The sequence below is a fragment of the Chanodichthys erythropterus genome, chromosome 23 (genome assembly GCF_024489055.1).
Source record: "Chanodichthys erythropterus isolate Z2021 chromosome 23, ASM2448905v1, whole genome shotgun sequence".
NCBI lineage: Eukaryota > Metazoa > Chordata > Actinopteri > Cypriniformes > Xenocyprididae > Chanodichthys > Chanodichthys erythropterus.
Window position 1 is genome coordinate 26,501,358 of NC_090243.1, and position 72,089 is coordinate 26,573,446.

Sequence of the window (72,089 nt, forward strand, 5' to 3'; positions counted from 1 at the left end):
GAAAAGACCACAGGTGAGAACCTTTTTTTTTACAACAACAATGGAAGACATTGCAGAGAGAGGAAGAGGAAGAGGAAGAGGAAGAGGGAGGTTGAGAATAAGAGGGGGAGGAAGAGTGAGAGGTAGGGGTAGAGCAGGTAGAGGAGTTCATGGCCAAAGAAGACAAACACTTTCAAATGAAATCAGAGCAACCTTAGTAGATCATGTCATCAACCATGGGTTGACAATGCGTGAGGCTGGACAGAGAGTGCAGCCAAACTTGAGCCGTTTTACTGTCGCCTCTGTCATCCGGACCTTTAGACTGGAGAACAGGTATGTAACCAAAATTTCATGTAGTACACATGTAGTATACCCCATGTCATAGTGTATCAGTTGGGTGACACCTGTTTACTTAGTGTATGACATCAGCCATTCATGAACTGTACAAGTTTCCTGTACAATGTACTCTACTGTGGGGGAAAATATTTAGGCTGCATTGTCCAAGCCCTATATATATTTTTATTTTATTTTTTCTAAAGGACTGAGAGACGACACCATGGTGGAGGAAGGGGCCAAATGTTCACCGGGGTACAGGAAGCTGCCATTGTAAACTTGGTTTTGGAAAATAATGAAATCAGATTACGAGAAATTCAAAGCCACATCATCCAAGACAACACCTTATTCAACAACATTCAACGAGTTAGTCTGTCCACATTGGCTCGCATTCTCAAGCGAAACCAAATCAGAATGAAACAACTTTATAAGGTGCCGTTTGAGAGAAACTCTCAAAGAAACAAAGAGTTCAGACGAGCATATGTGGATGTAAGTACTATATTGACTGCAGTACACTACACACAACATTGTTTCCCAGTGTACTGGATAACACCATATTGAGTGATTTTTGTTCTTTGTTTTCAGGGAGTACTGGAAATGGATGCTCATGCAATCCCACATGAGTTCATCTTTATAGATGAGGCTGGGTTCAACCTAGCAAAGACCAGAAGAAGAGGGAGAAACCTCATTGGCCACAGAGCCATTATAGATGTTCCTGGCCAACGTGGTGGGAACATCACAATGTGCGCTGCCATCTCCAGTATGCATGGTGTCCTCCACCGTCATGCCAAACTTGGACCATACAACACAGCCCATATTCTCACATTTCTGGACAGACTTCACAACATTCTCATACCACCAGAGCGTATGAATGATGCAGACCATCAAAGAAACCGGTACGTTGTAGTATGGGACAACGTGAGCTTTCATCGTGCAGCCCCAGTCCAAAACTGGTTTGCTGACCACCCAACATTTCTCGTGCAATACCTCCCACCATACTCACCATTTCTGAACCCCATAGAAGAATTCTTTTCGGCATGGCGGTGGAAGGTATACGACCGGCAGCCCTTTGTGCGCATGCCTCTTGTGCAGGCCATGGAAGAGGCATGTGATGAGATTGATGTGGGTGCAATTCAGGGATGGATAAGGCACTCAAGGCGCTTCTTCCCTCGATGTCTGGCAAGGGAAGATATTGCCTGTGATGTTGACGAGGCGTTGTGGCCAGACCCGGCTGTGCGGCAAGATGCTGCCTAATTATTTTTCTTGCCTTTTTTTTTGTTTTTGTTTTTTTACTGTAGTATATTTTTTTTCAGAAATTTTCTTTTTCAGTTTACTTTTTTTGTAAGAATATTTTTGTTCAGTCCCATGTAAATATATCTGCTGTGCTTATGTTGTACTGACTTGTTTACTGTAGTGAAGGAAAAAAAATAAAAATGTTGCAACAGCATGTGTGTGTATCTGCAAATATTTCTGTGCATGTGAACAATCTGATACATATTTTAGTATTGTGGCAAAGCATACTAAAGATGGGGGTGCTTTTCATTATGCCCAACAGTGTGTAGGTGGTTAGGCAAAAATCTGGTAATATGAATGAAGTGTGTGCCATTTCATGCAAAAGTTTGATTTTGATAATGCTCTGTGTAGTTTCGGTTGCAGTGCTTCATTTTGCAGGATATATGAGGTATTTTGCAGTTTGGGTGTGTGGTTTTGTGAATTGTGTTAAGTGTTTTGATAAAACCAGACTAGTTTGAAAAATTGTGTGTTAGCAATTGGAAAAAACTGTAAGAAATAAAATCTTCACTGCAAAGAGTTGTAGAAGTCAAACTTTAACCAGATGTGTTTGAACTTTTCCGTTGGATTGACTCTTGTTAAGATGTGTTTTGTTTTCTTGGGTTTAACTTTTTTAAAATATTGTTTCCCAGTGTTCTTCTGGAAACAGTATGCAAATAATATTGGCAAATATAAGCTGTAAACTAATGGTTGGTTACCCTCTAATAAAGACAATTTTACTTTCAGGGAAGCAAATCAAATTGCATTTGACATAGGCTTTAGACAAAGCTTGCTCAATAAATTCCTGCGAGAAAAACCTCGTCAACGTTTCCCGGCGATTGTCACGGAAGGACAGAGAGGTGAAAGACTTTCAACATGAATGACGCTTCCACTCCGTCCAAACCGACCCAGTCATGAACCTCTCCCTATCTCAGCCCTGCAGACATCCCTTAAAATAGCCAACGTTTGAAATCCCTCTGCAAGATTTCCTCTGTAATGTGAGAAAAGCTGACTTTTCCTCAGCACTGCTAATAAACTCACCAAACCTCTGCCTTTCATCCTGCAATTTAGAATGCAGGAAGTGTTACGCACTGATTACTTTTAAACATATTGCCTTTGACCTTCTGTCAACTAATTACCATAATACCCATCATGCCATGCTGAGGAGAATGAGCGTCCGTCTCTTCTTTTGTATAATAGTAATTGCATTCTTAATTTTAGAGGTTAAGCATACTAATGGCACGCAATGATTCGCTTTCTGGGAGGTTGGTGTGGAGCAACCTGCAGAAATGACTTCCACTTACTCAAAAACACCTCAGTAGAGTAGTTAACAGTTCAAAGATTGGCTCAGTTCAGTGACAGTTTCAGTGATCTTGTAGATTGATTCATCTTAAGTTCATTGGTGCAGATAGTCATTTTAAATTGCTGGTAATTTTAAAAGTCTGATCCACAGTTTCCAAATCCATGACATGAATATGAAGACAATACCAGACGGAGGCGGGTGAAGTGCTGCTTGTCCCCTGTTCCTTTTTACTTTCTAAAATAATTGTTTGACAAAATATTAAGAGACAGCTTTTCATATATTACTAGCACAAAACTGTAGTGTTTTACATCTACTGTTCATAAGTTTGGGGTTGGTAAGATTTTTTTAAAGGGGTCCTTGATTTTGATTTCCCTTTTTTAACTTTAGTTAGTGTGTAATGTTGCTGTTTGAGCATAAACAACATCTGCAAAGTTACGATGCTCAAAGATCAATGCAAAGAAAGACATTTTCTTTTACAGAAATCACTTTTTAAGGACAACTAATAGCTGGTATCACAAACCCCAAAATTTAGATAAACCCTGCCCCAAGAACACAGAAAAAGGGGGTGAGGCCATGTTGGGTTGCTTTAGAGAAGAGGAAGAGTTGTTGTAGTAGAGTGTTGTTGTCATGCCGGGGGGTTGAGTTAGTTATTAATGTGTTGAAAGGCACGGTCATGGTGACATTTCCCAAACACGCTTGAAGAGCTTGACCAATCACAACACACTGGTCTAGCCAACCAATCAGAGCATATTGCGCTTTTCGTAAAGAAGGGCTTCAACGAAACAGGAACTAAACATGAGTGCATTTCCCAAGAGCATCATTAGCCAAATGTGGTCATAAGTTCCATTGAATTGTATTAGTATCGTCAGAACTTGTGACCACAGTTGACTTCGGGAAACGCACCCTGGAGCGTTACTGACAGACTGGGAAGGCTAAATCGTGTGCATGATTTACTAATTCGTTCCCAAGATTTATAAATTATGAACACGATTTACCAAATTGTGGGAACGAAATAGTAAATTGTGTGCATGGTTTAGCAAATCGAGGGAACAAATGACTAAATCAAGAGAAAATTAGTAAATCATGCGAAATAGTAAATTGTGCGCGCGATTTAGCAAATCGAGGGAACGAAATAATAAATTGTGCATGCGATTTAGCAAATTGAGGGATCGAAATAGTAAATCATGTGCACGATTTAGCAAATCGAGGGAACAAAATAATAAATTGTGCATGCGATTTAGCAAATCGAGGGAATGAAATAGTAAATCGTGCGTGTGATTTAGCAAATCCAGGGAACGAAATAGTAAATCGTGCACACAAAATAGTAAATCGAGGGAACTAAATAGTAAATCGTGCACGCGATTTAGCAAATCGGGGAATGAAATAGTAAATCGTGCGCACGATTTAGCAAATCGGGGAATGAAATAGTAAATCGTGCGCACGATTTAGCAAATCGAGGGAACAAAATAATAAATTGTTCATGCGATTTAGCAAATCGAGGGAACGAAATAGTAAATCGTGTGCACGATTTAGCAAATCGAGGGAACAAAATGATAAATTGTTCATGCGATTTAGCAAATCGGGGAATTAAATAGTAAATTGTGCGCACGATTTAGCAAATCGGGGAATGAAATAGTAAATCGTGCGCACGATTTAGCAAATCGAGGGAACAAAATAATAAATTGTTCATGCGATTTAGCAAATCGAGGAATGAAATAGTAAATCGTGCGCACGATTTATCAAATCGAGGGAACAAAATAATAAATTGTTCATGCGATTTAGCAAATCGAGGGAACGAAATAATAAATTGTGCATGCGATTTAGCAAATTGAGGGAATGAAATAGTAAATTGTTCATGCGATTTAGCAAATCGGGGAATGAAATAGTAAATCGTGCGCACGATTTATCAAATCGAGGGAACAAAATAATAAATTGTTCATGCGATTTAGCAAATCGAGGGAACGAAATAATAAATTGTGCATTCGATTTAGCAAATCCAGGGAACGAAATAGTAAATCGTGCACGCGATTTAGCAAATTGGGGAATGAAATAGTAAATCGTGCACACGATTTAGCAAATCGGGGAATGAAATAGTAAATCGTGCGCACGATTTAGCAAATCGGGGAATGAAATAGTAAATCGTGCGCACGATTTAGCAAATCGAGGGAACAAAATAATAAATTGTTCATGCGATTTAGCAAATCGGGGAATGAAATAGTAAATCGTGTGCACGATTTAGCAAATCGAGGGAACAAAATAATAAATTGTTCATGCGATTTAGCAAATCGGGGAATGAAATAGTAAATCGTGCGCACGATTTAGCAAATCGAGGGAACAAAATAATAAATTGTTCATGCGATTTAGCAAATCGAGGGAACGAAATAATAAATTGTGCATGCGATTTAGCAAATCCAGGGAACGAAATAGTAAATCGTGCACGCGATTTAGCAAATTGGGGAATGAAATAGTAAATCGTGCGCACGATTTAGCAAATCGGGGAATGAAATAGTAAATCGTGCGCACGATTTAGCAAATCGAGGGAACAAAATAATAAATTGTTCATGCGATTTAGCAAATCGAGGGAACGAAATAATAAATTGTTCATGCGATTTAGCAAATCGGGGAATGAAATAGTAAATCGTGTGCACGATTTAGCAAATCGAGGGAACAAAATAATAAATTGTTCATGCGATTTAGCAAATCGGGGAATGAAATAGTAAATCGTGCGCACGATTTAGCAAATCGAGGGAACAAAATAATAAATTGTTCATGCGATTTAGCAAATCGGGGAATGAAATAGTAAATCGTGCGCACGATTTAGCAAATCGAGGGAACAAAATAATAAATTGTTCATGCGATTTAGCAAATCGAGGGAACGTAATAATAAATTGTGCATGCGATTTAGCAAATCGAGGGAATGAAATAGTAAATCGTGCGTATGATTTAGTAAATCCAGGGAACGAAATAGTAAATTGTGCACGCGATTTAGCAAATTGGGGAATGAAATAGTAAATCGTGCGCACGATTTAGCAAATTGGGGAATGAAATAGTAAATTGTGTGCGCGAATTAGCAAATCGAGGGAATGAAATAGTAAATAGTGAGTATGATTTAGCAAATCCAGGGAACGAAATAGTAAATCATGCACAAAATTTAGCAAATCAAGCGAGCGAAATAGTAAATCGTGCGCGCGATTTAGCAAATCGAGGGAACAAAATAATAAATTGTGCATGCGATTTAGCAAATTAAGGGAATGAAATATTAAATCGTGCGCACGATTTAGCAAATTGGGGAATGAAATAGTAAATCGTGTGCTCGATTTAGCAAATCAGGGAATGAAATATTAAATCATGCACACGAATTAGCAAATCGAGGGAACGAAATAGTAAATCGTGCACACAATTTAGTAAATCGAGGGAACTAAATAGTAAATCGTGCATGCGATTTAGCAAATCGGGGAATGAAATAGTAAATCGTGTGCGCGAATTATCAAATCAAGGGAATGAAATAGTAAATTGTGCACGCGATTTAGCAAACTGGGGAAAGAAATAGTAAATCGTGCACGCGATTTAGCAAATCGAGGGAACGAAATAGTAAATCGTGCGTGCGATTTAGATGCGTGATTTAGCAAATCGAGGGAACAAAATAGTAAATTGTGCAAACAATTGTGCGGGGTTCCGTAGGGAAGAGAGGAGCTATAACAATGTCAAATATGAGTTAGTTATTAGTGTGTTGAAAGTCACGGTTATGGTAAGGGGCGTGACATTTCCCAAACATGCTGGAAGAGCTTGACCAATCACAACACACTGGTCTAACCGACCAATCAGAGGATATTGCGCTTTTCGGAAGGAGGGGCTTCATAGAAACAGGAAGCCAAATGTGCTCACAAGTTCCATTGAATTGTGTTCAAACACACTCTGGAGCGTTACTGACAGACTGGGAAGGCTAAATCATGTGCATGATTTACTAATTCGTTCCCTAGATTTATAAATTATGCACACGATTCACCAAATTGCGGGAACGTAATAGTAAATTGTGCGCATGGTTTAGCAAATCGAGGGAACAAATGACTAAATCAAGAGAGCAAAATAGTAAATCATGAGCACAATTTAGTAAATCGAGAGAACAAATTAGTAAATCGAGGGAATGAAATAGTAAATCGTGCGCATGATTTAGCAAATCGAGGGAACGAAAGAGTAATTTTTGTTTTTAAAAAACATTTTTTTTTTTTCTCCATGTCATGTGTGAGACTCCATAGGGAAGAGAGGAGCTGAAAAATAATGTTTTTTTTTTTTTTTTTTTAACTATTCTTTATGAACTAATCTATTTTAGTAGACTACAAAAAAAATCTAGATTTTGTAAAAGGGCATAATAGGTCCTGTAATTTATTCATATGATGGCAAAGCTGAATTTTCAGCATTAACATGATCTTTCCGATATCATTCTGATATGCTGATTTGATGCTCGAAGAAACAGTATTATTATCATCAGACTCAGAGACAGGAAAAGTTCATGAACCAGTTGTAAATTATGTCAAACACGTAAGTAATGCAGTTATTGAATGGTATGAGGATGATGGCAGATGAGTAACAATGTCTTTCTCTTTTACCAGGGCAAATAGCCTGAAGAACTGGAGAATGGCGGATGATCAGAAGAGCACACGTGACGCTTGATGGAGAACACAAGGAGACACAGGAGACGATAGAGAGCAACAGGAGAATTTAAATTTGCTGAATCGCAGGTAAGGAGTTCAAGTATAGTCCTTGTCCACATTGGAGACCAGACTTTTGATAAATTTAATGCACTCTTTTTAAATAGAAATATTATTGTCTTTGATGAAACATTAGTGACCTTAAACTTTTGAAAGGTAGTTTATATGGGTATGTCCTGAAGTATGCTATACTTGACCTAGAACTATTTCAATAAACTTCTTTTGTAATTATTATATACTTTATTATTATACAGTTTTATGGCTGATGTAAAAGGGTTAATTGACCGGCTACATGGATTATTTGTACTTTTAAAGTATAATTTGTCACATACTATTTAAATAAACAGCAAAAAGGCTGTTTAAAAGTCACCCAAAAACTTTATCTTGTATAAACCAAACTCTTTTGATTTTGAAAAATTAGTTAATGTAATTTCAGCTACTCATATGTTACGTCTAAATGAATCATATAAAACATAATGGTGCTCCTGACCAGCCACTAATCTTCTATAACCTTGTGAAGGTTAGACATTTTCAGATAACACGATTTTTTTTTTTTTTTTTTTTTTTTTTTTGGTGGGGGTGGGGGGATAACAAGACAAGAGATAAGAAATATACATTTTATAATCAAATATTGATTTTTTTTTTTTTCATCCCCTATTTAGGTGGCATGCCATCAGAGTGACATTGAAAACTGCTGGGAGCTCACATTTCTCCGCAAGAGGTCACTGGGATAATTCTCCATCCTCTTGAGGTTGGCTTTTGTCATGTTTTATCAGTGCTGACTGTGTTCGATTCAAATTAAAGGTTAAATAACAATGATCATAGTTCACTGAGAGCAAAGCGTGATTGTAGGATATCAATTAATGCTTTGCTAGTTTACAACCGTTCCCAAAACAAACAAACAAACAAACAGAAAATGTTTAAATGGTCACACAGGCAAATTGAGGACACTGATAAACTCTCTTAGCTGGTTATTTTGTTCCCTTTTCCGTCATTTATTTTTATAATGTACGCCTGTGTGCACATGTTCCGCTCTGAAGACAGTAATCTAAGTTCTTGGTAAACTCCTACACTGTCATTATGAAGTAAAGCACTGTAATCAACCACTAAGACAGCCTTTAATTACCCATCTACCCCTATTTTACATGCTGTACCTCATTCCTGATGTACACGAGCTTTTCTGAGTCCATACTGGACATATAAAAACTAAAACTCTTCTTCGTTACATATACAGACTGGAATACTACAATTCTGTCTTATCTTTAGGAATGGATTGTCAGAATCGAAAAAGGAAATGATCCAAACTCTTTTCGCTCATTAGACCCCACCATGCAGCCTTTGTTTGCAAGCGTGACTCATTGGAAAAACGGGCCTGTGGCAACATTCCGCGACACTTTTACAGCGAAATGTCCAGTGAGTGACACTGAAAGCGGTTTCAGTTTTATTTGAAAGCATGGAAGCTTAATTCCCCATGGAGTAAAAAGATAAAAAGAGTAACTGCAAGTTTATTTTTTACATTTTTGAGAAATAAAGTCAGAATTTTGAGATTTATAGACTCTTTTTCTTGCAATTGTGAGTTTATATCTCACAATTCTGACCCTTTTTTTTAGGTCTGAGTTTATATCAATTGTAAGTTTATATCTGACTTTTTTTCTCAGAATTATGAGATAGAAACTTGCAATTGTGAGTTATAAAATCAGATTTGTGAGAATGACCTTTTATTCTGTGAGGGGAAACAAGCTTCCATACCAAAGAGATGAATGTGAATGTGGCGATGTTTTATTGTGTTGGATGTTGTACACATCACAGGAGTGACACTAAAAGGTTAATCACGTTAATGAACCACCTACACAATGTTAACAAAGGCAAATGTGAGATAAAAACACATTTGCCATGTCATTTTAGCTTGCTTTGCAAAGTCTTGAGCTCTTTTATCGTAACTTTTGTCTCACGGGACCTTCCAAATTACAAATCCAATGCTGTACCAGGGGAGCTACCAAGTGTACCAAGAGGTGGTTATGTGATGCAAATGTCAAAATATATTAGTCCACAAATCACGTACTATGGTAAAAGTGTTTTAAGGTCATAACACAGTATTGTGCAAGGAACCTCATAAAAAATAAGTATTTATTAATCGATAATCTGCCCCTTTAATCATAATTTGTGTGAAAAGGAATACGTTGTTGGTGTTTTACTGCCACTAGTGTTCATATCAGCTGGAAACTGCAGTGAGTTGTGTGTATTGGTATGTTTTTTTGAAAAAATGTAGGTAGAGGCTATATTTGTTGTCTTTTGTTAGTAATACATTTAGATTTAGATTTTTTTAAAGTCAACATGAAGCAAATTTGAACCAATTGCTTTGTTAATCATGAATTGAGAAATCAAATTTTCCTTGATTGATTGAAGCCACACATACTGGTTGGTTGGTTGGTTGGTTGGTTGGTTGGTTGGTTGGTTGGTTGGTTGGTTGGTTGGTTGGTTGGTGGGTGGGTTGGTGGGTTGGTGGGTTGGTGGGTGGTTGGTGGGTTGGTTGGTGGGTTGGTGGGTTGGTTGGTTGGTTGGTTGGTTGGTTGGTTGGGTTCACGTATCATAGCAGCAAAATATACTTTAAGTAAGATATACACGGAAAATACACTGAATGAAAATTACACCAAATACACCCACCAAACACAACATCTCAGACACAAGGTACACAAATCCTGATCACATTTGATTAAACAGTCTCACGGCAGATGGAAGAAAAGACCTTCTTTATCTTTCTTTTGAACAACGTGGGTAAATAAGTCTCTTGCTAAATGAGCTACACATAGCCTGCACTGTATCATGGAGGGGGTGAGATTTATACTTTATAATAGAAGACAGCTTCCTTACTACCCTTTCTTGCCCAGTTTCATCAACAGAGGGCAGAGAGCACCCCATAACTGAGCTGGCCAGTTTGTTAAGTCTGTTTGTGTCCCTTTCAGAAATCCCCCCACCCCACATATCACAGCATAGAAAATTACAGAATGTAAACTAACAATACCCGGCACACCCCCAAAAGATATCAATCGTCTGAATGACTCTGAACATTTTTATATAAGAGGTCATTGTACTATAAAAATACTATAAAAAATTCTGACCTCAAAGCTTCCTCCTTAGTCCAAAAAACAGCTTTTTAACAGCTTCCAAAATGACTTGTTGCAGATTTTGTCTCAGTATGGCATCATAGTGTGATGAAAGATCGCCTCTGGAGAAGATCAATGCCTACTTCTACATCATTGCCCTACATTTTGCAGTGCCAAGTTGTGGAAAAACGCAGTCTTTGCATTGCCTTTCTTATGATTCTAACATTAAGAAAGTGCGGATTAACTTTATTTTTAACAAATTCACATCAGTTAGACACGGCCCGTGTTCATTTCATTATACTGCCAATTCGTTTTTAAACAAGACACTATTTGACGCAGACTTTTCAGAGGGACTTAAAATTATAGATGATGCAGCGGCGACTATATTGGATCCGACAATAATGTCGCAACACACAAGTGTGAGTAACAGTGTTATTACCATGTGTCATTATTGCTTTGTCCGTTACATATTTGATATATACTCAATTTATTTTCATGGTACTGAAAAAGTTGAATAATGAATAGTTAATGAAATAATGAAACGTTATCCTGTCTGCAATAACTGTGGTAACTCCAAGTATCTGAACATGATGTCTAGGACCTCCAGCAACAAAATAGGCCCACAACATTAAAGATCCAGCAGTATATTTAACCGGGGACATGGGATATTTTTTAACCCTGTGTGCACCAAACCCATCTGGTGGGTTTGCTGCCAAAAAGCTCTTGTTTTAGTTTCATCTGACCATAGAAGCCAGTCCCGTTTGAAGTTCCAGTCGTGTCTGACAACTGAATATGCTTGAGTTTGTTTTTTGATGAGCGAGGAGGATTTTTCTTGAAACCCTCCCGAACAACTTTTGGGGATGTAGGTGCTGCTTGCTAATTTCTTTTAGGCTTTCTGACCCAGAGACTCAACTAATCTCTGCAATTCTCCAGCTGTGATCCTTGGAGAGTCTTTGGCCACTCAAACTCTCTTCCTCGCGATACGATAGGACGATTTAGACACACGTCCTCTTCCAGGCAGATTTGTAACATCTTTAGTTGATTGGAACTTCTTGATTATTGCCCTAATGGAGGAAATGGGAATTTCAATGCATTAGCTTTTTTCTTATAGCCATTTTCTATTTTGTGAAGCTCAACAATCTTTTGCTGCACATCAGAATTATATTTGTTTTTTCTCATTGTGATGACTGATTATGGGAATTTGGGCTTTGTGTTTACAAATATTTGTACTCCTGTGGAACAAGAAGTCATGGCTGGACAGTTTCATGCTCCTAGTCACCCTGGTGTGCTAAAAAAAAAAATGTAAATATGAATGGGAATATACTTCAGAGATATTTTACTCATAGAAATTCTAGGGGTGCCAATAATTGTGGCCAACATGTATTGGAGAAAAACATTAATTTCATAAACCCCCCATACTTCGATGAAAGGTTAGAATTTTGTGAAATTTTTGAATGAAAGATCAAAAGGATTAACAATGCAGATTTATTTTCACAGCTGCCTTTGCTCATAATTACTAAGGGTGCCAATAATTGTGGAATACATAATTTGAATACTTGCATTACAATACTTAATGCATTTAAATATTCAAAAATTTGAATACTTAAATGCTTTTTAAATGTTCTTTTTGGTTGTGGGACAGCAGTTTGCACCGATTCTGTAGAATGGCCCATATAAACACACATAAATGACCAATTATTTCAGGAGCAATGTGTTTACTTCTGAATCTTGAATCAAAACGGTGTGTTTTTTTTTCATGAGAGGGTCAAAAACAGGATAAAAATAGCCTATTGCTTCTATTTTTTATCCTGTTTATTGTAAAAACATTAAAAAAAGAACATTATAAAAATAAAAAATAAAAGCAGTTCATGATCCCCTTAAAACACAATTGCAGGTGATGTTTCATGTTGACTTTACCGGTGTATAAATACTGCAAAGAATTTTCAGGTCAACTATATTTGTAACCTGTAATTGTAGCATATAATGGAACTTCTACATAGTTTCGTACCTGTGAAATGTCATGTCTCTCTAGATTCACGTGGCTTTGCTGCTGGTGTAACATTAAACGGTTCTATTTTTGGTGTCTTATGAAATAAGATTTAAATATAAAAGTGTTGATCAACCTATCTCGAGGTGGAATCTAGTTTGAACTGTTAATGTCCTTTTCAGGATGTAAAATCTGATGGAAGATGAAGGCGGGAGATTGTAAAAAGGTTGATATGGTTTTAGGGATGGCGGGGAGTCGTCCGGAAATAGCTGAAGGCTGGAAGCCTGTGTTGATACATTATCTGATAAAGAGCAAAGATGCCGTCTGTTCTAGAGGTGCCATTATCTACAAAGAAGAAAAGAGGAGAGGGAGAGAGAGAGAGATGACAGCATGATTGTATCACCACATTGGTCTACTGATGGACAGTCTCTCCTCTGCCTCTCCATGACGACATTCAACGTTTACCACAACTAACATCGCAAATCCCATCTCTGCCAGTCTGCTGAAGAAAATCTGAACTACATTTCTCAAGTTTACTTTCCAATTATATAATTTTTTTATTTTATTTTATTATTTTATTTTATTTTTTTAAACAGAAGCCTAACAACTGACTGAATTCAAAGACATCCCGGAAATCAAAGTGAAAAAATAATGCAGCAGGCTAGTCCATTTTGCTGAAATTTCATTGAAGCAACTCAAAATGGTACTCAGTAGTGTGTATGGCCCCCATGTGCTTGTATGCATGCCTGACAACATCCCGGATCTGGAATGTCCTGGAGATGGTCTATTGGATTTAGGTCAGGCGAGTGTGGGGGCCATTCAATGGTATCAATTCCTTCATCCTCCAGGAACTGCCTGCATACCACATGAGGTCGGGCATTGTCATGCACCAGGAGGATCCCAGGACCCATTGCACCAGCGTAGGGTCTGACAATGGGTCCAAGGATTTCATCCCGATACCTGGGGGTCAGGGTGCCATTGTCTAGCCTGTAGAGGTCTGTGCGTCCCTCCATGGATATGCCTCCCCAGACCATCACTGACCCACCACCAAACTGGTCATGCTGAACAACGTTACAGGCAGCATAATGTTCTCCATGGCTTCCCCAGACCCTTTCACATCTGTCACGTGCTTAGGATTAACCTGCTCTCATCTGTGAAAAGCACAGGGCGCCAGTGGCGGACCTGTCCATTCTGGTGTTTAATGGCAAATGCCATTCAAGCTCCACAGTGTCAGGCAGTGAGCACAGGGCTCACTTGAGGATGTCAGGCCCTCAGGCCACCCTCATGAAGTCTGTTTCTAATTGTTTGGTCAGAGACATTCACTCCAGTGGCCTGCTGGAGGTCATTTTATAGGGCTCTGGCAGTGCACAACCTGTTCCTCCTTGCACAACGGAGCAGATACCGGTCCTGCTGATGGGTTAAGGACCTTCTATGGCCCTGTCCAGCTCTCCTAGAGTAATTGCCTGTCTCTTGGAATCTCCTCCATGCTCTTGAGACTGTTCTGGAAGACACAGCAAACCTTCTGGCAATGGCACGTATTGATGTGCCATCCTGGAGGACTTCGACTGCCTGTGCAACCTCTGTAGGGTCCAGGTTTTGTCTCACGCTACCAGTAGTGACACTGACCCTAGCCAAGAAAAAATGTCAGTGGCCTCCACCTGTAAAACCATTCCAGTTTGGGGGGCCGTCTTATTGTTGCCCATCTAGTGCGACTGTTATTAATTTCATTAACACCAAAGCAGCTGAAACGGATTAACAACCCCCTCTGCTGATGAACTGACCAGATCAATATCCCAGGAGTTTAACTGACTTGATGCTATTCTCTGAATAAAAAGTGTTCCTTTGCTTTGTTTTTGTTTTGTTTTTTTGTTTTTTGAGCAGTGTATATTCATATCTTATGCCCTGATATTTTTACACGAAAGTCAGAAAAATACTTAAGAAAATGTCTTCAGTCTTGTAGCCTAATTTCAGAGCATGCTTTTAAAACTGGAGCTGCTGAAAGAAACTTTGCAACATTTCTCCCCCTCACCTCCACCTGTTCTCGCCTGAAATAAAATAAAATAAAATAAGTAAAAAATAAATAAAATAATAATCTCCACAGCCGCAGCAGGAGGTGGAGATTGATTTACCTGAGTGTGGCAGGTCTTTGGTTATCTGTACCCTGTTCAACCAGGCCTGCGACGTTCCCAGCGTCAGGATGGGAAAAGTGGGGCAGTGAAGGTTCAGTAATGGAACAGGAAGTCTTATCTTCCCCAGCGAGCTCCATCACGCTCCACCTGCCAGGGATTAGATACCACACCTCTCTGGGTACAAGAAATTATGCATGCGACAGAATGCTGAACTGGTTTTGCACCTTCATTGTTTCTAGGTACATAAACCAATGGCTGACCTACAAACAGATTATAGTGATTTTTTTGTTTTCTAATTGACCATTACATGGCATGTGTTTTTCAGTGATATATAAACATCTTTTAAACAAGAACATCTTTAAAACTGTAGTTTTAAGGAGAAAATACTCAGCAATAGTGTGGAGTGATGAATTTGCACATGGTTTGTCTTGAACAACATGCAACATTAAAAACTTGTTATCAGAAAGAGACCTTAAGACTTCTGACTAAAAAATACTAAAAAAAAATACCAACTTAAAGAAATATTATCTTATTTCATTTGTTTCATTTTAGTGATCAACTAATTTCAGTTTTTAAATATATTAAATTGGTTGTATTTTAGCTATTTTATATTTTTTTATATGTCTGAAAATATGTTTTTAATATACACATCAAAATCCCCAGAGTTAAATCAACTCTGCTCAGATTACATATAATGTTAAAGTAACACTGAAGCAGAGTTAAAGTTAATTGGATAATTAAGTGATTAAGTTATGATTAAGCATTAGTGATGAACACCTGCTGTTAACAAGCAGAATCACTGAAGAGAAACACAAGAACTACAAAGGACTTCCAGCCACAGCCTTAGATGAAATCAACTGAAGATAAAAGACATTAAATCTCTCCAGACATTAAAACATTAAATCTCTCAAGATCTGATTAAACAACTCCACAAACAGCATATCATCTCATTGACTTTAACTCTGCTTCAGTGTTATTTTAACTCTATGTAGAGAGGGACCATATGCTCTCTGAGCAGAGTTGATTTTAACTCTGGGGATTTTGCTGTGTATAAATATTATATTGATATACACATGTTATATTAAACCATAGTGTATATAAACCAAGTGGCAACCTTCCTGTCTCTCTTGAATCCAACACGGAAGTGACTTAAACTGCCGCTAGAGACAGGCTCCAAAAGGAAGTTAATCCCTTAGACTCCCCATGTTAAAATGCCCAACTTTACAGCAGAAAAAAAAAATGTTTACAGCCTGGTACAAAAAGTGGTTTTGGTTTATAAAGCTATTTTTGCCCCTCATGACAACTGAGGGAGGTGAATTTTATATAGCTTATCTGTTTAAGTTATATTAAGCCTTAAAGTTCTGCATAATTAAGGGCATGGCCAATTAATTGAGTAACAGGTGGATTACTGCTGCTGTCACTACTAGCCGTTTTTTTTTTTTTTTTGCTGTCTGTTAGCTACATCCATGTCCCGCCTCTTTGCCCATTTTGGGTTATCAGGGAGTGACATGCGGTGACACACTGCCAAGATGGCAACGACTGGCTCCGCCCACTTTGGGCTTCAAATACAGTCTACTTTTATACTATCTATCTATCTATCTATCTATCTATCTATCTATCTATCTATCTATCTATCTATCTATCTATCTATCTATCTATCTATCTATCTATCTATCTATCTATCTATCTATCATTACATAATCATTGTATTAGCTAAATGTGTATGTGTAATGTGTAAATATGCCTGTTCAAAAAATATCAAGTGCATTATTCCTTTGTCAGTTTTTTTAAAGTATAAATCTCTTCTAATTTTCATTCACATCCCCCACCTCTCCACATCCACCCATTAGAATATTGGCTTGAATGGCTTCCGACTTCTCTCCAGGCATCACAGACCCACAAATGTCCCTGCAGGTAAAGCATGACTCTGTGTACATGCAGGTCTTCCTCTGGAGAGCATTAGCTCCTCAGATCACTGACTCCCACTTGACCTGGATAGAGCTGCCCTACTTTAAATGAGCTCCGAGCCTGTCGGGCCCAGAGCAATGAAGATTTAAAATTCGCATTTATTTACCTCTTTGAATACTGTTGCTCTATCAAAAGACTTTGTTTTACTCAATGATTATATCGTTGATGCTTTTACTATGGAAATGTCAAATGTTATTTGTATACTCGAGATTATTATGATATTTTAACACCAGGATCTCAGTTGCAGTCACAATTTAAAATTAGCCTGAATCTTATTTAATTTGACAGTTGTGTGCTCAGCGTTTATATGTCATCTTGCCGATGGGATAATGCTAATCTAGCCACATATAAAAAATAGTGTGTGCTCCCCTGTGAATACATTGTGCCCAGTGTTGGACAGTAAAATATGGCTGTGCTAATAACATTTAAGTGTCTGGCTACCAGTCCCTCTCTTATAATAACTATTATCAGAGCTAAAGCCAGCAATCGGAGATGATCATATTCTCTTTAGGAAAAATAGCCACATCTATGTAATAGTGCATGGATGAAGCAATTGTCCAGTGCCAATCTGAGAATACAATAGAGCGCTGCTAAAATGATACGATGGACTCTCTATTATAAAAAATAACTATTGATTTTGCAACACCAATAACTTTCGATTTTTTCCCCTGCATGCTTCCTTCTTTCAGCACATTAAACATGGATTGATGTCCTTCAACTTTTTACAGACTTTGGCTTTCATATTTACTTAGATGTAGGATTAATAAATGTAATTACAATGGAGATGGATGAATGCGATCACCTCTTGACAATTGAATTATAGTCAGTCCAACTGCCTGCTAATATTATGGCTGTCAGTTATCCCTGTGTCCACTGATTTAAGACTGATCTCAGATAGAAGGATAAGCCTTGTGATTGTTTACATTTATGCATTTGGTAGATATTTTATGCAAAGCCACTTCTAGACATTCTACTAACTATAAGTATATTTGCAACTACATAGCAGCTAACTATCACTAGAATATTATTAGACTGCTTAATATCTGTGAACACTTTATTTTGATGATCCCCAACAGACATTCTACTGACTATACAGTAAGTAACTTTGCAACTACATGTCAATAATGTATAAAGTAGACCATTAAAATTGTCAGATCCGCATCATGTTCGGTAGCGGTAGCTATTAAAGTCACAGCAGCTTAATAAACCAGTTGCTGTGATGTCTGTCATTGATGTTAATCAAAGAACAAAGATAACAGAGTGTATGTTATCAAGTTCACATAAGGTACAATATGTAAGAATTTTGCAGTAAAATATCTAAAAACCACTATGCCAGTGTTATATATTTTGTTCACTTGAGTACTTACAATATCCCAAATGTTTGCAACTATTTGTAAATCGTGAGAAAATTGCAATTTTAACTAAGGCTCTGGGACGTGTGAGGAGTCGCCTGAATTTTTGCGAGTCTCATGCTTTACCATGCCTCAGAGAAAAACACTATTTTGTGAAGTAGCTAACATAGCATAATCAGATGCAGCTTTATTTTTAGTAACAGTAATACAGCATTTTCTCCATCATACAATATGTTTTAAAATGAATTGCATGCCATTTATCAACACAAGCCATCCAGCATTTAATCTGATATTGTAAAATCTATCAATCTTACTGCAGTGTGTAACAGTGTCTCACAGCAGCCGCCGAGCGAACGCACAGAGTAACGTTATAACATCATTTTCAACACTCTCAAATGTATCTAATATGATAAACAGAGCTCATACTCATGACCGGAAAAGCGGAAGCAGCGCCGGCGACTGTGACATAATAAAAGTCCCGCTGCTCGTGAGGCGTGTGTTGATCAATCACTCCAGCTCCTCGTTCAGCTCCACAACACTCGCTCCTGCTCTGCTTCACACTACTGTAACGTTAATAATCGCATCCATGAACATGATTTCTTCCCGAGTCCTATCCCGATTATTTCCACCGTCCGTTGAGATAAAGACCACTTGTCCCAAGATTCCGTGCTCAAACTTGGCGTTTTGAATAGGCGTCTAGCGACCTCTAGCGCAGTGTTTCCCAACCCTGTTCCTGGAGGCACACCGACACTACACATTTTCCAACTCTTCCTAATCAGATACACCTGATTCAACTCATTAGCTCATTTGTAGAGACTGCAAGACCTTAAAAATGTATGGGTTGGATAAGGGAGACATCAAAAATGCGCACTGTTGGTGTGCCTCCAGGAGCAGGGTTGGGAAACACTGCTCTAGCAGACAGAAAATATTACATATTGCACCTTTAAATTAAAAGTTATTTAAAAAAAAAAAAAAAAAAAAATGTTTAAATGTATAGCTTTTTTTATACTGTAACTTTAAATATCTATAATGAATGTTTTTTAAAAAAAAATCAATTTCACAGAGACATCAGTTCCAGTAATAGTATCAATGATACTGGTCTTCTTTCATAAAAAATATGCTATTAAACAAATTTACTAACTTTAAGTTGTTTCTACATTAATTTGGAGATTAACTGTGAAATTATTGCAATATAAAAAATATTAAAAACTTCAATGTTTTAATTGTGATTAATTACAGAAAAAAAAAAAAAGTGTGATTAATTAGGTTTTTTTTATTTTATTGTTTTACAGCACTAATATATACACCGATCAGGCAAAACATTATGACCACCTTCCTAATATTGTGTTGGTTCCACTTTTGCTGCCAAAACAGCCCTGACTCGTCGAAGCATGGACTCCACTGAAGGTGTGATGTGGTATCTTTGTTCAGCACATCCCACAAATGCTCAATTTGATTGAGATCTGGGGAATTTGGAGGCCAAGTCAACACCTCAAACTCATTGTTGTGCTCCTCAAACCATTCCTGAAACATTTTTGCTTTGTGGCAAGAGCATTATCCTGCTGAAAGAGGCCACAGCCACCAGGGAATACCGTTTCCATGAAAGGGTGTACATGGTCTGCAACAATGCTTAGGAAGGTGGTACGTGTCAAAGTAACATCCACATGGATGGCAGGACCCAATGTTTCCCAGCAGAACATTGCCCAAAGCATCACACTGTCTCTGCCAGCTTGCCTTCTTCCCATAGTGCATCCTGGTGCCATGTGTTCCCCAGGTAAGAGAGGCACACGCACCCGGCCATCCACGTGATGTAGAAGAAAATGTGATTCATCAGACCAGGCTACCTTCTTCCATTGCTCTGTGGTCCAGTTCTGATGCTCACATGCCCACAATTGGTGCTTTCAGCGGTGGACAGGGGTCAGCATGGGCACCCTGACTGATCTGCAGCTATGCAGCTCCATACGTAACAATATTATAACAACATTATATATATGTATTGCTTACGTTAATACTGGCTGCCCTTGTCTAATGATTTGAACGTGAGCTGGCATATGCAAATATTGGGGGCGTACATATTAATGATCTCAAATGTTACGTAACAGTCTGTGTTATGTTGAGATTCGCCTGTTCTTCGGAGGTCTTTTAAACAAATGAGATTTATATAAGAAGGAGGAAACAACAGTGTTTGAGACTCACTGTATGTCATTTCCATGTATTGAACTCTTGTTATTCAACTATGCCAAGATAAATTGAATTTTTCATTCTAGGGCACCTTTAAGAACAGCATGAACTGATATCGGAATCCGTCTACAATGTTTTAAAGATGCTTATAAATGTTTCTTAGAGTGTATTTCTGTATTTAAGAAAAAAGTACAGGCGAGATAGAGTGAAAGTGAGTGGGAGTGTGTGAGATGTGTAGAGGTTTATAGGAGGAGACATATAGCCTGCGGGTGATTTGTTTAACTTTGAAAGGTTCTTTGGTTTGTGCTAAATTCGCTGCAAGCTACACGGCAGCAGATCATCTAACTCTTTTCCCAAGTGGCACCAGCTAACAGCGCCTGGTTCCTGTGCGTGGGTAAGGAAGTGAGATACCCATGAGAGAGCAGACGACAGCTATCGTTTGGTTAGCCCTGGCCCAGAGTCTCACTAAACAAATGGAATAAACACACACACTCATGTACACACTTGACCTTCTCGTGCTTGAGGGCAGTCATATTTACAGTTTGGCAAATTTTCGTGGGTGAATTCCAGTCATTTTAATAGGAATCCATGCAATTGGGTGTGAGGATGAAACATTCACCCATGCAGGTTTCTCAAAATTTTCAAGTTGGTCGCAGGAATTCACTGCCCTCACATGAAATTCCCATATAAATGGATTCCTATTGAAATTATTGTACTTCAGCAGCAAAGATTCGCTGAGCAATGGTAAAAATTACTGCACCAATTTCACCACATTTCGCATGCAAAAAAGGTATATTGTCTATTTTCAAATGTGTACGGATGTATGAAATACAGCTCAGAAGTTTCTTTCAAACCAAGCATCTTTCTGTTGGTCAAAGCTGACCAGCTTGAACCTGTTGTGAAATCTACATGGGGAAATCTTACTGATTATTGATCATATTGAAATGACATGGATTTCGTTAACAATGGTAAAAGTGACCAGACCTTAATGGTATGTGTCCACTACTGCAGCAAAACTCCACTTAGTGTCACTCAAAATGCTATAACGCCTCTGCTTTGGAGTGTATCATTAGTGTGTGTGTATAATCTGTTTATTTCAGTGCACAGCCAATTTAATCATCATATATAGACACAATTACAGTTGAAAAGATGAAACATGAATGCCCACAGTAAAATGAACGCTGTCAGTTTAATACACTTTCATTGATCCAATCAAAATGAAAACATCTAAACCTCATTCAGAATGAAAACATACTAATATGTAAACTATATGATTTAGGCACTAATCCAGCAGAAATTCATGACATGCAAGAAAAGAAAAGTAAATCGTGCGCACAATTTACTATTTTGTTCCCTCAGTTTACTAATTTGTGCACACAATTTACTATTTCGTTCCCTCAATTTGCTCATTTGTGTGCACGATTTACTATTTTGTTCCCTTGATTTGCTAATTAGTGCACACAATTTACCATTTCGTTCCCTCGATTTACTAAATTATGAACAAAATGTACTATTTTGTTCCCTAGATTTGCTAAATCGTGCACACAATTTATTATTTTGTTCGCTCGTTTTGCTAATTTTTGCGCATGATTTACTATTTCGTTACCTCGATTTACTAAATTATTGCACACAATTTACTATTTCGTTCCCTCGATTTGCTAAATCGTGCACACAATTTATTATTTTGTTCCCTCGATTTGCTCATTTGTGCACACAATTTACTATTTCGTTCCCTCGATTTACTAAATCGTGCACACAATTTATTATTTTGTTCCCTCGATTTGCTCATTTGTGCGCACGATTTACTATTTCGTTCCCTCGATTTACTAAATCGTGCACACAATTTATTATTTTGTTCCCTCGATTTGCTCATTAGTGCACACAATTTACTATTTCGTTCCCTCGATTTACTAAATCGTGCACACAATTTATTATTTCGTTCCCTCGATTTACTAAATCGTGCACACAATTTATTATTTTGTTCCCTCGATTTGCTCATTTGTGTGCACAATTTACTATTTTGTTCCCTTGATTTGCTAATTAGTGCACACAATTTACCATTTCGTTCCCTCGATTTACTAAATTATGAACAAAATGTACTATTTTGTTTCCTCAATTTGCTAAATCGTGCACGCAATTTATTATTTTGTTCGCTCGTTTTGCTAATTTGTGCGCATGATTTACTATTTCGTTACCTCGATTTACTAAATTATTGCACACAATTTACTATTTCGTTCCCTCGATTTGCTAAATCATGCACACAATTTATTATTTTGTTCGCTCGTTTTGCTAATTTGTGCACACAATTTACTATTTCATTCCCTCGATTTGCTAAATCGTGCACACAATTTATTATTTTGTTCCCTCGATTTGCTCATTTGTGCACACAATTTACTATTTCGTTCCCTCGATTTACTAATTCATTCTTTGAAAATGCTAAATCGCGCACACGCTTTATAAATCGAGGGAACGGATTAGTAAATCATGCACACAATTTAGCCTACAATTTTTTTCCTGCAAGTCATGTGCAGGGCTCCGTAGAAACTTGAGCACAATCTGTATAATTTTAAAACACTTGTGACAGATGTCAATAATTGCTTCTCATAGCAATTGGCTGCTGTCCGATGTTTTTCGCTTGATATTTGCATAAAGTTGCAAATTTTGGATGCTTTCAGCCGCTCTCTACATTTTCTCTTACCTGTTGTCAATCCCACAATTCACTGCGCTAACGTGAAGCTCATCTCACAGCTCACAGAGAAGTCAATTCAAAACGAGCAGCCTTCGGTTGGTCAGCGTGGCAAATCCATGTATCCAACTTGAACCCATTGCGAAATCTGTGTGAAGAAATCTTTCACCTTCATGTGAATTTCCCAAGCCAGTCTGTAGCAAGTTTTTTGCTTGCTATTTGCTTAAAATTGCGTATTACTTAACTTTTGGATGCTCTCGGCCACTCTTTTTCTCCAACCTGTTGTCAATCCCACAATTCACTGTGTGAGCCTGAAGCTCAACTCCCATAGGAATAATTTTAAAATGGCTGCTCTGCTCTCTCTGCGCCAATGTACACGTACTGTTTTGTTTGGTCACATTAGTGAAATTTTGGCAACATTTCGCAAGCAGAAAAAAGTCAATTCTCTTTTGTTGATTTCCCAGTCACACTGATTCCAACGATATGTGACCACACCTTTACTCTATGGAATTTATACACTTATGTGTTCGAATCAAAGATCTTAAAGAGTCTTAAAGAGTGAGATGTTGAGTAACAGTTGAGTAAAGATGACAGGAAAAGAGTGCAGTGTTAGCAGGCAGATAGAGTTAAATGTGATGGGGATTACGCTTATGTGGAGATGCTGCGGTTTTAAGGAGTCCAAATCTCTACCTGTCAGTCTGCACAGCTGGAGGGTGGCCTCTCCCAGGGGCTGATGGGAAAAAAATGTAAATAGGGCGCCATCCTCTTGGATAATCCATATTGAGCACTAATCTGCTGAAGTGTGCTTCAGATCACCTGGGCGCACTTCTCCTCCACATCACTGTAAGCTTTGATGTACTGTAGAAGTGCGCAGAAAAGAAGAACGTATAGAAATAGCTAATCTAATGACAGAGAAGTAAGAAATGAGGAAATGCATGTCTCTGATTCGACAGATGCAAGGATTTCTCTTTTATCCTCATGCTGAATCATTACACCTGTCGGCCAGCATTTATGTATGCTTGAATAAGTGGCCATTTCTGAAAGCACCATATTTTGAAAAGCCCAGATGAGTTGTTTCATTGGAAGAGTATTGAAGTATATAGATTTGATGCTTTTATATTAACCCCTTGAAATCAAAGGCACAGACTGCTGTGTTTCGCTAACACTCCCTATTTAAAACGAACGGCAACTCCATTCATAATTTAGCTGCCCACTGCTGCACTCCATTGTATGAGCCGGCCCCAGAGCTTTTCAGTCATATTTCAGCTCGCACAATATAATGCATTTTGACAAGTAAATTGCTTGCCTTTTTGCTGATAGCGTTGCACATAAATAATGAATTCTTAGTAATAGCTACAGGAATAATACACACCATAGACTGATGCAAATGACAGACTTATAATTGATGATGAGGTGCGATAGTTTAGATTTATGGGTAAAACTTAATGTAGCAAAAACAGTCATGGACAAATAAACTTTCTTGTTTGTTTTTATTTAATAGCAAAATGTTCTTTTAAAGGTGCCCAAGAACGTTTTTTTACAAGATGTAATATAAGTCTAAGGTGTCTCCTGAATGTGTATGTGAAGTTTTAGCTCAAAATACCCCATAGATTTTTTTTTGTATTAATTTTGGGGCACCATTAACAATGCACTGATTTACACTCGGCGCCGCCCCTTTAAGATGCGAGCTTCCTGCCACACCAGCTGTCAACTATATTACAGCGCATTTACAAAGTTCACACAGCTAATATAACCCTCAAATGGATCTTTACAAGATGTTCGTCATACATGCTGTATGCATGCTTCGAATTATGTGAGTAAAGTATTTATTTTGATGTTAAAAGTTTAATTCTGAGTGAATCTGAGGCTGGGCTCCGTGGCTAACGGCTAATCCTACACTGTTGGAGAGATTTATAAAGAATGAAGTTGTGTTTATGAATTATACAGACTGCAAGTGTTTAAAAAATGAAAATAACGACAGTCTTGTCTCCGTGAATACAGTAAGAAACGATGGCAACTTTGACCTCATTTAACAGTACATTAGCAACATGCTAACGAAACATTTAGAAAGACAATTTACAAATATCACTAAAAATATCATGATATCATGGAACATGTCAGTTATTATTGCTTCATCTGCCATTTTTCGCTGTTGTTCTTGCTTACCTAATCTGATGATTCGGCTGTGTGCAGATCCAGACGTTAACTGGCTGCCCTTGTGTAATGCCTTTGATAATTGTTGGGAACGTGGGCTGGCATTATGCAAATATTGGGGCGTACACCCCATCTGTTACGTAACAGTCGGTGTTATGTTGAGATTCGCCTGTTCTTCGGAGGTCGTTTAAACAAATGAGATTTATATAAGAAGGAGGAAACAATGGAGTTTGAGACTCACCTTTGTCTTTTCCATGTACTGAACTCTTGTTATTTAACTATGCCGAGGTAAATTCAATTTTTGAGTCAAGGGCACCTTTAAAAATGAATGGATGCCATTTCCCAGCTGGAAATTCCAGTTACATCCAGCATGATATCTAGCTGGTCATTAGTCAATTCAAGCTGGTTTAGATGGACATCCCTGTTGCAAATACCTTCAATGCTAGTCTAAAGAATAATGTTTCAATTTGCCAGACACTCTTAAATTGATTTACGTTGTATTGAAGAGTTGTATCAAAAGTTTGGGATTGGTAATAGTGGGGCTTTTTTTTTTATGTTTTTAAAAAAGGAGACTCTTATGCTCACCAAGGATGCATTTATTTGAACAAAAAGTACAGCAAAACAGTAATATTCTGAAATACTATTACAATAACTTTTTTCTATTTGAATATATTTTAAAATGTAATTTATTCCTGTGATGCAAAGCTGAATTTTCAGTACCATTACTCCAGTCTTCAGTGTCACATGATCCATTAGAAATAGGGGTGTAACGGTACACGTATTTGTACCGAACCGTTTCGGTACAGGGCTTTCGGTACGGTGCACGTGTGTACCGAAGCATTACATTGCAACCAATATTCACCACCAATAACCGCAATAAGCTCTGCATTTTGTTACTTTCGATAAGAAACAAAGTATCATCCTTCAAATTCTGTCCACGAAATCATGAAGTTTAAACAGAAAATGCCATTTTGACGTGCTTTGATGTGGGGTGACAGATCACTGTACAGGCGCCTCAGTTCAACCGGCAGCGCGAGCGCGGAGCGCAAGTGAATGTGTTCATCTCTTCCTCCTTAATACTAGTTACAGAATAAACATGAAAGAACATCTGAAGGTATGTTGCAAGATTCAGTACAACTTACTGAAACGGTCATATCTCATGTAATCGCTCATTCAGTGTTTCAACGGTGGAAAGACATCAATGAAAGCGTCCTTATTCAACAATATGTCATGATGCATTTACCTCAGAAAAGCCATTCAGTGTTCACAGCTTGTTAGTTCGCTATAGAGAAATGAACTCTTTCGCTTAATGTTTATATTATATATTATAATATATTAATATAATTAATATATTAGCCAATATATTCATTATTTTACTTAATCTTTTAGATCCTGATTAGGCTATCTATTAGAAATGATTATATTTCAACAACGAATTGGAGTAAAAACATTTAGAAGTTAATGCAAAAACTGCCTTAGGTGCATCTTACAGGTTTGCATACAATTTGTTATTTGAGTGTTGATTATTTTATCTAAAAATAAAAAGCAATTGAATTTAGGGTAATAGTTTGGGCTTCTTTCAAGTTAGGGCTCCCTACATAGTTTATAGCATTAGCAGAGATCATTTTTTTATCCTTAAGAAACTTTTAGTTTTAATTTAATTTAATATATTTAAAGACAAAAACAAAATTTGTTCAGTAAACCTCTGTTTAATAATAAAAAAAAGCAATTTTATGTTTAGTTTTCTCTCCACCTGCTGTACCGAAAACTGTACCGAACCGTGACTTCAAAACCGAGGTACGTACCGAACCGTGAGTTTTGTGTACTGTTACACCCCTAATTAGAAATAATTGTAATATGCTTTTCTGCTCAAGAAACAATTACTATTATAAATGTTTTTTTTTTTTTTTGTGTGTGGAAACTGTCAAACTTTTTTTAGGATTCTTTTAGAAACAACTAGCAACAAGAAAAAACACAGGAAGTAAACATAACATAATGGTTACAGTACTCCCCCCTCCCTGTAAGGCACATCCTTGTTTAACAACAGACAGTCCAAGGAAACAAAGAACCAGGCTGAAACCAATAGACTTGAGGGTCAAGGCAGAACCGCAGGCTCATGGGACCGATGCGGAGATGGTGGCTCGGCAGAAAAGGGCGGAGCGTAGGGAGTGAGAACAGCGGTGGAGCTGGAGGGAAGGAGCCCGGTGGAGCCGAAGGGGTGGAGGGATGAGGCGTAGGTGGGGGCCCGAAAGTCTCTGTCGCAACCAGGGTGACACCTGACCACGGTGGAGCCGGAGGTAAAAGAGAGTCTTGCGGAGCCTGAAGGATGACAGACCACGGTGGAGCTGAGAGAGCGTGGAGCCAAGGTGGAGATGATTGGTCAACAAGCCGAGGTGGAGCCCAGGGCTCAGAGGAGCTAGGGAATCCTCTCATTAAGGCAGAGCTGGAGACTGGAAAGTCTAAAGTGGATCCGAGTATCCAGACAGAGCTACCAAAGAGGAGCCATAGGACTGAAGTTTTGACCAATTTCTGCCTATTTTTTAATTGTTCACAAACTATATTAATTTAAATGGAGACAGTGAAGCTCAAGTGATCTGCCTCATGAAACCTTTTGATCCTCGAGGATGAACGTCGCTGTCACGTGAATTCTAGTCTGAAGTTTCTCTTTTTAGAGAACATATATGCCAAAAATTGACTATTAAACAATCATAGAAAGTTTTAGTCTGTGACCTCTCTGTTGTTGGCCATTCTATGATCCTTTTCTTTGACCTGCACTGATAGCACACCTGGGAATGACAAAAGCAAGCCTGCGTGCCCTCCACACACCGTGGAAGAGAGAAAAACACAGCGGACAGTGATTGAAAAGTGTCAGCGACACAAGGGTTGTTTTTCTTGGCTGGAACAGCTTGTTGTCTCAGAGTGACAGATGACAAGACGTTCCCGGGTGCTGACGAGGTAACGATGATTGCGACAGGAATAATGAAGGGCATGCTGACAGTGAGCGTGATTACATTTAGATCTCTATCTCCCCTGCCAATAAACCAACACGGCTGCTTCTTTACCTTCTGGGATTAATTAAATCAAAGATAAAGATAATAAAGGTAATTGCAACTGCCTTCATCATGGTTCATAGTCGGAATCATGCTCCTGCTGTTTAAACACACACAGACAGGTGTGTAAGCAGCAACAGGAACACACACGTATCAGTGTTTCTTCACATACAGACACTCTTGTTCCAGACGCTGACTTTTTCATGAAAACTAACACAATTAATCTCTTCTTTTTTGTTTTATGAATGCAACATTAAAACTGTTAAAAATTAGAAGGTTTTTTTTGTGCTTTTCTTCAATAATAAAGATAAATAAATGCAATGAAGTTAGTTGTAGTCAATTGTAGTCATTTTTCATGCCTTCATCTTTTACTTTTTACTACATTTCAATGTTCTTTTGTATATAAACTTTAATGTTTTACCTTTCAGTCTTAAACTATGAAAATTCATACAGTCAGTATGAATTGTCTTTACAATTATGATAATTTAAACTGTAAAATAAACATAAAAAATATTTATTTCAGTTGTTTGAATAATCTTGATGTCATTTAATCCTGCTTTCTTTCTTTTTTTCCAGTTTGAAAACCAGATGCGAGTACTTACCTGTCTTGTGACATGCTCCATGTTGCTGTTTACCAAGGAGACAACAGTGTCAGTGAAGAGCAGCTTTACATGTGAAAATAAAGAAATAGCAAGGTAAAAAAAAACTTGCTACTTTTTTTCATTGTGAAAATTAAGTACATTTCACCTCCAAAATGCAAATGTAATGCAAAATGTCATAGTAGTAATTAACCTTTTTTGTATTTAATAAAGATTTTTAATTTAAACTTGTCAAATTGTATTTCCCCCTCCCTTCACTATTTTAAATTGTCCTGCATTATTTTGACAAGTGCATATTTTACAAATATTCCATATCGTTATAAAAGCTACATGCATAATTATAAATAAATTAGGAAAATGCTTTTTAAAATAGTTTCAGATGGAGTGTACTATGTCACACCGCAGGACATTAATTGTCATGAAAATGTCACAATGCAAAATAAATAAATAAATAGTATGGTTGCAAAAACAGGCTTTTTTTCATGTAAGAAATAATTTTATTTTTTCTCTCTTGATTTTGGTGTGAAATATAAGCTGGACATGACACGAGTATGATGCATTATATTCTGATCACTGTTCATTATAGATTGTTAGACTAGATAAAGAACATAGTGCACTGTTTCATCCCTGAGCCATCATCCTCAGAATCTCAAGACTTCTGACTCTGCATCAAAGCCTTTTGTTATGAAAGAGGTGGAAAATTGCAGAGCATCATCCGATATGAAACAGGAAAGGATATCATCCCTGTGATCTTCAGCCCATGGAGACCCACAGCCATAAACTGCATAATGATCATATTATAGGCGTCATAAAGCTCTGTTTTTGTAGTCCCGCAAAGCTCGTTAGAGAGAGATATCAAACTTAAAGCATTACCCTTGAATAACTTTGGCTTCAGAACTTCATTTCTTTATTCTCAGACTCTCTTACATCTTCGTTGTAGCTGCCAGCTATTGGAATGATCCTTTAAAGTGAACATTTTCATCCATTACTTCTCTTTTTACTCTCTCAATATAACACGTTTAATGCAAAAATAACGTGTGTTAATCAACCAAGCGTATAAATGAGCCCTATGAGTATTGTGGTTCCTTGTGAAATAGATGGTCTCTTGAATTTTGTCTTCATTAGCCTTTTATACTCAAGTTTTTCTTTCATAGCTCAATTTAAAAGTAAAAATGTTTTGCTTCTGTATCTTGGCAAAGCTGAACACAGTTTGAGATCTCATTGAGATCTTTTCTGATACTTTTGAGGGTTTTTTTTTTTTTTTTTTAGTTACACTTTGTTTCGATGGTCCACTTTAGACATTCTACTAACTGTAAGTAACTTCGCAACTACATGACAACTAACTCTCATTAGAGTATTAGAAGACTGTAAGGTCTGGGTTAGTAGCAGGGCTTGACATTGACACCCGTGGATTGCATCTCTTGGCTCACTGACATCTCTTGGCATTTGAGACGGGTGCACGATTAAGGAAACTGTGAGAACAATGTCATTAATCAAATAACTCAAAAGATGACCACATTCACACAAACAATTACCAATGACAGCTGAACAGAAGAGGAAGTATAAATGCACATAGTAAATGAGGACATTAAACAGAAATGGCTGGACAGAGATTAAGTAATCAGACACCATAGCCACTAATGAGAACTAATACAGACATGACAGAAACAACTGAACAGAACAGAATTGTGACCATGGTGGTGTCAATGTTGGAAGAAGTCAGGGTGGAGCTTTGGCTGAAGGGCTGGGTGGAACTTAGGAGACGATCGTCGGCGGTGGAACCAGGGTGAATGGAGGAACCGGCAAAGCAGAAAGGCTGACGGACATGGGTAACTCCGATGGCCTAGAAGCCTGAGGCTGAGCTGAGGGCTTGCGGGACCGAGGCGATGACAGGGAGTCGGCTGTCTGGAGCAATGCTGGAGCAGACAAGGATGACAGGGAGGTCGGAGGATGGGAGGAGCCCGATGACGCCGTAGGGGTGGAGGGTGTAGGCACCGCCGGAATCCTGGAAGTCCGTGTCCGTTGACCGCCGGAGGCTGACCTGGAGTGACGAGGGAGCCCAGCAGAGTCTCAGGGCAGATGGGCCACAGAGCTGAAGTGAAGACGACAGGCTGAGGTGGAGACATGGCCCTGGAGGTCCTAGGTGCAGCCGGGGACTTGGCCTCATGCCGAGCTAGTGGAGGGGAAGCCCGAGCTGATGTGGATGAACCACATGGAGCTAGTGCTGGGGGCAGTGCCGAGGAGCTGGCCAACACCAGTGGTGCTGACAGATCCAGGGGACTGGACATGACCAGCAATGGAGATGGGACCAGGAAATCAGACAGGAGCATAGGCAGAAGAAGATAATCTCCGGATGGGACCAGCGATCTCTCATGTCTAGGTCCACTCCTGTCTCTCAGATGGACTGATCCCCATGCGTAGACACACAGGCTGTGTAGTCATTCGGCTCTGGTTCTGTGATATCCTCGGTGGGTGTCTCGAACTCGCTGGCTATGAGTGAGGGTCCGCTGTCCTGGAGCATCCACCCCAAATACCCCAGCCACCTTCGGTTCTCGGGGAGGAGGACATGCATCGTGTGAGTCCATGGTTTATAATACTTGTTTATGAGGGTCACTTTGATTGGCTGTTCAGTTTAGAGAAAGAGTTAGTGTGCGTGAATAAAAGTGAAAGTGATGAAAGCAAACAAAGTCAAAAAGTCAAGACGGTGTACAGACAGAAGGCTGTTCTAATTTTACGTCATCTTGCCTGAGCATTTCAATGCGCTGATAACAACACGAGCCACCTGGAATTAAGAAAGTGATCAGCATGATTGATATTCAAAAAGGTAAGCAAGCACTGCTTTGTTTATGGTTTGTATATCTGCAGTCCTATAGTTTTCGTTTTACTTTTACAATGACGAATATAGGCTATACCTGCTGATATAGACAGTTATTTTCTTACACACAGGTGCAGAATGCATGTGCTAGTGTTGGCTGTCAGTTGTAGTATTTGTGGTATGTTCAAGCGCAGATTTTTGGCCTAGATGCAGCCAATGCGAGACGACAACACAGTCAGTTTTCTTCACCCCTATTTCTTTTACATCAGCTTGGTGCGTCACAACCTACTAATACTCTAATGACTGGTAGTTGACATGTAGTTGCAAAGTTACTTATAGTAAGTACACTGTCTAAAGTGGACTATTAAAATAAAGTGTTACCTTTTTTTCAAATCTGAGAATTGAGAGACTTGGGTTTCCATTTCCTTTTTATTTTGCCTAGGAGAAACAATTGAGATATTAAAAAGATCTCATTTGTGATTTTTCTGTTCTGCCAGATAAGCCCCGCTGTGGACTGGGCAGCGGTGGGCTCGAGTGTGTGCTTGTGTTGAGATTACTCTCTAATGACACTTGAAATCCCTCTCCATGAGCCCAAGGTGACGTAATATGAAAACAAAGCTCAGATCTGAACTCCCGGCGATTTCGTTTTTCAGAACTCAAGAGCTGCTTTGATCGATAAACTGCAGTGGGTGATGAGATGTGTTTGAATTGGTTTTGTTGCCATATATTTGGCAATGTGTATCAAAACTAAAACTGTTCAAGGTTCTGTTGTCAGTTCCCTGGTGGTTTACTTGGCATTTGTTGAGAAAGTTTGGGCCATATGGGGGATTTACGTGCACACAGATAAGCTTTCCATTGTTTTCATTAGCATACAGACCATATGGGTTTTGACACATTAGCAGATACTTGATGGCCAACGCATTAGTGTGGAAAACACAGAGGTGATGACTAGTGAGAAAAAAAAGTCTGTTCATCTTGCGTACGTGTAACAGGCTTATCACACTCTATCATACTTTATTAGTTTATGAGATCTACTCTGAAACTATGAATCTTCTCTGAGATTTCAGGAGAATCAGGAGACTTGAGTAGCAGCCTTCATTTGCTATACATTTAATCTCATTTCTGTCTAGGATAAACACTGCAGATCTCATGGTATTAAGCAGAGATGAAGTTTTTTTCTTGTTAAAAATTTTATTCTCATATTACACTTTGTGCACGGCAGATGATATGGTATCATCATTAATAGTACATTGGGTGTTTTGTATATATATATATATATATATATAAACATTAATATTGTGAAATATTATTACAATTTAAAATAACTGTTTTCTATATGAATATATTTCACAAAGTAATTTATTCCTGTGCTCAAAGCTGAATTTTCAGCATCGTTACTCCAGTCTTCAGTGTCACATGATCCTTCAGAAATCATTCTAATATGCTGATCTGCTGCTCAAGAAACATTTAATGTGTACAATTGTACAAAATATTTGTGTACAATATTTTTTTTCAGGATTATTTGATGAATAGAAAGTTCAAAAGAACAGTGTTTATCTGAAATCTAATCTTTTGTAACATTATAAATGTCTTTACTGCCACTTTTGATTGATTTAATGCATCCTTGCTGAATAAAAGTATTAATTTTTTTATTTTATTTTCAAAAAAATAAAAATAAAAATTCTAACTGACCCCAAACTTTTGAACGGTAGTGTATAATGCTACAGAAGCTTTGTATTTCAGATAAATGCTGTTCTTTTGAACTTTCTATTCATCAAGGAATCCTGAAAAAACTGTTTTCAACATTGAAAATAATCATAAATATTTATTGAGCAGCAAATCAGCATATTAGAATGATTTCTGAAGGATCATGTGACACTGAAGACTGGAGTAATGATGCTTGAAATTCAGCTTTGCATCACAGGAATAAATTACTTTGTCAAATATATTTAAATAGTACACAGTTATTTTAAATTGTAATAATATTTCACAATATTACTGTTTTTACTGTATTTTTATTTAAATAAATGTAGCCTTGGTGAGCAGATGAAACTTCTTTTAAAAACATTAAAAATCTTAGTGGTTCCAAACTTTTGGACTGTACTGTAATATATATATATATATATATATATATATATATATATATATATATATATATATATATATATATATATATATATATATATATATATATATATATATATGAACATAATTGTTATGAACCCAGTATGGGTCATATTTGTGGGTTGTTTGTTTTTTCCGTTGTTTGTTTTGCAGGATGGAGTTAGGGTGAGTGACGTCATTATGGCTGAGGACTTACACCTGTGTTGGAGCTGATGCCGGCAAATTTAAGCAGTTCCCTTCAGTTGTGATGGTGTGTGTTCTCCCCTCCTCATGCTGTTTATATATATATATAATATATATATATATAATTAGAACATAATGAAAGTTATCCAATGTGCACTGTGCACAGTTTGTTGGTTTGGTGTATATATATATATATATATATTAAATAAACTAGAAACATGGCGGTTTTAAGCTGTAAGCAAATTAGCGCTGAGCTGTGTCATTAGCCATGCAAGTCACTTCCCATCATGCTTTTAGTTTGCACAGTTGTTAGAGAGCAATGTGGCAGCAAAATGGCAGCTCACTGTCTTGAGAACATTTCAGCACATAAGCATGATATAACTGCAAGTCGGACAGGATGTCTAACCGGCATGATGACCAGTGATTGGTTCTGTACAGAACAAGCTTTATTGTTTTGAGAAAAATAGATCATAGGCAAGCATTCACATTCAAGAGCATTTTATAGGATAAAAGTTTGTACATTGATTATCATTGATTGTTTAGAGCAGCCACTTGCAGAAAAAATAAATTGGTACCCATGTTTAAGAGTAACAAACACAAGAAGACTTCAGTAGGGGTCTTTGATACTCAGAATACGAAGAAAGTGTGTTTTTCAGAATTTAAAATACAAAAAAATTACGTTTTTTCTCATTTCCAAGATATCACGCAGACTATTTCAAAGGCCTAATGACAAATGGCAAAAAATAAATATATAATGGGAAGTAAAACCCTTTCCAAATTAGAAAAGTTCAGCTTTAAAGGGTCACTGGTGTCCAGGTCTTTAGAGACCCGTGGCCCTGAAGACAACATATTTCAAGGTGTCAGGGAGACCAGTGAGACAGTTCTCCTGTGTAAGCCGAGAAGAGCCAAAGAGGCCAAAAGATTTCTGGGATGCTGACTTTATGCATTCTGCTTTTAAGAGTCTTAGCTCAGAAAGAGCATCCAAGGAAATACCAGTGCCCTACTTATGTATATATATATATATATATATATATACATACATATACAAAAAAAATGTCAAAATATACTGTAAATATGGATTAACAGTCATAATTTCTTCATTAAATAATTGGTTTTGACTCTTTTAAAAATATATTTTCAATATATACTACATATACAGTGTCTTTTTCCTTCTTTTTTAATATTTGAAGGTTTAATATTGTTTTTTAAATACACGTTATTTCAAGCCACACTGTTTGCAACATTCCCTTGTGAAAGATAAGTGAGCTTAATTATACTGAATGTACACTTGTAGTCTATATGAATCTTAAAAGTATATAAAAAAAAAACCTGCTTGCAGATAATATTAAATATTAATGAAATAGAGTGTACTTAAAGAGAGTACACTTTCATTGTTGTTTCTTAAAAACATTGTTTTTGTCATGCTTTAAAGAAGTTCACTTGTTTTGATGTGTTGACTAACATACTATAAAGCACATGTAAATTACTTGATTACAATTTTAACTGTAGTGTGTTATTCGATTACATTTTAATTCATGTTAAATGTACTAAATTGCCCCTTCATTAGCAGTACACTTTAACCACATTTCAAAGACAATATAAGTAATTATAAAAACACAGACACAGATGTACTTAAAGGGTTAGTTCTCTCAAAAATGAAATTTCTGTCATTAATTACTCACCCTCATGTCGTCCCAAACCCATAAGGCCTTCGTTAAACTTCAGAACACAAATTAAGATATTTTTGATGAAATACGAAGGTTTCCAAACCACCCATAGTAAGCAACGACATTGTACCTTTTGAGGTCCAGAAAGGTAGTAAAAAATTGTCAAAATAGTCAACGTGACTGCAGTGGTTCAACCTCAGTGTTATGAAGTGAGGAGAATAATTTCTGTGTGGAAAAACAAAACAATAACAAACAAACAATAACGTAACACGGAACTATGTCAACAGCGTAGGAGACTATCAGCGAAGACAAAAAATTGTTGAATAAAGTCGTTATTTTTGTTTTGCCTTTGCACATAAAAGTATTCTTGTCACTTCATAACATTAAGGTTGAACCACTGTAGTCACATTGACTATTTTAATGATGTCTTTAATATCTTTCTGGACCTCAAAAGGTGCAGTGACGTTGCTGCCTATGTGTGGTTCAAAAACCTTCGGATTTCATCAAAAATATCTTAATTTGTGGTCCAAAGATGAACAAAGGTCGTACAACATGAGGGTGGGTACTTAATGGCATAAATTTCATTTTTGGGTGAACTAACCCTTTAAGTCCTACTTAAGTGAGCAACTTTAAAAATGTTCAGCTGATTTTACGGATCAAATTTTAAACTACAATATATTTTTATTTAATTACAACTAATATGCAATTAAGTGCCCGAAAACATTACATTCAGTTCACACTTAAGTATGTTCTTTTAAAGTTTTCTTTGATAACTTCTCCTTTTAAAAGTATGCTTAAGTGGACTTCTTTTTCACAATATTTAGCATACTTGAAACGTTTTTTTTGTGAATGTCTATAAATACTTAAAATACACTGAAAAGTTTTGATCAAAATGGTTAATGTACTGTAGCATTGTTAGCTTATCAACATGCTAACACTAAACTTTATCCAAAATAAATGTTGAAGCTATTTTCTTGGTTGACTCGGCAACTGTGAACCTGTGTGCAGGTACACACTGTAGAGTGTTCTAGATCTGTCATATGTTATTTCATGTTGGTTTGATGTTGTCTTGGTAGGCAGTACAAAGCAAGGTTGCATGCTAGCATTTTGGAACCGAACTGGTATGTTCTAAATCTGTTGTTATCCAGTGAGAAGACTTTCACTGTGTGTTCAGTGATTTTTTTTTTTCTTCTTCTCCAGGCTTCAGGTTGGACTGTAGTCCCCAGTGTGAAAGACTGAAGAAGATGGACACAGCTCTTAATCACAGATCGGTGAGACTGCAGGAACACAAACTCATTATCAAGAAGCTCCTGTGTCCACCGAGACCTGATCAGACTCTCCACCTCCAGAACCCAAGAGGATTCGGCAAACACCCACCCTAATCCCTGCGCTAGATCAGTGCCAGGACCAGCTGAAGCCCTTTAGCTAATGAGGCACTGTGGAGACACCCTCATGGACAGGTGCAGTAATGTACACTAAATCAAAGACCAGGTAGATGATGGACATAAACAGAGTTGGAGGTGGCAAATCTGTTTCCTTTACAAACTGATCAGTGTTTTGGAAAGCTGTTGGTGAGTGCATTTGCAGAAATAGACTGACCTAACATGTTATAGTAGACATATTTGATATAAAGTAGCACAATCAAATTTATTATTACTTAAATTAAATTAATAATGTGGGGCCCAAAAGTGGAGAGGTTGCCACTGCATCGGACCAAAACACAGCATAACGGTGGCCATTACAGGAAGTTTGGGTTTTCCCAAGGTGGCGACGACCGCTACAGTTCTTTCTGCATCATCTACCTGCCATCCCATGGCCACGGAGACTTCTCACATCCTGTCTACGCCCCATGTTACGGCCACGAAGGCTGCTCAAGGACTGTCTATGCCAGGGGTTGGCAACCTTTTTGTCATGAAGTGCCATTTTTAAGTTTCATTTTCAAACCAAGCACCTTTCTGTTGATCAACACAGCAATTTTTGCATGATAACTTGTAAATAAATGGGGAAATTGTATGCAAAATTTCCAATCGCATGGATTCCCATTGAAATAACTGGATATCGTCTGTGAAAATTCACTGAACAATGGTAAACGTGACCACACCTTAATACCAAAATTCACAAGGTTGCTTTGTTGTTCTCTCTGGTAAATTATATTGTTTTTTTGGACATTATTAATCTCCCTCTCAGTAGATGTTAATGTAGAGTGAAATCACCAACATCTAGCCTATAGTATTACCTTTGTCATGTGTGCAGAGAGTTGTCAAATAGGGATAACCTCTGATACATTACCCACTGCGGCCACACTGAGGAACTAGAGCTTGTTTAATGATCTGAAAAGGGAAGCATGTCTTTTTATAGGGGTTTATAATGGTCCCAAACATCGAAAGTTTCATTTTTGTGTCTCCATCTGCGTCACACATATAGAAAACTCAGAGCAGAGCTACATAAATGCTTTATTCAATCTCTTTTTGAAAATGCAGCTACTTGTTTGTTTTATTGAAATTGGTAGGCCTAGTCATCATGATATTCTGTTAAAAAAAAAAAAAAATTCTAATTCTGGCACAATTCACATTTCTGTTCATTTTGAGGTATCATCTGTTCAAGTTTTATGCACTGAAGTTTAATACTTAGAGTTAAGGTGCAGTCACACTGGTGAAATTTCATTGGCCAGAAATCTCGAAATTTCCAATCACGTGTATTTCACCTTAAAGGGATAGTTCACCCAAAAATGAAAATTTGATGTTTATCTGCTTACCCCCAGGGCATCCAAGATGTAGGTGACTTTTTTTCTTGAGTCGAACGCAAATGATGATTTTTAACTGCAACTGCTGCCGTCTGTCAGTCAAATAATAGCAGTAGATGGGAACTTCAACTATAACAGTAAATAAAACTTCCATAGACAAATCCAAATTAAACCCTGCGGCTCGTGACGGCACATTAATGTCCTAAGACACTAAACAATTGGTTTGTGCAAGAAACCGAACATTATTTATATAATTTTTACCTCTAATACACCACTATGTCCAACTTCCTTCAGCTTCCTGTTAGTGAGGTCAAAAAACGCGTTGTGATGACGGAAGTGATGTCTCGCCCATATACTTCAATGAGCGCGAGACATCACTTCCGTTGTCAGAGCGCGATCAGACCTCACTCACCGGAAGCTGAACGAAGTTGGACATAGTGGTGTATTAGAGGTAAAAAATTATATAAATACTGTTCGGTTTCTCGCACAAACCGATCGTTTCGTGTTTTAGGACATCAATGTGCCGTCACGCGCCACAGAGTTTAATTTGGATTTGTCTATGGAAGTTTTTTCAACTCTTATTGTTCAAGTTCCCAATCAAGTTCGACTGAACAAAAAAAGTCATCTACATCTTGGATGCCCTGGGGGTAAGCAGATAAACATCAAATTTTCATTTTTGGATGAACTATCCCTTTAAGGGTTCAGATCTTTAACCAAATACCATTTATTTCCAAACAGGTTTCCCTGTTTACTATTAATTCTGCAAATCAATCTTGGATAGTGAGATTCTCTACCCCCTTCTAAGACAACAGACATAACCCTAACATTTAAAAACTCTTGAGGACCCCATAATGTGTTAGTCTTGAAGGCAGTCAGGTGTGGGTCTAAGTAAGGTTTAGTGTTTAATTACTCCCCGGTGATCACTCTACAGGATGCATTCACTTGAGTCTCGAAGGGGTCTGAGGAAGGCGAGACTGTAGACATGATGTATCGCAGTATGTTTCAACCAGGTAAATCTTCACCTTACTGCGGTTGTAGCAGCTCTCTGATGACACTTGATTAAACTCCTAAAATGATTAAAGGCATAAATAATCTTGGCCTGGTGACATTTCTTTTCAAACTCCAGCAATCTGAGCACACAGTGAATCAAGCGTGATTAATTAAAATGTGTGGCTCTCACCATGAAGGGATTAATTTACGAGAATTTAACTGTGTGAATAGTTTTTGTGACTGTGTGAAAGTAATGTTTCAACATCACACCCCCTTTAGTGAAGCCTCAGTTAACATTAGGTTGTTTGTTATTAAGTCCACCCTTGTTTTCCGTCATGCATAATAACATATGGATATAGGTTCCAAAAACTAGTGAGCTGCCTTGCTGTCTTCGGGATTCATAGGCAGCTGCTTTAAGACAGAATCCTAACTGAAATATAACTTTATAAATGACTGATTTTGAACACTTTACATAGGCAGCAACTCCACGTCACACAAAACGGACAGGTGACTGGACTCGCAAGTCACAATTGATTCTGGTGATGTTAGCTTGTTGCTAAGCTAAAAACAAAATGATCTAAGCATAAAAATTCATAGTATGCACAAAAATGAGCTAAAATAGTTCATTTTTAATAAGTAGTGATATGCTGTGTAAATGTTATTATAAGAGGTCTTCAATTATATTTCTTTCTTTTTTTACTTTAGTTAGTGTAAAATGTTGCTGTTTGAGCATAAACAACATTTGCAAAGTTGCGACAATTAAAGTTCAATGCAAAGGGAGATCTTTCTTTTAAAGAATTCACTGTTTAAGGACTAAAACAAACGGCTGGTAGGGACTACAATGAGCTTCTCCCCAGGTTAGTTACATCACTAACCTTAAAATTTACATAAAAATTGCCCCGAGAACTTGCAGCAGATGAGGTGAGGCCATGTTGGGAAGAGTAGAAGAGTTAGAGAAGAGGAAGAGTTGTTGTAGTAGAGTGTTGTTGACATGCCGTCATTTTACGCCGGACTGCTTCACAAACGAGGGTCAATTCAACACAAAAGATGAACATGACGGCACATGCTAGTGGATGAGTTGAATCAACTCCACAGCAACTACATCAATTTATCCACTAATCATTCAGAAACGTCCAGTTTCATTCTAAAAGTTGTAACTTCTTCCCGAGTCTCTCCATCAGTGTCGACTCCGGTTTGAACAATGTAAGGCTGGTTTTCAGTATTGAATGAAATATTTTAATCAACATTTGATCAATTAATTCTGGGATTGCCTTTTCAATGAGATACAATTCTGAGTTTTGGCAAATAATTCACCCTATAAATCTGCATAATGTTGCCTGCCTTTTTCAACTGTTTTTATGTCAGGAGTCCACCTGCAGAATAATGCCTAATTTTTAGAGAGAAAAAAAAAAAAAGCTGACACTAGATGGTACCCTTTCAAAACGCACTCCATTGTACCTTGTTTAGCTCTAAATGGTAGATTAATGGCTAAATGGTATATATTAATAACTTTTTTAAGGTTATTGCCCTAGTGACAACTTTTGTACCATTTTTGTTTTTCTGAAAGTGTTAAAATGCTGTCTAGGTAGGCAGGACACTTACTTTTGATAGAGAACCGCAGTATCTCTGAAAGTATTTTTGGTCTTTTGGCTTTATTTCATATAAACAGTGTTAAAAATAACATCTGTTTCTCTAAGAGCTCCGAGATGAGATTTAGCGCCATTCTTGCGAGACATCTCAAGCTGCTCCTATCAGTAGAAAACGCTGGAGAACTATTAAGTTTGATAGAATGATTACAGTTTCTGCAATTTTTATAGCTGCCAAGATTTCCAGCACTTCAGATTTCAGACGATACCACATTTGTTAAACACTGAATATGAAAGTACAACTACATTTGACATGTTATCTTTGCTACACTATAATTATTTGCAAAGTTTTTCAGGTTAATGCCAATACAGTCCAACGTGAGGTGGTCTTACTCTTGGCAGACTTGTGGAATATCACTGTTTACAGACAGAATCTCAAGAATAATTTATTTAGTTATCCACCATAAGAACCATGATTAATCCTATGGTGAAACATCTACCGGTTGATATATTGCTTTTCTGAAGGAAAGTTTACCTTTCAAGAAAGACAGATGTTGAATTTAGCCTCATAAATTTAATAATAACCTTTCCCTAGGATCGTATAAATCTTTTTGGTGGGAAGGGAAATGTATATTCAAGCACAATTGCCACCAAGTTGCATGTATTCCAGGAATAGAAGATTACCAGTCAACGTTATGATGTCCCATATGTATAATCTGACTGTGGATGCACGCTCTAGAATTGCTTCAGAGTTAAGCTTTGGTGAGTTTTGCTGAGTGTAGTCCCTTCCTGATGCAAGTTATCGTAACTTTGCAGAGAAACTTATTACTTGAGGCATCACTCGCTTCTGTTTGATTGCAGCAGCAAATGTCATTTTGGATGACGCAGCACAATAACTTTGCATGTTAATTTAGAAAGCCTGGGATTTTTTTTTATGTCTCTGCAATATGAAGACAACCCATCAAAGTAATTCTAATCACTGACAGAGGCCAGGGGAAGAATTAGTTTGCGTGTGTATGTGCGTTTGTCCTTGTACTGTATACGTTTTCACAGCGCATTTCTTCTCTGTCCTCAAATGTCTTAAAAAAAGCTGATTAAAGAGTGACAAAATGATTATTATTCATAGTGAACCACGAAACTGATTTTGAAGTTAGCACATTTTAATTAAATAAAGTGATCTCAGAACCTGATTGAGACAGATGTCCAAATTAAACGTATTTTGAAATATTTATTGCATGTTATTCCAAAGAAAATGTTTGTCTTTAGAATGTTTTTGTTAAATATACTTTGCTAAATATACTTTATACTTTGTTAAATGTACTTGTTAAATGCTCTTTCACTCAAAAAATAATTGAGTTCTCTGTGATGTTCAATTTAAGTTTCATCTTTGTCTATGATGTTTCCCATATAAAATTCAAACACTGTAAATAGAAGCTGGATTCGAAATACTATGTCAGCAAATCTATGAACATGGCAGAGTGGGAGCGCAAGCGTTTGTAGAAGTTTTCTCTTTTGGTGCATATCAAAGTTTGGGGAACTCTGACCTACGAATTTGTGAAGTTAAAAGATGTAGTATCCAAACATCACGGGTTGGGTCAAATTTCATCATCAGAAGAGTACGTGCGTACGTGGATTTTTGTAACCGTGCATACTTGTACTTGTTTTTTGCAGTAATTAGTTTATCCACAAGGTGGCAACCGTGCCCTGGGTGCATCGATTCACAAGGTAGATGAAGAAAAACTGCATAAACAGAACAGACTGGAACACGTGCAAGCTACAGCGACAACGGAGGCCAACGGAGGTTGTGTGAAGAGGTTAGAAAGTACTCTAGCATGAAAGAATAAAATATGTTTATGTATATGTAAAATATGTAGGTTGTAACTCATGGCGAGAGAACTGCGCATGTGCAAGGCTGTGCGTTCGACTGCGCATACGTTAGCATACGTGTAAAAAAACAAAAGTATACCCAGGGCTTTACTCTTGACTCATATTCAAAGCTGCATGTTCGCAGTGTTGCAGGAGTAGTGAAGTTTATACTTTTTTTTTTTTTTTTTTTACATTTTTATTTATTAAATGCACAAGGTCTACATTCTTAGAAGAAAAGGTTCTGTGTAGAACCTTAAGTTCTGTCAGGCGTTTCATGTAAAGAACCTTTTAGGGATTTTTTTCATTTTTCAATTTAGTTTTAATTAAAGGTATACACTTTGCAACTTTTGTCCCTCTAGTGGTTCAAAAAACTACGATTTATCACAATTTTACCTCATGCAATTTGGCAAATGCTGTGCTTATTTTATGGGCAGCTTGTCAGAGCTGTACAACTCTGTGATCAGTAGCAAACGCTTCTCCATCTGAAAGTCAGAGGGTGCTCTTGCACAGAAACTGCGAATATGCCCTGCTGCCGAAGTAGAACATTTGTCATTCCAGGAAATCCTATACTATCACTGTAGCTGAATAAACAGAAGATTGAAACGTTTTGATTGATTAAACATGACTAATAAACACACGACTGCCTTATTCTGTGTAAGAAGCCACATCATCTCACAGAAGGACGCTCAACTGTCGTTATGAAGTGAGTTTGGAGTAAAAACGTTATTAAATGTTGTCTTTTGTTGGACAAGATGTTAATAAATGCTTTTCATGCCTGGAAAGATGTTCGACTGAACAGTTCTCAGTTCTCGCCATCTCCAAAAAGCCAAGCCAATGTTGATTCTGGTTTTATTACGACTATGCTGGCAAAAAGTTATATAATGCACAAACAAATATGAAGAAGAGTATGCCAAATTAGACACAAGGATATATCTCTGCAACGCTTTAGCATATTCAGACCAAACTTGGTACATGTCATCACAAGCATGACCTGAGGTTACATGCTGCCTCTCGGCACAGCTCCACCTACTGGTCTGGAAATACCAAAAATGGCTATTTTTGCTTATAACTTCTGAACGGTTTGGCCAAAAATTAGATTCAGCGCAGCACGATATGATATCTTATTTTACCATATCTGCCATTTTGGGCCATTTTGTAGCAAAATGCTGTATTTTTTTAACACATGAGTGTATCATTATGAAACTTGGTATGGATCATCAGCATGATGCCCTGAAGGAGCCTGAGATGTTTCCAAACAGCGTTACCTAGTGGTGAAATCAAATATTCATATGATCATAACTTTTGATGTGGTTGTGGTATATTCATGAGAGTCATCTCCTTATTTTCCTGAATCCTCACCGAGTCCAATGGTACCTAGTCTTGTGTAGCCAGACCTTCAGACTGATGGCAGAATGTCTGGACTCCATCGCAGTTTTCATTGGCCAAGGACTGCCCAAGAGGATGTTTGACTGACATGTAACGCAACCAATCACAGTTCGTTTTGTTCGTGTCAGGTTTAGGGACGTGCAAATGTAAAGTGAATGTCCCTGCAACAGATAGGTGTGCATCCATAAATTATTAATTAAGGAATGTTGTACAAGTTTTCTGCAACAATGGAGCTGCAAACTTCACATACTTTTGAAAATCAAGTATTTAGCTGATCCTGGTTAGGGCTGGTAAACACAATCATTTTCTTTCTTCAGTGAGGAGGTTTGTTTCCAGGCGGACAGTTAAAGAACGCGACACAGGCGTCTCTCGGATATCCTATAGAATTCAACCAACCAGATAACGACTTCAAAACTCCTGAAGTGTTTCCAGATAAGTGTGCCATATGCATCAGACGTTCAGCCAACAGTCCATGGGCGTGACATTTGAGGCTGAGACTAAATGATACCTAACATGCTAGGTTTCGCCTTATGTTTGTGCAACGTTGAAATTTAGTGTTAAAACAGTGTTTGCGAATATCTTCAAAACCATTAGTCCGATCGAGATGAAACCACCATAGTAAATTCAGAAAAATAGCCCAAATTCCAAAATTTTGATAGTAAGTGGCAAAAAAATGCAATTGTGCATGGGTTATTTTTTTATGTACTCATACATATACATGTCTATAACTCCTAAACGAAATTAAATATTTTCACCAAATTTGAGGACACATAAAAAAAGTGGATTGTGCCTATTGGTGGCGCTATAACTGAACAAAATATGAAATTGCCACTAACTACTATAAAGTATATGAAATAAAATGCTATATTTTACTGGTGATTTTACTTCTCTCTTGCTTCTTTGTGCTTAGCCCCTTAATTGATGCTTGCAGCTATATTTTAAATTTTGCTCATTTTGTAAATTTTGTTACATAGTGTACTTTTATTTCATTTTTAATTTTAATTAAATGTTATAAATTAGACAGCTTGTAAACACTTTATCAGTAGAAAATTTTGAAATAACCAATTAAATGTGAAAGTATTATTCTATCATTTAAGACATTTCTCCTCATATAGAACCTTTTTGGCATAAAAGGTTCTTAGTCAAGAACCCTAGAGTTCTATATAGAACCCCATTGAAACTTTTTTTTCCTAAGAGTGTAGAGTGAGTTGCTGATAAGAATTTAAATTTGTAACTGGATTTAATTAAAACTGTATTTAAGTGAACATGAAATGTTCTTCGCAACATATTCTACTTGCATGATCAATACTGTTTTTAGTATACACGTTTTAAAATCATAACTCCAGCAAGATCTGATGTCTGATAAGTACCACTCACCTGTTAATTTAGTCTTGCACATCTCACAACTAGATTTGCTTTGTTTCTGACCTGATTTTCTTGTAGAGTTACATGATTTTGCTATTTTAAATGACATTTCTAACACAATGCTGTCATTACTTCAGAATGACTGACGTTTTTTGCTCAAGGTTTGATCTTTTTGCTATTATTTTTTATCTGACATCTCTCTGCCTCCCAGGCAGGTCTGTCTACATTTGTCGATGACGGAAAGCAAATGGGACGTCTTACTCCTGTGTTATCTCACATCGGCCCAACTGCCCACGTCGTCGGTTTAATTTACAGAGGGTTGAGGAAGTAAAACCTCAGACGGTGTCAGCCCTCTGTGATCTTTCACAGGACAAAAGATGAGGCTTCGGGCACAGGCCGTGCGGCTTAACTTGTGGGATTTATACAATAGCCTTTCTTTCATTTGTTCCTAAATCTGAGGCTAGCTTTGACAGACAGACAAGCTTTGTTCTGCGTCTTCAGTCGTGTTTAAAGCTAACACACCCCTGGAGACGATTAGGAAATCTTTTCCCATGCCCCTACATGACATCCTTGTACGTTTTGTACTTTTAACATTGTCCTAATTAAGATTTCGTACAGACGTTCATTAAAAACATTATCACATCATTCATGTTTTAATGCTCAATTGCAAATGTTATTGTTCACATTAATTATGCTAGCTGCAATAGTGGCACACTAAGTTGTCACCAATCTGAGGGGTCCAAAATGAATTCTAAATGTTTACTACTACCATCTGCTGTTCATATGGAGAAATATGATTTTTCTTCCCTTCTTATGAAACATATGGTTGTATATCCAGCCAAAATCACACTAGCTAAGGTAACCATATCACATTTTTCCTTTCCACTTGCCTGTGACCATTTGTATTTAATGTGGCAATAGATGATATATCACTTTACTGCATTTAATCAACTATAATAAATGGCTCTAATGTGATCATTAACACTCACTTAGAAAACACCCCCTCTCATCTTATTATCCGCCTTTAACACAATAAAGGATATTTAACTCTTCACTTTGAAGCCGTTTGGAGCCATTTGTATTTGTTGTTGCTAAGGATACCCTGTCACCATGGCAGTAAAATCATCTCTGATACTAATATCACTGCGTTTTCTGCCTGAAGTAGACCGTGGGGAAAAGAAAGCCGTTGATAGCCGAGGAGAATATCTTGGTCCACATTCTGTGGGTGGTTAAAGAATTCTTTGTCATATATCTTTTATAATACAGGCCACCCTGTCAGTGACAATGTTCTTATAGTAGTCAGGGTGTCAGTCCTATCAATATAAAGTGACTGATTAAGGAAAATACTCTTTATTATTTAAAGGAATAGTTCACCAAAAACCCTCCAGCCATCCTAGGTGTATATGACTTCTTTCAGCCGAATACAATCTGAGTTATATTAAATAATATCCTGGCTCTTCCAAGCTTTATAATAACATTTAATAGCGCCAATGTTTTTGAAGTTCCAAAAAGCACATCCATCCATCATAAAATAATCCATACGACTCAAGTACTGGAAGCATTCTGAAGTGAAGCGATGGGTTTCTGTAAGAAAAAATATCCATCTTTAATTATGATTTCACTTTTTTAATTTTAGTTAGTGTGTAATGTTGCTGTTTGAGCATAAACAACGTCTGCAGAGTTATGACGCTCACAGTTCAATGCAAAGGGAGATATTTTCTTTTACAGAAATCACTTTTTAAGGACTACAACAAATGGCTGGTAGGGACTACAACAAGCTTCTTCCCAGGTTGGTGATATCACAAACCCCAGAAGAGGAAGAGTTGTTGTCATTTTACACCGGACTGCTTCACAAACGAGGGTCAATTCAACACTGGATTTGCACAAAAGATGAACATGACGGCACATGCTAATGGATGAGTTGAATCAACTCCACATTAACTACATCAATTTATCCACTAACCATTCAGAAACGTCCAGTTTCATTCTAAAAGTTGTAACTTCTTCCTGAGTCTCTCCATCAGTGTCGACTCCGGTTTGAACAATGTAAGGCTGAACACCGTTACTGACAATCCTCATTTTGGCTGCGTGAGATTCTCCAGCTTTGTTGTTGTTGAGCAACCAAAGTGTGAGCTGTTAAAGCTCATTTGCATTTAAAGCTCACACCCAAATAGGGACAAATTTAACAAGCTATAATAAATTATCTGTGGGGGATTTTGAGCTGAAACTTCAGACACATTCTGAGAACACCAGAGACTTATATTACATATTATGAAAAGGAATATAATAGGTCCTCTTTAAAACTTAAATAATCACTGGCTTTCGGCAACATCCATATGCACGTTCACGAGTGAGTCGAGTTCCTGCGGAAGGGTGAGCTCTGACCTGACGTATGACGTAGGCGTAGCGCAAGCTCAGGTGAGAATAGATGCTCCTCGCAAACACTTTTCGTGATCATGCATACGGCCGCTGCCAGAAGCCAGTGATTAATTTTAAAAAGGATATTTTTCTGATAAAAACCCATGACTTTGTTTCAGAAGTCAAAAAAAAAAAAAAAATTGAAAACCTTGAGATATTAAAGGTACAATTTGTGATATTTTTTTCCGCTAGAGGTCGCTAGAAGCCTATTGAAAACAAAGGCGTAGTTTGATGACGCCAAGTTTTAGAGCGGAAACTTGGGACATGTGGTCTCCATCTCAACGGACGGTGCAAAAGAATAGGGATTGGAGTCTGGAAGAACTCATGTTCGTGGATGCGATTATTAACGTTACTGTAGTATGAAGCAGAGCAGGACCGAGTGTTGCGGGAGCTGAACGAGGAGCTGGAGCGATTGATCAACACACGCCTCACAAGCAGCGGGACTTTTATTATGACACAGTCGCCGGCGCCGCTTCCGCTTTTCCGGTCATGAGTTTACGGGAGCTGTCCTTGTCGACAGAACCAGCGGCAGATGGTAAACAGTAATTATGTTCCATAAATAAGTAACACAATCCACCATAAAACGTGCAAGAAGTAAATAAGGAACTGCTTGAAGCAAGCTAGTGGTTTGCTGGACGCTAGACACTACTTCCGCATTTGTCCACGGCACTGTTGTCATGTGGTTTCTACGTCAGTAAAGGCGGTAACAAAGGTAACTGCGTCATTGACAGGTGACTGCACTGCCCCGTGTCACGGTTTAGAATGGGAATTTTCTCATGATTTACAAGTAGTTGAAAACATTAGAGATATTGTTAGTAATCAGCTGGACAAAATATATAACACCAGCCTAGTGGTTTTTGGATATTTTACTGCAAAAATCTTACATATTGTACCTTTAAATGTAGTATAAGAATTGAAAAAAAAAAAAAAGTATTTATGCTTAGTTTTTTTTAACATAATGCTTTTATGTATAAATGTAGCCCTTCCAGTTCGCACCTGCCCGCTCCAAGTGGGACGCGAATCCTGGACCGTCCACACGAGAGTTGGACACCCTAACAAGGAGGCTAAAGGTTGCAACCTCTAGTGAGAGCCTCTCTTGAGATCAGGGGAGTGAGGTTTACTTGCACAGCAACTACTAGCTGGCCTCCGATACATAAATTGAAAAAGAAAAAAAAAAGATAGTTTGGGGTCAGTATTTTTAAAAACATATAAATTATATTAATATTTTTTCAGCAAGGACACATTAATTTGCTCAAAAGTGACAGTAAAGGCAGTTACAAATGATCTCTACTTCAAATAAATGCTGTTCTTTTTAACTTTCTATTCATCAAAGAATCCTGGCAAAAAAATGTATCTCAGTTTCCACAAAAATATGAGGGAGTACAATTGTTTTCATCAATGATAAGAATCAGATTGGTTCTTGAGCAGCACATCATGTGACACTGAAGACTGGAGTAATGATGCTGAAAATTAAGCTTTGCATCATTTAAGATATATTCAAATAGAAAACAGAATTATTTCACAACTTTTCAATGAGTGATGAGGCAGTGTCCTGGGGTATCTTTCAGTGGCCTCTAGCTGAAGCCCTGACACTTGGACACAAGGCACTGCAAACGTAAAATTGATGTAGACAGATAAACAGCACAGGAATGAGTGACAATCAGCTTTTGGTCCCATTGAACACCTTGCTACAGCTTTGATGTCGCATATTAGTTGTAGTTCACCTTTGCCATTTTGTAATACACATTGTTCATTCTTGCAACTGCTGCTTTATTTTTTATATTTATGATGTAATTTATTATTATTTAAGCATTACATCTTGCAACTGCAAGAGGAAATCTCCAAGGACTGCATTTTGTTCTGTCAGTGTTTAAAGAACATTATGCCCCGGATGGAATACATGTCACCTTTTTTGATAATATTTGCATTTGCGCGTTTGCAATTTTTAGATTCAAGCTGAACAGACTTTGGCAACACTTTATTTTACAGTGTCCTTATTACATATGTTACATGTAGTAATAACTAAGTGATATTTATGCACAATTACATGCAACGACCCTAAACCCTACCTGTTGTTTATTAATATCACTCAGTACTTAAATGTGTTACACTGTAACAAGGAGACCATAAAATAAAGTACAACCCTGCTATTGTTTTGTACTTACTATTAACCTGCTTCAGCTGGTTTTTCCTTCTTCCATCTTTCCATCTTGTTTCTCTTCCCCTCCAGGGTCACATGTGAATGTTTAAGCTGTGGGGTTCTGATAGTCAAACTTTCTCGACAACCTATTTGTGATTTGATTATAGGCCATTCAGTGTTCACACCAGAGAAAAAAAGTGAGAGAAGGAGTTTGCATTATAATATATCCTGTAATCAGTGACAGTTGAAAGGAACTGCATGGGAACAGCAATCACATGTTGCGAATCATTGGTGGTGCATTCAAATGCAGCTATTATGGAGAATTGCTTTTAACATTATTTCTTCAACTAACTTTTTTTTGTATTATTATTATTGGGACCTTACACTTTTTACACTCGCAAGTTTTTGTCTAATAACAATGTCCAACAGCATACATTTTTTATAATGCATATACATTTTCACCATTTCTAGTAAACTACAACATTTTTGTACCAACATTCAGGGCTTGACATTAACACTCGCCAACCCGCAAAATGCGGGTTGAATTTTATATACTGTATAATATATACATTTTTCAATTGTACTCTTTTAAAAAGGTATCTGAAATAATAAACTAAATGCAAAGTAGTGTTGTCAAAAATATCACTTTTTTGATACATATCAAAACTAAAAATCTGAAACGCTTCCAATACTCATTTTCGGCAGAATAGACAGAGCTGCGCTTTCTCGCTCTCTCATCTCTCCGACATAATTTTACTCATTCCTGCAGATTTTGTTCTCACACCCAAAGTGTGCGCACACATAAAGCCATCTCTCAGTACTAAATTTAATTATTTTTTCGCTGCTTATTGCATTTAAACAGTCAAATACACAAAATAATGTCAAAATGCCGGTCTTGGCAAGTATTCACGTAAACACAGTCAGTTATGTTTTAAGTGAACGTACGTAACAGTTGAGAAAGAAAACACATGTGTAACAGTATAACGGATCCGTGCGTCAGGTCTTAAAGTGACAGCAGCCTAATACACCTGCTGCCAAATTATGACATAATAATACAAATATCTATATAGCAATTTTTACACATGGAATCAATGTCAAAATTGTGGCCAGTGAATGTGGCTAGTTAATGTCAAGCCCTGCCAACATTGCATTTCTTGCTGAAGCTAATTATATAGCTATCTTAAGTACACACAATTAAATAACATTTTTCACATTTTTTGCATAATTTGACTTTTACAGTATGAGTGGAAATGATGCACAAAATATTGCTAAGTAAATTATACAAACTCTGTTTGAAAAAAAAACAACAAAAAAAAAAACCAACCCCTGGGACATGAAAGTGCCTGAAGTTGAAGGAACACCCAATTAGATCTACTGCACTATAATTTTAAGTCTTTTAAAGCCATTTATTTTACATTTATTTCTTTTTTTATTTTATTTTTTTCTTGCATTATTCAAACTAGGTAATTTTATAAGAATCATTATTTAAAAGTCTTGCTTTTACCATTAAAAGAACAGCTTTGACGTACTAAAGACATAAGTTATGCCTGAGTGAATACGTCTTATGTGAAAGCATCATCCAAGCAGAAAATGAGAAAACGTTTTATAGTTTCACAAATCGTACAAATGAAACAACAATGCAGACCATCTGTTGCCGGCATCAAATCAGTGAGAGAACACAATGACCTTTTCTGATGTCACAGGCAGCATATGCTGGACTGGAGACATCCGGAAGCATGTGTGAATTCTGCCAACTTAATAAACAACAGAATTATTACAATACAGTGTTAAACACTGCACTTGTATTCCTGAGGATTTACACACAAGGACAACATATGGCACAATCACTGTAGTCAAAATGAAAAAGACATTGGTGGAGGGGGGAAAGGACAAACAAACAAATACAATCACTGTATGTTTTTTCTTCAAATCCACCTATGAATGCAATCTGCAGCTACCTTGCATGCTCCTCCCTTAGTAAATCCAGGAGGGAAAAAATGCATATTCCTGCTTAAGTCCTGTGGAGTGTCAGGCAGGATATTGGTGGAGTGGCTTAAAATCGTGTGCTTACGTTTCTCTCCAAACTTGTCGAGCAGCTTCAGATGTAGCCGTGCTCGGAGGAAGTGGTCTGAAGGATTACTGTCGGCCCGTAAAAGAGGCAATTAATCGCAGTCTCGGAAATACTGCGATATACAGTGGAACTTCAAGGACTTGTGGAGTCTTTTCATAAGATGATCCAGTATTCACTAATTTGTGCCGAGTGGGCAGAGGGAGAGAGACGGAAAAACTTTTTTTAATGTGTTTGTGCTAAAGATATGTGACTAATTGAAATATGCTGGGCCATGCCATCTATAAGCTTGTGAAAATGATCTACAATGTGGCATCAAACATTTTCCTGAGCTTTAGGAATTGCCAGGAGACAAGTGATTGTGAGTTGAATGAGATTAAAACATACACTAAAGGGTTATAATGTTATATTGTTATAGGTTATACTGAAACGTTAGTGTAAAAATAATGGCCTAGTATACCTCCGTCAATGGAGATAATGAAACAGATATTGTTAGATTCATAAAGACCCCTGTGTTGAAAATAAAGTTTTTAATGTTGTTTATATGTCTATGTGGTGTTTTTAAGCTGCTTTAAGACAAACCGTGTGCAAATTTTCTCTTTAAACCTCTAAAAAACTTGCTGGTGCTTCTTACGTCACAAACTACCTTGTAACCAATCTTTAGCATATCATTAACTATGACCGCTCTGAAGCTGTGGAGTCTCAAGAGAAGGTTATCCCAGTATATTTTTCTGTTGATATGAAAAATCAGGTTGATTTAGCAATATAGCGGGTGTATGATGTTATAATGAACTACATGCCTTTCTCCACTGATGTTCTGAGTTGTTCAAAGTGTTTCAAAGGATTGTTAGAAGGCAACTTTCTGAGATGGCGAACAGGATAATTATATTATTTACCATTATGTGTCCGACATTGTAAAAAGCGATACCACTGTGTGCAGCGTTTACCTCAGTAAGTTGACCGAGTGGATCTCTGAGCTCGTGCGCATGAGCGGAGGGGGGGTTAGTTAGCATATTCATGGGTCCGCGTATACTAAGGCAAGGATGTAGAGTTACATTCAAGCTATTTTAAGGCATAATAAGATAATTTTAAGATAATTTTTCACAGGAAAAAAAAAAACAAAACAAAACGTTTAAATGTGTAATTTTGGTGATCAAAGATGAGTTTTAAGGGATAAAAATTATTGACTACAGGGGGACTTTAAATCAGGACATGGCATATATTGGAAGAAAAATAGTATTTAGTTTTCTAAAAAGAAGTTTAAATCGGTGTGGCGTGCTTTCCCTATCACATATTTAGTAGAATCATCATAAATTATATATAATTCAAAAGCACTCAATATTCAATCTGTGAAAACCATTCATATTAGGGAATTTACTGCACTATTTTATAATCAAATATTTTTCTTATCTTGACAAAACACATTGTTTGGAAAGCTCTGAGACTCAGGTGACTGTTTTGTGAAAGAAGTGATGTTGTGCCAGAAATGTATTAATTTGTGACAGGAGAATGCATAAAAAATATCATTGGAATGTGGGTTTCATCTGGTGGCTTTTTTTTTTCTTTTTCTTTGGTATAGCACCTAATCAGAATCTCACTGGAACCTCAATTTTTGTGATATCAACTTCAAATTTAGAACACAACTTGGTTAGTCACATGGCTTTTTTTAATACCATTTTTAGAGTCCAAATTATTTTGTAAAATATATATTTCATATAAAGTAAATGTTTAATACAGTACATTTGGTTTCCAGTAAACTTAAATTTATAACATGTTTTACACTTTCATTTTTTGACTTCTCACTTTAGCAATGACCTGCTGAGTGTCTTCTTTAAAAAGTGATCTATATTCCACAGCATTCATGAATTACAACCATTTAAATTCAGTGCATTTTCATTTAGAAGTACAGAGTTTGCACAGAGCCAGCACAATGTTACATTTATCGATGTGCCTTAATTTTATTTACTATATAATTATTCATTATTTTTATAACTTAATATTCATTTGGTTGCAAGATACAGCAAACTTGAATACCCAGCCCAGTTTCAGTTAACCTTAAGTTAGTCTAAATGAAAAGAAATTAGTTCATAAAACTCAAAACAGTGAAACAGTTCAGTTTACTTGAAATATGTCAGTGCTGTGAACTTAATAGAAAAAGTAAGTTCTAAATATTCATTACAGTTAATTTAAAGGTGCCATCGAATTGAAAATTGAATTTATCTTGGCATAGTTGAATAACAAGAGTTCAGTACATGGAAATGACATGCAGTGAGTTTCAAACTCCATTGTTTCCTCCTTTTAAAAATCTCATTTGTTTAAAAGACCTCCGAAGAACAGACGAATCTCAACATAACACCGACTGTTACGTAAAAGTCGGGATCATTAATATGTACGACCCCAATATTTGCATATGCCAGCCCATGTTCAAATCATTAGACAAGGGCAGCCAGTATTAGCGTCTGGATCTGTGCACAGCTGAATCATCAGACTAGGTAAGCAAGCAAGAACAATAGTGAAAAATGGCAGATGGAGCGATAATAACTGACATGATCCATGATAACATGTAATTTTTAAATTGTCTTTCTAAATGTTTTGTTAGCATGTTGCTAATGTACTGTTAAATGTGGTTAAAATTACCATCGTTTCTTACTATATTCACAGAGACAAGAGCCGTCGCTATTTTCATTTTTAAACACTTGCAGTCTGTATAATTCATAAACAACTTCATTCTTTACAAATCTCGAGCCCATATGATACGCACTTTATGGCGTATTATACGTACAAACCCCCCACTCCCCCACCCCCATCCTAACCAAGAGCGTATCATATACACGCCATAAAGTGCGTATCATATGCACGCGAAAAACTGCGTACCATAAGCACGCCAAAACTCATTTTGCCGTATATATTCTACGAGATTACACACTCGTACTATTGATACGCATTCTCATGTGATCGTGTTGAAATCTCTCCAACAGTGTGTAATGTTAGCTTTAGCACTATCAAACCCATTCAGAATCAAATGTAAACATCAAAATAAATACTATACTTACACGATTAGACATGATGCATGATGAACACTTTGTAAAGATCCATTTGAGGGTTATATTAGCTGTGTGAACTTTGTTTATGCAATAATAGAGTCAAGAGCTTGAGAGGGGGTGGAGAGCGCGAGCAATTAAAGAGGCCTCAAATTAGACAGTTAAAAAAATTAATAAAAAAAAATGTATGGGGTATTTTGAGCTGCAACTTCACGGACACATTCAGGGGACACCTTAGACTTATATTACATCTTGTAAAAAAATGTTCAATGGCACCTTTAACTGAACTAATTTGTTTAATTTAAGTTTGTCCAACTCAAACCAATTAAGTATTCTGAGCGTTAGGCTTTACAGTGAATTCACATTATGTTTTCCTGTGATTGGGTTGGGAAAATAGCAGCTTGAACATTCTGCTAAACATCTCCCATTGTGTTATTTTTGGAAGAGAGAGATTCAAACCTGTAACTTTGTGAGCATGCAGCTCTTACGCATGTATTACCCACTGTGCCACATCAGCTCTGACAGCCCTGAATTTCCATCAGAAACATTTACACTGTGCCTGACAGAAAGCACTAGAAAGGCACAGACGAACACAAATGCAGTTGTACAGCTCACCTTCACCAGCACGGGTTGGTGTGATTGGAACTGGCACAGCCGAGGCATTACCTCAGGACTTGCTTTTACAGTTCTCTGTGCCCTGCTGTCATGCTGGATATGTGCTTCAGTAACGCCTGACACAAACGGAAGGGAAAAAGCAATTTTACACACTTTAACGACTCATGAAGTCGCTTCATGTCCCCTAGTTTCAGTCTAGCCCTTCCGCTTTCTTGTAAACATAGTTATAATTTATTTTCCCAATTCTTTTTTGTTTCACCTTAACTTTCCTGTATTTCTGTGATAAACTTCACTGACCGTAAATGCACATAATTAGCCCATTATGAAAGGCCAGTGAGCTGATACAGTTCGATGACTTTCAGGACTCCTGTGTCTGTTTCTATTCACAAAAGTGATTTAAATAGGGCCGTTTATTCAGACTAACAGCAGCTTGTTGTTAGTGAAATTTAATCATGAAAATGTTCAGTTGTGTCACATTTTAAAGGGGTCATACCAGAATTATTTATAATTTTATTCTTACCCCGAAGTCCACTAATAATTTGCACTAAAAAATAATAATTTAGTAATTTAGTTTCACAACCATTTCCATCTCTCTCTCTCTATATCTCTGACATTTTAAAATACTTTAAGACAGTAGCAAAATACAAAATACAAGTGTATGATGCATTAAATCTGGACGTCTGTCTTATGTCCATTTAAAGTCAGAAAGTTTTAGACAGTTTTAGGCAGTTGGGTCTTGTTTTGAGTGTGAAAGTTTAAATATATATGAGAGATTTGACTGTACACTCACTTGCAGAAAATTTCTATATGTATCTCTCTTGACTTGCGTTTGCTCATGTCTTTTTTGATTACTTGGGTAATCATGTAATATATATATATATATATATATATATATATATATATATATATATATATATATATATATATATATATATATATATATATATATATATATATATATATAATTAATTAATTTATTTTTATTTTTTTGTAACCCTTTCAATGAAATGCCATTTGTTAGCTATGTTGTTTCAATAATGCAACACATATCCAAGGGGGGGGACTGCATTTTAAATTGGGTGGGACTGCATTTATCCATCAAGAAATTATTACTTAATGAAAAGTCATTGTTGATGTCGACCAAAAAAGACAAGTCAAGATATTTCAATTTAACATTTTTAAGCTCAAAAGTTGCATCTATTTACATTTGTTAATGCTTTGTGAACTAACATGAACAGAAGATTTTTATTAACTAATTAACAAATGTTAATGAATGCTGTAAAACTATATTGTTCATTGTTAGTTCATGTTAGTTAAAGCATTAACTAATGTTAACAAATGAGTCCTTAATGTAAAGTTGAAAAAAAAAATAGGAATATATTTTGGTATCACTTTATTTTAGTGTCATTGTTACATACGTTACATGTAGTTACTATAGTAATAACTATAAATTAAGCATAATTACATGCAACTAACCCTAAACCCAACCAAACCTTACCTATAGTAAGTACATGTAGCTACTTAATATTACTCAGTATTCAAATGTATAATTACAGTGTTAGACACCTTAAAATAAAATGCAACCATTAATTTTCAATGTACACAATAAGACCATGTATTACAGTTAACTGTTTATTTCAAATAAACCATTGTTTTATGGTTTTAGTTTCAGTTTCAGATAACTATAATCAATCTGGTCCACATGTTCATCCTGTAAAACTTTAAAATGTCCCCACCATACCTCAGTGTTGTTCTTGTTTGAGAATGGTCATTCCTATCAGGATGAATATATCATCTTCCTCTGTCTTCTTGCAGACATACCTTTGGCTCTTCCAGTCTGCAATGTGAAGCCCATATTGTGTTCGGTGACGGCCCCAACCCCCAACCTAACCCCGGCGACGCCAGCTCCATAATAACAGTCATTTTGAATTAACCTTAGTCCTCCCAGAATGCCCCACTGTCAGTGTGATTATGCTCCGCCTCCACAACCCCCTGCCACAGGAAGTCAATTGTTTTGTTTTTGTGACTGTGCATATGTCTGACTTTATGTGCCTGAGAACAGACAGAATAAGATGTGATATTTCTGCACTGTCAATTTTCCTTCATTTTCCCTGTCTATAAATGCCATTATTTTGTGTTGAATTGTATTTTTGTAAATCTAATAATATTAGTGTAAACATAATAATTGAGCATCATTTGTGCTATATGAACACAAATGGTACCTTCAATTGTTTAGCTCTCTGAACAATTATCCCTGCGAATTTTAACCAGCAGATGATAAAATAAACAAACAAACAAAAATTATGAGAAACCAGATTCATAAACATCAGAATATATCATTTGAAACTTTGGACTTCTGCCAGTAAGAAACCACCCTAAAGCAACATAACAGCAAAAATCACTGAATAATTTACCAACCGCATAGCAACACTATATTCATTTATGCATATATTAATGGCAATGCTAGCAACCACATTTACCCTTTTAAAGTAGTAAATGTAAAGATTGTTGCGTATATGATTATTATATAATTGAAGTATTTTATAAGCTTTCTGTGTTCGGGTTTCTTTGAGCTTGGAGACTATGACCTGTGAATGTGCTGTTTAGATTTGAAGATGGAGGGTGAATTTGTGCTTCAGGCATGTATGTGTGTTTTGCCTATGGACGAGAGGATTTTTAGAAGTGTCTGTGTGTCTGTGTGTATGTGTGTGTGTGTGTGTGTGTGTGTGTGGGGAGAGGGTAAGACATCTATGGCGGGCAGATGAAGGCAGATCTTCAGACCCTTTGCAAACCACATGTGAGGTGCCTCAGCACAAGATAAGACCTAATCCCACCCAGAGAGCCGAAAAGTCAATATCCACACACACACCAAACCAGGCTCCAAATCTTTGTCCACAGCAACTAGCAGAACCAACCCAAGTATTTTGTACATACCATGTAGAAAAACGGCCAAACATTTGAGGAATAGTTTACTCAAAAATGAAAATGATGTCACTTACTCATTCTCAAGTTGTGCCAAACCTGTATGGCTTAGTTTCTTCTGTAGAGCACAAAATGAGATATTCTGAAGAATGCTCATGCTGCTCTTTTCCATGCAATGAAAGTGAATGGAAATATAAAAGTAGTCCATACGGTAAGTCAGTTGAAGAGCTTTGTGTGAAAAAATTCAAATCATCATTGACTGAAAAACTTCAAATTTTATTCACACTTTCATATATTCCAAGTTTGCAATTGGCCACCTTTGCAATTGGCCACCAGAAACGTGAGAACCAAAGGAGCTTTGCATCACTGACGTCAAGTTAGGCATAATTCATGTTAAAGTCCCATGTTAGTATTGGTCCTGGATGATGATTAGTCAATACAATACAAACATTCCCTGGACTTAAAGGTATAGTTCACCCCAAAATAAAAATGATCCCATAATTTACTCACCCTCAAGCCATCCTAGGTGTTTATGACTATCTTCTTTCAACCGAACACAATCAGAGTTGTACTAAAATATATCCTGGCTCTTCCAAGCTTTATAATGGGAGTGAATGGTAACATTTTTTATTTTTTTTTAAGCCCAAAAAGGCCTTCTGAAGTGAAGCATTGTGATTTTGTAAGAAAAATGCCCATATTTATAATAAATATACATTTTCGTAAAAAAATATACATATTTTAGAATTTATGCGCATCTTGACATTTCCATTCAGCGTTTTTTATGCGATATCCCAAAATGCACATAAAAATAGGTGGATGGAAACATACTACTACTGACTCATTGTACTATGCTGATAACAACGGAACTTGCAACCATAGTCGTCTTTTGGGAAACGTACCCCTGTTTGGCTGTTTCGCTTAACAAACCAGTTCCTGAGATGAAAAACATAAGCAAAAGATGAAGACGAGGACGCACACAGGAGAAGCTATATTATGATTCTGCCAGTTCTTTTATGCTGGTTTGGTGGGTCTAGGCTTATAGAGATTTTGGACTTGGGAAGCAAAAAGCACCTTGTAACCACCCAAAATCAGTATAGTAGCATGCTAAAACTCAAATATGACTACCTTAGCAACAGCATACCAATGCTATATGCAACCACCCACAACAAACAAACATTGTGGCAGTGAATTTTGCACAAGTTTTCTTGAGAACCATAGGAGTTTTGAATCACTGACATGAAACTCGGCATGATGTTGAAATCCCATGTTTGTTTGGAAAAGAGCAGCTTGAAAATTCTACAAATATCTACTTTCGTGTTTGAAAGAAGAACAGCTTTGGCATAACATGAGGGTGAGTAAATGATGACAAATTTTTCCTTATTGAAAGAAATTTTAATTAAACTGCTACTGATAATGGCTGAAATTTCACTGTCATTTATAAAGCTATAATACTTTGTTTATGAGAAAGCTGGTGGCAGCCAACAGTCCTCTCCCACGTTCTCCTCTCTCGCTCTCTCTGTCTTCCTCTGTTACGCTGCGAGTATATAGAATCTAACGAATGACTAACATTCCCCCGGGGAGAGTGTTAAATAAATAGACCACCAGGCACTCTGACAAAATGGAAATGATCATATCATTAGACGTAACGCATCTGTCATAAGAGACAAGACATTGAATTCACGGCACAATCACAAGGAGTCGCACTAAATTTGATTACCGGCTATATAAAACACCACCGCACATTAGCAGCCTAGTAAAAATGGGCATCTCTCATAACATATGATGTATCTTATGATTCACAATGCCACCGCTGCTGAAGTGTTTCATTTTGATTGGATCATATCAAATTTCCTTGAACAAATTAGGCTTTTCAAGTAGCGTAACATGGTGCTTTCCTCACACTGAGCAGAGCACGCAAAACATATTGTTTTGATTTTTCCCTTTCCTGTTTTTCACAGGATCAGGTGAAAAGTTCCCAAGAGTGGCAATGACAAGAAAGGAAGATGAAAAGGAAGAGGGAAGAGATAAAAAAACAGAATGTTGAGAAAGAGACAATGTTAAATTGATGAGGGACTATCCTCCATGTTCAAGACGTGTTAAAGAAGGAAACAGAAATAAGAATGGTTACATTGGCTCGAACAGAATACCTTTTAATGTTTAGCTTTAACTATTATAAACTGTGTTTTAATGTTCATCAAACAACAAAAGTATTGACTAAATAACTTTTGTTATTTTAATAAGGATTAATGTATGGAAGCTCGTTTCTGCCACGGAATAAAACAATGTAAAAGATAATTGTCACTTTTTATCTCACGATTCTCGGAATTCACAATTGCGTGTTATAACGTCACAATTGTGAGATATAAACCCGCAATACTGAGGAAAAGGTCAGAATTGCAAGATATAAACTGGCAATTGCGAGAAAAAAAAAGTCAGAATTGTTAGGTAAAAAGTCACAATTACTTTTTTTTTTTTCAGTATATTTCATATTAATGTATATTTAATTCACACGATGAAGAATATATTTTACATTTGATTGCTTGATTTCTTTACCTGAAAACTACTGTTAAATCTACCTGAAAAGCTCTTATTTCACATGCATCTTTGTTCTGTTGTATTTATGTATTTATGTTGGTCTGTTGAATGTTAAATGGATCCAATCCGTTTAATAGAAATTATTTGATGATACAGCAATAAACTAGATACCATACCATGTGTTTTTGAACTTTGCTAATAATCAAAACACTAATCTATTTTAATGACAGATGTTCAAATAAAAGAGCAAGTGACAAATATCATATCAGTATCGGTCAATAGTTAAAATCGGTATTGGTATCGGCCAAAAAAAATCCTATCTTTGCAACCCAGGGGCCCCATATCCTTAAAGGCCTCGGTGTACTTCATTTTCCACATTCCTTACCGTCTAGCACAGTCGTGTCCGCACAGCATTTAAAGTATACTCAACCTTGAATGAGTGCAGATGGATGAGTTTGACACGTGCCCAGTACAATTGCTTTTCTATACTCTCCAAGACATCAGATGGCAGCACTGAGTTGCACTGAGGACTGAATCCTAGGCTGCGTTCCAGTCCACTTTTAGGCACGCACTCGTGTACTTCCCTAAGCACTTCCCCTCAGTAGAATCCCTGCCACCATTTTGAAGTGCGTTCGACTTCGTCAAGTGGACGAAGGAAGTTTGTCTCTTGATTTTGACTGATGGAGCAAATCTACTTCATTTGTACACTTCAGGCAGCTCCATATCTCACAATGCAACACAATTGTGACGTCACCGCCTATTGCATTTATTTATTTATTTTGTTTGTTTGTTTGTTTGTTTGTTTGTTTGTTTGTTCGTTTTTATATATATTTAAAACACCCAAACACACATATATACATATATAATGCTGCATTAAACAATTTCGTAAGGGGACAAAAATTAAATAATAAATCAACTCCATAGCTGATTCCAATTCATCAAGGGCTTAGGATGTTTCAATTCAGCCCATTGCAAAGATTCTGGCAGTAGTGGTGTCACGGAATGGCACAGAGACAAGAATGTTAGATCCAAACCCACCTCTAATCAGAAAAAGCAAGGATCAAAATCCACAGATCAGTCCATACAAGGAAAAACAAACAGTGATTCCAATGACCATAAACGGAACTTCCATAACAAAAGTAGAAACAAACTAGGTATAAATAGACAGAACACTAATAAAATAATACAAAAGACAGCTGGGTGCAATGAAGTGATAATGAGTCCGGGAAGTGGGTTATGGGAATTGAAGTCCGAGTGGTGAGGTAATGCTGGACCATTACCTCACCACTGGTGGAGTGCCCTTTTGGAGGCTAAGTAGGGCACTCCAACTGGTGATCATGACAGTACCCCCTCCCTACGCAGCGGATCCCAGACGCTCCAACAAGACACAATATAAAACAAAAACTCAGGAGGGAGGTGGACTGGAGGAGGACCAGGGGGAGGGACGGTGGGCCAGGTTCAGAGTTCCTGACTGAAGGCCAGGGGGCAGCCGAAGGAACAGACCATGGGGGTTCTAACAAGGTCGGAATCCTGGCTGAGTGCCAGGGCGGGGCTGGAGGAACTGACCAGGCAGGTTCCAGCTGGTCTGGAGTCCTGGCTGAACGTCAGGGCGGGGCTGGAGGAACTGACCAGGTGGGCTTCAGCAGGTCTGACGACCTGGGAGTGCCCTCTGGAGGCTAAGTAGGGCACTCCAACTGGTGATCATGACAAGTAGGCACTCATGCAACGTAAGCAATGACGTACACCCGAGTCAACGAGACTGAGGGAAGTTAGCGAGGGAAGGGCATAAAAAACGAACTGGAACACAGCCTTAAACAAAAATGATGGAGAATGATATCTGCACTGTTCTTCAACTACTGCACAATACAGGACATCACAACTGCATATTGCCACCTACTGGACTGTTCTGTCTCAACATTCACCATGTGCATGTGCTGTTGTACGCATACGTGGACAGTGTGACTGGATGGACCCTCATGATGATGAAAATTACATCTTGCAGACAGTTTGTGGACCACCGTGGAACATGGATGGCCGAAGAATACTTTGGGCTTAATGGTGGGCTTGCGCTGTATACGGACCTGAGGGTTGTAGTAATGAATTTGCACTAGATGAACTTAGGTGCCAAATGTCCGAGGTGCCCAGGAGAGATTATCTTACATTGTATGCGCTAAGGGCCCTGGTGTTGAGCTATTTTGAGCTATTAAATGTGATGAATTTTATTTTTCTATAAGAGCAGGAATTGCACACATACTGTAGTTCTTCCTTATGAAGTTATGCCCTTGCCATTGAGCAAAGTTTACCCCATGGACAACGATCAGTAAGTCAAAACTGTCCCCCGCAGTCAAGCCAGTCTGCACAGTAAATTACAATCAATATAAGTCAGACCACATGTTTACATCTATAAAGCTTTCTACAGCGTGTAGAAAAAGCAAGAATAGGCTGTACTAGCAGCTTGACATTAATTGATATATAAGAGGGAGAAGAAAATGTTCGCCTGAGATTATATTATTATTATTATTATTATTAATTAATTAATTAATTAATTTTTCGCATCTTAGCAACAATGTATAACAGTTCAGACTGTTTGCTTTTCTCTTAATTATTTACTTTACTTAATTGAAACCTGCTGGTTTATCTGTTCTGATCCCTAACAGTGGTTCTTCTTTGATTCACCCTTGAAACATGGACATTTGGCTGAGTAATAAAAATAATCTCTCTCTCTCTCTCTCTCTCTCTCTCTCTCTCTCTCAATTCTTTTTTTTCTTTTTTTTTTCTTTTTTTCAAGTACTTTATTGGCATGATTGTGTTTACGTACAATATTGCCAAAGCATTATGCACATGCTTTGATAAAAAAATAAACATATTACAATAACAACAATAAAATAGCATAAAATAGGTGTTAAGTAATGAACAATAATAATAATAAAAAAAAAAAAAATTAGCAATGAAAGGGCCCTCGCACCCGGGGTCACCGTCACTCGTTGGCCTTAGGAAAATAGTGAACAGTGGGCGACATGCGTTTGAGCTGATAAATGTAGGAGAAATATGGCAAAGTTATTTTGATGTGCTACACTTCCTGCTGCCAGCAGGTGGCGCTTTGACTATAACTTAATATTGCCATGTAGATGTGTACAGGCCAGGACTATTATCAAACGTGAATTTTGAGGCAGATCAGACATTGAATGCCTGAGTTGCAACAACGTCCTGTTTCGTGGAAGTGTTGCATGATTTAACATGTTTCTGGCTTGTTTGGTACTTCATGGCATGTTTGAATATGTTTCTGGGAGTGAATTACAGTGTAAGCATGCCATTTCCTGTTACCCGCAGGTGGCGCAATGACTAACTGAATATTTGCATGTAGATTTGTTCAGGCCAGGTCAAACATGTGAAGTTTGGGGCAGATTTACAAAAGCTTCCTGTTTCATGGTCGAAACATCCGATTTTGTCAGGCCGCCACGGATACACCCTTTAACGAAAACTCACAATCTTCGCAATTTAACATCGCTAAGATCTTAAGATTAGACTGACCAAATTTGATGTTGATCTAGTTAAATCTCTATGAGGAATTAATCACAGTGTAAAACATGCCATTTCCTGTTACCCGCGGGTGACGCTATGACTGTAACTGAATATTGGCATGTAAATGTCTTCAGGCCAGGACTCAAATAAAACATGTGAAGTTTGGGGCAGATTGGACATTGTATGCCTGAGTTACAACAACTTCTTGTTTCATGGCAAAACATCAAACTTTGTCAGGCCGCCACAGACACCCCCTTCAGTGAAATCTTCGCACTTTCACATCGCAAAGGCCTTTAGATTCGACTGACCCAATATATGATGTTGATCTGGTTAAATCTCAAGGAGGAGTTCATTAAAATACAACGTGTGGAAATGGCAAAAACTGCAAAAAATTTCAAAATAACTTCCAGTTGGGATTACAGATTTTGGACCCGTGGACTTTTTTGTAGGTATTGGGCTGTTACATGTGTCTACCAAATTTCATACCTGTATGTGAAACGTAGCGCAAAGGGTGCTTAATTGAAATTTTGTAGGTGGCGCTATCGAGCCATTTTGCAATATCTAATTCAGAAACCCATATCAGACATAATTTTTCACCACTTCTGACGCATGTGCAAAGTTTCATAAGTTTTCAAGCATGTTTAGGCCCTCAAAAATGAGATTCATTTTGGAGAAGAAGAAGAATTGACTGAGCAATTACAATAGGGTCCTCACACCATCTCTGCTCAGGCCTTAATGATAAAATAAAATATATATTACAAAAATAGCTATTTATCTAGATATTATGATCAACAACAACACAATACTGTAATGTATGTACAAGGATAGTTAGGATATATTAATCAAGAGAGCAGTTGGTTTCTGAGGATGAGCAGCTGAAAGATGGATTTCACTGCAATTCATGGGTAATTGTCTTTCTCAGTAACATCTGCATTTGATCTGTTTCTGTTGAACTGCCTCTCTTTTTGGAACAACCCTCAGTGTGCGGTTCCTTTCCTGAAGTGGCCATAAGCAGTATGAAATGAAATGAAGTCATACAATGAAGTGTCCCAGTGCATCGTGCCATTTGAAAATGAGCACAGAACAGCTGAAGTGAGCACTCTGGAGGTATTACTGTCTCTTAAGTCATACGTCACTGCCACTTATTTTGAATTGGACAACATAGCATCAAAATTAAATTATGTTTATTGTTTTGTTTTGTTTTTTGGATGTAGAAGCTTTAGAAACCAATCACTTCCTGTTGGGTGAGATGACCAGTGTAGTGAAACGAACATCCCCTCAGACCTGACCTGAAATTAGAGGACCTGTCTCGTCCCTTTTCAGTTTGTGTTGGTCTCAACTCTTGTCTCTTGTTTATCTGTGCATAAAAGGAAGTCTTTGTAAATAGAAGAGCTGTGTTGATGTTCTTTCTTACACACACACACACACACACACACACACACACACCCTATGGGGTTATCAGGAAGCAGTTTGCCTCGCCAAACGTTCATTATGTCCCCAGATAGTGGCATTGGCAACTTGTCACCATCATTGATTTCTCTTAAACTGCAATTTACATGGATATTTGTGGGTGTCCTCCAGGCAACCAGTGTCCCCTCAGACCACCCAACACCCTTACCCATCCATCCACACACACACATACCCATCCAAACACACACCTTTTCCCTATAGCCCTCATGGAAATGTTCCAAGCGCACAAAGGAATCTCAAAGTGACTTTTCTGTCAGCAAATATGCCGTGTTTTCAAATGTACTTCCATTCGCTCTACTTTTTTTCTGCTGTAAATGTCACCAAGTAGTCGCACTGCTGGTATTTTAGACGAAGTCTAATGACATTTGACAGGGGAAAAAAATGCCTTTTGTTTTGTTAGCAAAATGTCAACATCAATGCATGTATGTCTACGATTATTTCAGTTTAGAAATCTGTCGATCAGCAGATTGGAGGAGGTATTTGCTTTAGGCGAAAGAGTAACGTTGGTTCAGAAATCGTCTTATCTTAGTTACTCTTCTGAAGATTTCTTTTGCTCCTCATATGGATGTGAAAATGAATGAACCATCTCACACCTTCCTCATATTGATACCTAATTTCATATTTCTTTTAATGTGATCAATTGATTAACATTTTTAATCAAATTTTGCCTTTAATCACATATATCAATATTTATTAAGAAAAGCCATCAACTAAAGACATTTCAAAGGCATTAGATAGAAGTCAGTATTTCCATTGGGCATTTTAATCATTTTAAACATTTTGCAGTTAGGTTTGTCACTCTGACAGGTAAAGCTTAAAGGGATAGTTCACCCAAAAATGAAAATGTGATGTTTATCTGCTTACCCCCAGGGCATCCAAGATGTAGGTGACTTTTTTTTCTTTTTTTGTTCTTTTTTTGTTTTTTTTCTTTTTTTGTCGAACACAAATTATGATTTTTAACTGCAACCGCTGCCGTCTGTCAGTCAAATAATAGCAGTGATTGGGAACTTGAACAATAAGAGTCGAAAAAACTTCCATAGACAAATACAAATTAAACCCTGCGGATCGTGACGGCACATTGATGTCCTAAGACACAAAACGATCGGTTTGTGCGAGAAACCGAACAGTATTTATATAATTTTTTACCTCTAATACACCACTATGTCCAACTTCGTTCCAGCTAGTGAGGTCTGATCGCGCTCTGACAACGGAAGTGATGTCTCGCGCTCATTGAAGTATATGGGCGAGACATCACAACGCGTTTTTTGACCTCACTAACAGGAAGCTGAACGAAGTTGGACATAGTGGTGTATTCGAGGTAAAAATTATATAAATAATGTTCGGTTTCTCGCACAAACCGATCGTTTCGTGTCTTAGGACATTAATGTGTCGTCACGAGCCGCAGGTTTTAATTTTGATTTGTCTAAGCAAGTTTTATTTACTGTTATAGTTGAAGTTCCCATCTACTGCTATTATTTGACTGACAGACGGCAGCGGTTGCAGTTAAAAATCATAATTTGCGTTCGACTGAAGAAAAAAAGTCACCTACATCTTGGATGCACTGGGGGTAAGCAGATAAACATCAAATTTTCATTTTTGGGTGAACTATCCCTTTAACAAGGTCACTAAAAATGTAACACTATTAGCACAGGAAGACATATTGGTTACGATTGTGTCGCTCTGCCATACTTCCTGCATGCCTGAGAGTGACTTACTTCAGCCATTTAGAAGCTGATGGCATTTAGTCCAAGTATCCTTCTGGATGTGGCATCATCTGTCACAGGACTGTTGTTGGCCAATAAGATTGGAGTGATTTCACACATGCTTCAGACGCAGGTCACGCATAAGAATGTCAATATTCTGACACAAAAAAAAAAATTAATGTCATAAATGTCAAAATGCTGGGTTAATAGCAACCCAATCTGGGTTGAAAATGGACAAACCCAGCAATTGGGTTGTTTTAACCCAGGTTTGCCTAACCTGCTGGGTAGTTTTATTTAACTCAACTATTGTTTAAAAATGACTGTATTGTTTGCTTAAAATAAACATGAAAATTAACATGTATTAGTTAGTTTAATTAATAATAATTAAACAGTTACAATTGCTTATTAATACATGTTCACCTTTTGATTATTTTTTGTTGCCTCTAGTAGTTTTGTGTATGATTTTTCATACTTTTGTAGGATCTATCTGACAAGTATGGACATGTTAATCAATGGATGTTTGAAAAGAAGCCTGATATTTTCTGGAAAAACTATACAAATTCCTGAAATTATAATGTTTAATAAGTTATAAAGATGAGGAACAAAAAAAACTTAAACAATTAATGGTTTCATTTAATGTGGTCATTTACACAGAAAATAATTTCAGCTTGAAACAACGGAAATTTGTGCCTAAAGTAATTCACTTAATGATAGTCCATGGTGCAAGGCATTACACTGGAATAGATCTCAAAATACACAGTTTTGAAAGTATTACCACAAGATATAGGCCTACTTTGACACAAGACTACTGTGATAGAATAGAAAAACTTTGTTGTTTCAGTATGAAGAAACTTGGTAATTTTCGCCCGACATGTGTAAAGATAAAACAAAAAGGTGTCAACTAATCACAAAGTACCAGAGATGGGAAGTAGCAAAGTACAAATACTTCCTTACTGTACTTTTTTTTTTATTTATTTTTTTATCTGTACTTTCTACTTCTTACATTTTCATACGAGGCTTGTTACTTTAGTTTTAATCTGTATCTGGTGGCATCTAATAAATCATGAATCGTCTTCACTGGCAAACGCTATGATTCGGCTCGCGCGCTATGCGCCTCCGCCAAAAGGTTTCTTTCGATCAGAGTAATCGATTCAAGAGACTTCAGAAAGGAGTGGACGCGCCCAGGTGGAGCAGAGAGGCAAAATTACTGATCTGTTCAGGCCTTCACGTGTAAAAAGGCTATTGTAGTTTTGTCTTTGTTTGCTTAGTTAGGCATTAATCTGCTAGCAACCGTTAACAGTAGCAGCCTGTCATCACTCAAAATACTGTATGCTAAATAACATCGTTATTAAAGGATTAGTTCACTTCTGGAAAAAAAAATCCTGATAATTTACTCACCCCATGTCATCCAAGATGTACATGTATTTCTTTCTTCAGTGGAAAAGAAATGAAGGTTTTTGAGGAAAACATTCCAGGATTTTTCTCCATATAGTGGACTTCACTGGGGTTCAACAGGTTGAAGGTCCAAATGTCAGTTTCAGTGCAGCTTCAAAGAGCTCTACATGATCCCAGACGAGGAATAAGACTCTTATCTAGAGAAATGAATGATCAGTCTTTTTTTCTTTTCTTTTTTTTAATAAAAATGTATGTACTTTTTAACCACAAATCTTGCACTGCTCTGCGATGCGCCATGCATTACATTGAAAGTTCACATGTAACGTAGGCGGAAGTACTGCAGTAGGGCGAAAAATGTAATCTAATTTTCTCCTCCAACTTCAAAATCATCAGATATAATTGTTTTACCTTTTTTTTTGTCTTTTTTTTTTTTTTTGTAAAGGGCGTTTGGCTTAATCTTTGCGCGTCCGTTTTTTTAGAAAATGACCGATCGTTCCTCTAGATAAGACTCTTATTCCTCGTCTGGGATCGTGTAGAGCTCTTTGAAGCTGCACTGAATGGAGAAAAATCCTGGAATGTTTTCCTCAAAAACCTTAATTTCTTTTCGACTGAAGAAAGAAAGACAAACATCTTGGATGACATGAGAGTGAGTAAATTATCAGGAAATTTTCATTCAGAAGTGAACTAATCCTGTCACGATCACCTGTGAGAGTGCCCTTCAGCCTCTAGAGGGCACTCCTTCCCGGACTCTCTGTTTCACCCATTTCATGAACTACATTTCCCATACATACTCCCCGGTAGGGCTGGGTACCGAACTCGATACTTTTTAGGTACCGATCGAACTGCCTCGATACTACCGAGTATCGAAAAGTGTCTTGTCATTCGGTACCAAATTTCGGTACCTCAGAATGAAGCCGAGTAGAGGGGCGGAGAAATGCTTTCGCTGTCTCGTTGAGGAGCAAGTAACGTTGCGCTACATTATTATTTATATCTAAATATATAAAACTATACGCGCGAGAGAGACCCTATGTGCGAGAGGGCGCGTGAATCAACGGTTTCGTTTTCAGTTTATCTCCGAATGGACGGGTGAGAAACGGCTGTTTATGTGAGCAGCCGGTTCACTACAGATACTGTTAACAGAAAACAAAAGTGTCGCACTGCCTGAAGAAACAGCGGAACGCGCAATGTTTTTTAGACTAGTTATGGACAGGTACAACACACAGCAGCTTTACATCAGCGTTCGTTCCTCAAGTCTATGGAAACACGCGACCGGTTCGTGACAGGCTCGTTCGCCTGCACGAGCACAGGCTCTGCCTCTGGCTCCAGAACGCGAACAATTCTGCTGAAAAAGGGGTATCAGCGTCCTCCTGATACTGCGGATAATCTGCGGGTCGGGCCAAGTAATAAAAAAATAACATTCAAATTAATTGCGGGTGGATGAGAGATGAATCATTAATGTGTTCATTTTAATAAAGACACAGAACTCTTATTTCAACGAACTTGCGTCACTCTTACTTCCGCTTTGATCTTGTTAATAATAATTATTTTTTGAAGAACAATTGCTGAGTGATTTAAAAAGAGCCTCACATACTGAATTTTTGCATTGAAAACTAAACTTTATTAAAACTATTTGCACTGATTTATTGTGTTGGGTAAATTTAGTTAATTTGTGCTTTTTTTGTTCCCCGCAGTGGCTCAGGAGATGAGTCTTTGAGTCTGAAAAAAAGTCAACAAAATTTAAATATAAAACCAAATATTTTTTTTTTGAGGTTATGTAATCTTGTTTAAACAGATTTTATAAAATTGGTATCGAAAAAGGTATCGTTTAGGTATCGGTATCGAAGTCAAGGTATCGGTATCGTCTCGGTATCGAAAATTTTTGAACGATACCCAGCCCTACTCCCCGGACTAATCACCATTCGTCATTGCACTCAGCTTTTTGTTATTTTGTCATTAGTGTCTGTGTATTTAATCGGAGTTGTTTCTGTCTGTTCTTGTGGTTCATTGTTTGATGTCACCCTTGGTCTGTTCCCTGGATTTTTTCCCTTGTTCTCCCGTTTTGGTTTGTAGTTTTCTCGTTTCTTGTTTTATTTTTGGACTGTTGTTTGGATGCTGACCCCTGCCTGTACTCTGGATTACGCCTTTTGGAATTGCCCTTAATAAACACCCTTTGCTGCACTTGGATCTACCTTTTGCCTTTCTGTTCCGTGACAGAATGAACCACCACCATTAAGATCCAGCAGCATGAGGACCATTCTGGCAGGCACTTGCAGGGAGCGCGTGGCACTGCTTGGGGCAGTGAGGGCTCTACGCCAGGAGGGAGAAGAGGTAGGATGCTTCGCCACGGTCTTTTGGACGATGGCGGTGGGGCTGAGGTACAACGACGCAGCACTGAAGGATATTTTTAATTGCTGCATTGATGATCCTCTACCTCAGTGTGAGATGGAAGGGCTACAGGACTTGGATTTCTGGAGATTCGCCGCCTATCTCCGCCATCGGGTAGATTGGGCCTCACCAAGTCAACCAGGCAGTGTGCATGCTCCAGATCATGAATCCGTCTCTGAAGTCACAGGGGAGGTGGGCACTGAGCCTCAGCTTCACCCCGGTAAGGGAAGGAGGAGGAGAAGGAAGAAGGCTTCCTTCGGACGTCAAGGCCCGGAGGCCGCTCCAGTCAGTGAGCCCGCTCCAGCCAGTGAGTCCACTCCAGAGCCCGCTCCAGCCAGTGAGTCCAC

General features: G+C 37.5%; 1 long non-coding RNA gene across 1 annotated transcript; it reads left to right on the plus strand.

The window, feature by feature from the left end:
* Window positions 1–24,701: 24,701 nt before the first annotated feature.
* Window positions 24,702–37,766, plus strand: LOC137014394 (uncharacterized). The gene is made up of 4 exons (XR_010893844.1): window positions 24,702–24,813; window positions 28,781–28,899; window positions 33,896–33,992; window positions 36,793–37,766. It is a non-coding gene; the product is annotated as an uncharacterized lncRNA (long non-coding RNA).
* The last annotated feature ends 34,323 nt before the right edge of the window (window positions 37,767–72,089 follow it).